This window comes from Ctenocephalides felis, unplaced genomic scaffold (genome assembly GCF_003426905.1).
Source record: "Ctenocephalides felis isolate EL2017-DRISC unplaced genomic scaffold, ASM342690v1 CF-g0.4_SCAFFOLD_01886, whole genome shotgun sequence".
NCBI lineage: Eukaryota > Metazoa > Arthropoda > Insecta > Siphonaptera > Pulicidae > Ctenocephalides > Ctenocephalides felis.
In genome coordinates this window covers 89,474,920-89,547,008 of record NW_020538040.1, presented here as the reverse complement: position 1 = coordinate 89,547,008, position 72,089 = coordinate 89,474,920, and the positions used below count along the sequence as shown (strand labels likewise).

The window sequence follows — 72,089 nt, the reverse complement described above, 5'->3', positions numbered from 1 at the left end:
GTCATTTACATATTTAAGAAAATATCGTATATTTCTCTCTTGCTAATACCTTGATGCTTGATAAAAAGAACCGGCCATACCTGAGGGTCAAAATGTCATTATGTTTTTGAAACAAACTAGGGTCAAATAATTTCAATTTTATTCTAAATATGCGTATAATAAATGTGTTATAATGAATAAAAGTAATAATAGGAATGTACAAACTCACATTTTGAGTAACATGTTCAACAAACACAAAAACAACTGTAATTCAGTGGCGGCGGCGTTCTTTTTTGCTTGGGCTTAGGAAAGAGGAAGATGATGTCGACACGTTGTCGACTCCCGCAGTTAACGTTTTAATTGATAAGTCAATAATTGTAATTGATACTTATAGAATGTGTTCCTTATAAATTAATCGAACCTATATAGTTTTATAATTTTCCTTTCCCTTTGCCCAGTCGAAAGTGAAAGTGTCTCCTTAAGTCTACGTTCTTCTATTACTATGTCAACATTATTTCCGCCGCCAATGCAATATGAGCAATACTTCATTGCTTATACGAGTATATCGTGTGCGAGCAAAATTCATTATTAAAACATCCGCGAGCGGGCATGTCAGCTCGTTCGCCGGTGTTCATATGTTAAAATAGTACAGTGAACTCGAAACCCAAACAACCCGCGAAACACTACAAGTCAGATACTGAGGAAGAACCTTTGCTCTGGCAAGTTGACGAATAGATCTCCCGAGGATTCCCGTTCCGCATTGCAGCCGTACGGGAAATGTATTTCATACAGAAGATCGTGCAGCAAATTTAAAAACCATTTTTGATCTGCTTGTTTTCTTCTATACGAAAACTAAAAACGAACTATCTATGCCGTGATACAAATTTATGGATTGTCTTTTTCATTTATCACATTGTCGCTATAGTAGGTAACATAGATTGACTGAAAATTGCTAATAAGTGAATCTGCATATGGGATGCACTGAACAAGAAATATTTTTACACACGGTCGTGTCTTTAACAAAAATTATTTACAAAAATCTAATGATATTTTACCACTTTCTACCGATAATGCATTTTTTGGAGTTGATATCACGGCACTTCGACAAATTCTCAATTTCAACCTATATTGAAACTTATCCAATTTCTGCTAATATTCTATACTATACATTCGTAGTCGAGCATAGGCCTGATTCAAATTTTGTATAATGCCGTTATGGGATACAAATTCTACCACGTTCCATTAAACATTGGCAAAATATTGATATTTTTCTCTACCTTTCTCTACATGCTCAATCTGTGACTTGAAACTTAATTTTCCAAGTGATGAATATTGTTCCGATAAAGTATTGTACTATTGCTGTTCGGTTTGAAAACTGTACTTAAATAATGAGCAAATAAATTAGCTTTTTCTGCATCACTCCTAGCCCAAGATAACACTTTCGGAGTCAACACTCCACAATTCAACAGTGCCACAGAATCGTAAGAGTCATCAGCAATACTTTCGAGGCCAAACAATTCTGTTCTGCAGTCTTTCTAGATGTGAGCCAGGCTTTCGATAAGGTGTGGCACAAGGGACTTTTATTGAAGATTAGATCGCTACTTCCATGTGGTTATTATAATATTCTAGAATCTTATCTCGCCAATAGGAAATTCAAAGTACGGGTCAACACTGAAACCTCAATATCTCATCAGATTGAGGCAGGAGTTCCACAAGGCAGTGTTTTAGCGCCATTTTTATATATCCTCTTCACTAGTGATTTTCCAACTTTACAATCAACCACAACAGCTACATTTGCTGACGACATAGCAATTCTTTCGACACATGCTGATGCATCTAAGGCTACGCTAATTTTACAAAGGCATCTAAATGTTATAGAGGATTGGACAAAAAAATGGAGAATAAAAATAAATGAGAGCAAGTCTAATCATATAACATTTACTCTGAATAAGACAACATGCCCAGGAGTACATTTTTATGGCCAAGCAATTCCAAGCACCGAATGCGTCAAATACTTAGGTATGCATTTAGATCGCAGGCTCACGTGGAAGGACCATATTCGCGCCAAATTAAAGACTATAAAAATTAGAACCGCTGAACTATACTGGCTACTGGGACGCAAGTCAATTTTGTCGATTGACAATAAACTTCTAATTTACAAGGCAATAATAAAACCCATATGGACTTATGGCATTGAATTGTGGAGCTGTGCAAGCAAATCCAATATAGCGTTAATGCAACGTGCCCAATCGAAAATATTGAGGCAGATTACTGATGCTCCGTGGTTTGTTAGTAACAAAACTTTACACGACGATCTTCATATTGATTTTATAAACAAAATAATACAAATCAACAGTATAAAACACTTTCAAAAACTACAACATCATTCAAACAATATAGTCACTCAGCTTCTTGAGACATCAACTTCAAGAAGACTGAAGAAGAAGCTGCCCGAAGATAATATGGAGGAACCATAGAACTACCACAACCTTATATAAACAGAATAATTGAATCATTTATTGAAGTGATTCTCTGAATATGATTGTAATATTGATCCGATAAATTTATATGTGTGTTTACAAGTGTGTGTGTATGTGTGTGAGTGAATGACATAAGCCAAATAGCTCATAGAATAGTTATGTATTCTGATTGCTATTGAAAATAAAAATTAAAAAAAAAAAAAAAAAATTGCTGTTCGGACGTTTTTTCGATTTATTATATTGGCCATGAAAGTGACAAAACTTCAGGGCATTAAGCTTTATACGGAATGGTTGCTACCCCTGGTAGAGGGGGTAGCGGAGTGTTTTAATGGAACTAGTTGTTCACTTCTAAAAGTAAAGTCCGCTTAACAACATGTAAATAACAAATAAAAATAAATATATCTTTCTTCATTTATAACTTAGTAATAAATCAGTGATTGTAATTAAAACTGCAACAAATACATAATATACAAACAAATCAGTGTTTAATACAGTCCACAGCTACAAGGTTAAATTATAACCCAACAACGTGAGTATCGAAGGAGAGTTTTAATACATGTTATAACTACGTAGCAAAAGTACAATTGCATTTCTAATGAAATGCACTTTCATATTTATGTCTTTATATTTTGTGTTTATCACGGCTTTTCAAAGTCGATCAATTTACAAAATTTTAAATTGATAGCTTAACAAACGGACTTCATTGTTGAAAACTTGTGGCAATTGTTTCGATAATTATGACTGTGGTTCTAGAAATATTATTTACGGTTACGAATTCAAGCTTAAATGAACAAACATATTAAAAATTAACCACAATAATCAAAAAATGGTAGCAGTTTGAACAAAGCCTTAGGGTTGTACTTGAAAGCTCACACCTTTCAAACGTTTTTATTTGTTGTTTTCCTGGTATGAACTGCTGAATGATAACACGATCAGTTTTGAAACGTTTTAATTTCATCACAAAAATATGTTTAAACGTTGAACAAAATATCTAGTGTATATACCTACTTATAATGGTTTTGTTGATGATTTTTTCTACATGTTGTTTATACATCTTTAATTCCATCCAAAGATTATGTAAACGTTACCAGAAAGCATGTACTAGTTAAATACGCATTATCTTGAGTTATTAGATACATTTTTTCCATTCTTAATTTGGCCGCTTTTCGCTAGCAAAACTTTGAAAATCACATTTATTTTCAGAGATGTACTGAAAAACAAGTTACTTACTTCATTTCTTCATTTCATCTTTTTTTTTCAATTCTTGTATGAAAATGATCATAAGATATGTGGCAGATCCAAAGCGTCAAAGTTGAGTTTTTTATTAATTTCAGGTTCAAGGTGAAAATAATTACTTATTTCATAGTATATTTGTGAATTCATAGAATATCATAGTATATTTGTGAATTTAATTTGAAGCTTGAAATATAAAGGTATCTGTTTTTATTAGAAAATTGTAGTCACTATTTTATTTTAACGTTTTAAACCATTATGAATCACTGGGCATAAATCTTGGGTAAAGTGTGTATGTGTGGAGATCCCAAATGTGGGTGTCATTTGTCCCAAATGTGGGTGTCTATTGTCAATTTTCTGCATACAGCAGTTGTGCTAATTTTTACTATGTAACAATGATAGTATGTAATGTTTAACAATTTTGGAATCTAGGGTTTTGCAATCAAATCAACTTTATATCAATTTATAATAGATCTGCGCCTAGATAATAGATGAATAACTATAATCTTGTTCATTTGCAAACCGGTGAAACCTATGCATTTAATAAAATATTATTTTATAAATAACTTCAATTCTTTGTATCAACTTTTAATTTTTAACGTTCCGTTCGGCAAGTTAAATATCGAAAATGAAAATTTTTATATATCTTTAAGTTTCAAAGGTTTCTGAACATTTTGGCATATCTTACAAAGAAAAATCTGATGTATGTTTGTGCGTATGTACGTGCGGATACAAATGTTCGTCGACGATTGCGTGAAGGGTTCGATTTGTATTGATAAGGATACGTGCTGATTAGTTTTTGGCAAAGGCAGGTCCAGTCGTTTTGAAGATACGAGACAAAAAGAGCCTATGATAATTCAGTATTTAAGATAACGACGCGTCCTATTTAAATGATTGAAAGAACATTTTATTTATTTGTATTAATTAAATGAAGAACTGATTAAATTTTTAGGAAAGCAGGTCTAGCAGTTTGGGAGACTTCATAAAAAACGTGAAAAAATTGCCCAAAATATCAGACAGAAATGCGTTGCTAACAATAGATAATAAGTCATTAAATATCGATATAATTCATTCACTGACAACACTGACTCGGATAATAAAGACATATTGCTGAACGAATGTTCTGAATTTAAATTGTGCAAGGTGTTTTCCGTTTCTAATTATTTTTGCGGCAACGGAATACACTTCTTGCTTCGCACAAGCGCCAGATAAGTTTTGTATAAAATTTCTCAGTTAAGTTTTATGATTTATGCTTCGAGTATGAGATACATACGAAACTATTCTCGAAAAACACGCTGTCGTAGATAATTCAAAGCTTGAAGTGTTGTTGCAAATATTTTCTTCCGGAAGAAAATTTGCAAAAGAGAAGATTGTCTTAATTCAGAAATATAGCAGCAGCGTCGTAGAAAGAAATAATAGTTTTATGGCTCTTTTTCAAGGATATGCTTGTCATATATCAACAGCCACTTTAAATGCTCTCATGCGATTTAAACATTGTTAAAGAGATGCTTTTACAAGCATGAAATCTGTTTAAATATTCGCGCATTTACCTTTTTACCCGCGGAAAATGAAACTAGTAATAACAAATGTCAAAATCCATAATAATATATTTATATCCGTTAAAATTGTGCTTAAAGTCAATCTTGATATCATTTTCATAGTTGATATCAGAGTTTCCTTCTCCAATATCTTCTTATTTGTACCTCACAATCCTTCACTCATATTTTGCAAAAAGATTTTCTCTCAGCATCGTCTTCTTCAGGTAAATCGATATTTTAAAGTACATCCCGAAGTAGATGAGTATAAACTAAAAGTTCTTTTAATAATGTATAGAAAATTTTGTACTCACGAAGCTTTAAAACGACAGAAAAATATCTTCTCGTACGAAATGTATTATTCATGAACTATAGATTGCTAAATACGAAGCTTATGTAATTTTTATGTAAACCGTATTCTCGTTACTCATAAAATTCTACAACTATTTTTGTTGAGATAGATTTAGCATATTGCAGTTACTCTTTTACTATCTGCTCGTATTTATAAAATAGTTATTTTTATAACGTGTAAAATTATTAACTGTCTTAAAACATAGACATAAAACTATCACGTTTCATTTTATGTGTTGATAGACCTACATTGAAATATATTTAAAAACGTATTAGATACAAATGGTATATATATATATATATATATATATATATATATATATATGCATTTATAAACTATACATCAAACCGTCTTGAAAATTTTGGAAACTGTATATTTTCGGACAAGTTTTCGCACATTTTGATTGAAACCAAGTCGTAGGGGTTGGACGCCCAGATGACTTTTTTGTTAATTATTTCAGTCAATTTTTATTTTTTCATCTTTTTATAATGCTTATATGGAAGCACCTTACATTCTTACCCTGTTACCTCAAGCCCGAATTTTTCAAAAATTATTATTGTAATTATATCATTTTTTATCTCGATTTCTATCTGTGAACGTTTTTGACTAGATTTTGATTCGAAAGTTTAATCTTATTCTATAAGGCAGAAGTTGCCTTTTATATATTGTAGAAACGTATAACTATTTTAATATTAATTCATTTTCTAAATCGACAGATCGGATATATAAATATATATATATATATATATATATAATATTTAATTTATGCATATTTTCATGCATATATTGAAAAACATGTCCAGAAATCCTAAATATTTGGAATTCTTTAATTTTTTAAAATCAGTTTTCATATTTTTACATTTCACAATACTATGCAATATGAATGTCCATATATAAAAGATTATACAATGCATAATATTAATGAAAAAGCCAATAAGTTTATATAAATGATAAATATTCAACATAAATAAATACGTTATGTAAATCTTAAGAATATAAGTTATTTATTACGTATGACTTTAAGCATTAGCGAATTAATTTGAATTGGCAATAACTCACCACGATTTTCGAATTAAGTCGCACTCGTAAAACGTTTCTGTTAAATGAATCATAAATTGATTAGATGTTAATTGTCATATTGTACATGTATTTCATTGACTATAAGCTAGTGCATGTTAGAAATGTCATGCCTTCTTTAATACATTCAAGCATGTCGGCATTCACTAACATTTATTTTTTAATATTTCCAGGTAAGTCTCTAACCAGTCCAATACGTCTAGAATTGCGTCGTAGCTATAAATAACACTGGGTAAGCATATTGCTTTAATGATAATTAATTATGTTCTGCTATTTATAATTTGATGAAGTATTGATTTTTTTGTTTGAACATATTTTAATAATCGTTCTAATAGTAATGTACTAAACAACGCTTTTTTAAAGAGATAGAAGATCGCAACTTTTTTCGCTCATCATCATCTACCAGCATGTTAAAATTTTCAGCTGCTGAAAATTATGAGTGAAATGATTATAGAAATTCATTTTTATATCATTTTGATTATATCATTGAATTTAATATTTGATCTTGAACATAAGTTTTTTAGGGTACACATTTACACACAAACTTGTCGTCGAAGGTGACGATTTATAACATATATATACTTATATTATAGTCACACGTGTGCGAATGAATAATATATAATGTTCTATCTATATATAGTATTCTTATAATAGCTTTTGTGCATAAAATTTTTATGTACAGAAGGATAAATATGCAAAACTATTTTCATTTCTAATTGTAAGCAAATGCGGCATGACTGCATTAAAAACTTCATTATTATAACGCTCGAGGTAATATCATATAGTTCAAAAAATTGTTTTGAAGAGTAGATTAGTAAATTTATTTAATAGCCCATTACCATTGAATGAATTTACTCGCTTTTTATCGTTAAAATATTAAGGATCCAATTCTCAGGATAAATTAGAAATGTTACGTTACGGAAATCTCATGTTGAATAATCGTATGAATTAGTACTCAAAAACTGTCTGAATTTTTCTTATTCGATCGAGCGTTTCACACAAGAAATCTAACTCCCAATTGGCACAAATGTGAAATAACAATCTTATCACAATTACAACTTTTTGTTGTTACATGCATTACATTGTTATATGTATTTTTTAAGACATGCATGAAGTCGAACTAAAATTAATATTCTGTCGTTTGTGCCTTTTAGAGGTTTTATGTTTGGAACGCTTGGCGTAAAAGCAAAGACATAGCTTTTAGACCGTTCTTGACTACCAACTCATCCTATTATTCAACATAAGAGACCCGTAGCATAACATATTTATTTTATTCCGGGAATTGGCCCCTAAATATTTTGTGTTTTCCAAAATGACAACCTCTAAATCAATAGATATCATCATTATCTTTATTATCTTTAATATAAAATATTGAAGAAATTAATATGTATTCTATATATAACTTGGTTTGAAGTGTTTGATAGAAATATATAAACTCTCCAAGAACTTTGTATAAAACTAATTGACACTTTGATTTATTAACTCACATAATAAGATATGATGCGTATTCAACCTAAAAAATTCCTGTTAAGAAAAATATTATATATAATATATAAAATAAATTTATTTATTTATTAGTCAATCAGAAAATATAATAAGTTTCTATAAGTCATTGTGATGTGTTATGTCATGTAAGACTTACCTATTGAGAAGATCCCTTAGTAGATAATTATCTAAGGCTATAATTTATTTTAAGTGGTTAGGTCTTCAGGCCATTCCTTCCTAAGGCGCCTTGTTTCGATATGGTTATTGCCTCTTGTATTGTTTCGTTCGAGTGGTCCTTTAGCCTTTCGTGATATTTAATACTCCTGTTATTAATAATTTCTGCAACTGTGCTCACATGTAGATCATTATAGATTATGTCATTCCTTCCATACCACGGAGCGTTAGTAATAGATTACAATGTTTTATTTTGTATTCTTCGCACATCCCCATAATTCAATGTCATATGTCCAAATTTGTATAACTGTTTTATAAATTAGCCTTTTATTTGACAGTGACATTTTGCATTTTCTTCCGAGCATATCCAGTATAATATTCTTGACTTGGTTGCATAGTAAAATATCAATAAATTGAGTGAATATCAAGTAAATTTTGACAACTTCTGTACATATAAACTATCCGCATGCATCGGCAGGCAATCCATTGCATATCATAACGCTCCGCTGGGGGTTGCGTGCAACGCACGTGAAGATAACACCGCCGAACTTCGGTTACATGCAGTGGGTTATCGCTAGTACTAGTTTAGGGTTTTAAGAAAATTATGCAGAATATGTGCTAAATTAGATTGATAAATTTTATTTGTATTTTGCTAAAATTTTTTAGATGAATATGCTATAATTATTAACAAGTTACTTTTTTATTGCAACAATTTATATTAAGAACCTATTTACTCCATTTTATTTCAGGCTTATTGATTGAGAATAAATTCAATTATATAGTACATAAAATAGCAATAGAATGTTATTCACTAATTATAAAAATATCAGTTTCTCTGTAGCAATTTTGAAATGCGATATTTCATATTATATAGGAGAAATGCTGATAAAATTGAGTATATGGACGAAATGACACAATCGCCTTATTTCAAAATTGGCTAGTTTTAGTAACGTTTCTTTGGCTGTATAACATGAGAAATGCTATAATCATAATCCTGCCAGATGTTTAGCGTCATTGTTACAATCTTGGGGCAGTAATTAGTTCAAACCTGTATCGCGCCTTCAAAATTTTATTTGTATTATCAATTAACTTATGCCAATACTAGTGATTGCGATTGTCTTTATTGCAATAATCAGGTATTTAACGGAATTTTATTTGTTTATTCATCTTTGTACACTTTGGGACAAAATGATATATTTATACAATGGGCGAAATGACATAGTATCATATTGCACGAACTATATGTTAGTTCATTTGAGACAAAAAAAAATAAAATTGAAACCTGTTAAAGAGTGATTGACTTTTAGCTTTTACTTCATCTACTTCTTAAATGGACCAAAAGATCCACAGCTAAAAAAAAACACTTGCTTGTATTGTCAAGTCGTCCTCGTCTGTTGTGAGCCTGGAGAAGGTTGGTCGATGCCTTTTGGGCTCAGAGAGGACCAAACGATTTATTTATGAACTGTCTTCTTCAAAATTAGAATCTTAATATGTCATTTTAACCATACTATATGAAAAAAATGGTTTTTGTGATTATTTGAATTTTTTCTTGATAAATATTTTATTGTAAGCCCCTACTTAAAACTATCAATAAACCACGATTGAGACTGATTATAAATGAAATTTGATATTGAACCAAGCTTATTTTATAAGCTCTTAGTGATGACTCTGCTAATAATAATCATCTCTAAAATAAGTGATAATTAGTTATAAAGCATATAAGGTAATTGGTAAATAATCATTTTCAATATAATTTGCAACGTCTTAAACCAACTTATATAAAAAGCATTTTAGTGCGGCAACAATCAACTGATCCTGAAATTACATCATAAGAACATTATTTGTATCAATACACATTGGAATCTAGTGTGCATTTCACTTATCTTTCTATTATAATTGTCATTAATTGATTTTTTTTATTTTCTAAAGATAGCTATCAAGATTTTAGTTATATAAACAGAGAAAAAAAGTTAGAATATAAAAATAATACTTTTGGATTTCACTCTATGGAGAGAAGTCTAATGTTTTATTTGATATGGTATCATCTTGCTTTGGATTCTTTGCATCATTAAAATGTTGGATTTGAGAGTCCGAACAAGGGTTTTATGGCGCGTTGTGCAGCGAAAGCTCTGATTTTCTGGCAATGAGCTAATACATTTCTTGAGCTTTGAGCTCGATTTGTTGGATTTTGGCGTTAATGTATGCAACCAGGTTAAATCCGCAGTCCAAAGGCATAATCAAGTATTCAACAACATTTGTTGTTGTCATTGGTAACAAGTCTAACAATAAATATTCGATACCTTCTGGTATTAGATTCATGAAATTGGCCTGCGAGTTGGTACTGGTGCACATTTTGCTAACATCAAAACAAATCGAAAATCATTAACCATTTGGCATAAAATTCTATTACTATACTTGCAAAAAATTAACATTTTCCACATTTATTCCGGTTTCCTACTATTGCGTGCACTTGAACTTCAACAAAAATGTGACATTCGAATTGATACACAAAATTGAATAATTCGAGTTCAATTTTCCGAAACTTCATCCCAGTTGTCGATAAATACGGCTACAGCTCTGGCAGCTAGTCACAGTACTCTGGTATGATGTTTATTGCGATATTATACTCCCGCAGCCGCGCAGACACATCCCGTTCCTTGTAATTGAACTCGGGCGCGCATTATATCGTTACCGAGGCAAGTGACAAGTCTTTGACTTATGGCACACGCTATTTGCATACGCGCTAGTTGCCGCCCAACCCCTCTCATTGCATCCGGATAAACACCAGTCGAAGGTAGAGAAGATCGAGATACATTCCCAATATACGAATTTGATAAAATTCTTACACGAGTATTGAGTCTACTGAAGATTGTGGTTTCGTCGTAAGAGACCAAATTCGTAGTAGATTATCGTAATTGTTACATACAACTGTGCAATTGTTATGTAGACCTAAGTCGTAGTAGATTATTGTAATAGTTTAAAATTCTTTACTTTACATATTTGCATTTAAGATAAGAGAAAATCTGGCCTGTATACATATTATTATTATTAATATATATATACGTATATATATTAGGGCGGGTTGTTTTAAAAGTTACTTAGGCACATATGATTTTCGGATTCCAGGGATCAAAATAAGAGACTTTTCTCAATAAACTATACGTTCAAAATGAATTCTGATATCCCATGCATTGACTCAAAGATAAGGGTTAAATTTAGAAAAAATTCACAGTGGAGGCACTTGGAGGTGAACCAATGGCATGGGTAAACCACTGGCATTTTCCAAGGTTAGTGAGTGTCGGTGAAACATTTGGATGCGATTGGGGCACTCTAAATGGGTCAAATGGAATTTTCTAAATTTTAACCCTTATTTTTGGGTCGACGCACGGGACATCAGAATTCATTTAAGATGTATGGTTTCTTAAGCAAATTAACTTATTTTGATCCCTAGTATCTGTAAATCATATATGTGCCTAATCGACTTTTTTGACTCATACAAAGCGACCCGCTCTAATATATATATATTATATATATATATATATATATATATATAATATATATATATAGCGTAGTGCGGGGCACAAAGGTCCAATATGACCTTGAGCAAATATATAATGAAAACCAAGTCAATTATATCCCAACAAATAATACATATCAAATAAACAACTATCTGACTACGTTCAGTAAATCGCAGCTATTTGATCATTGTAGAAATGTGTTTTTTTGCTGTTTTTCAAAAATTCGTCACTTTTCTTCTATCCCATAGGAGGGGTAAATTAGGAGGGCCGCGGACTCACAGGTGCAATGACCTATTTTAATTTTGAAAGGTTTTCATGAAATAATAGATACATCATTCAAACAGTGCAAAATATGGGTGGATTTTTTACAGTAATAACACTATAAATAACACTGATCTGGTATTAGGTCAGAAATATTAATCAGCAGTTAATTATTTAATTTATTTTTTGTAATTTTTTTTTCTTTCATTTACTTCTTTATTTGCTCTTTTTTTATTTTTACACCTTTGCCGGGGTAAAGTTTCAAATAGCCCTTTTTACTCCGCCCAGGTGTAAACTTTCATAGAGGTTATATACAAAAAACTGTTAAATCTGAAAGTTAATATTAACATTACATCTCATAAGACAATTTAATAAAGTATACTTAAAAAAATATTAAGGTCTCGTAAACTAAGCAAAAATGGTTACTACCGAAAATCAACATCGAAAACTTTTGTTGTGGATTTTCAAACATTGCCATTTCCCGATAGAGACGTCGTAAAAATCAAGGTGATGGCTGGTTATACATCTTTTTCCTTTTGTTCACTATAGAGACTCATAGCGGCTAATAGAATGAAATTAATATAAATATTGTCCAAGTTTTTTTTTAGTTTGACAGAATTTTTGTTGTCCAAGGCTTAGCGTGGGCAATTTACTTTTAATGAGAACAAATAAAAGCATCATATAATATTTTATTTACAATACATTATATTACAGAGTTAGACATGTGTGGAAGTAATTATATTTATATATGCCACATGTGGCAGAGTTAAATAAACAATTCTGCTGTAGTTAACATTTGATACAGAGGAATGTCAGTCGCGGTATAATGAATGTTTCAACTCTAACCTATTAGTGGCATTAAATAATTCATATGGTTTTGTCGTTATTACTTACGTTGTGAACTTTCTAAACCTCGACGGGCATAAATCGGCATGCATCCAAATCATATTCATAAGCATCCGCGTGCCCAAGTTTCTTCTAAATCTTCCGACAATAGGATTTCCATGCGGGTGCGCCAGAACAAACTTTCGACCTTCATGCAAATCAACGCCAATACATTCGCCGACGGAACGTATAGTAACATCGCATCAGATGACTTCGACTTCATTTTATTTCTCTAAGATATTCACTTGGAGAAGTTTGACAAGTAATTAATGAAAAGTTTCATTTCGAGGGTAAAGGGGCGCCCGGAGTGCGCGCCCTAGGATACAAGACTCCAGAAGCACTTCGGGGCTCTGGAATAATATAAGGGATTGCTAAATAATGCGACTCAGTCAAAAGGGCTAGAGCGCACTTATCACGCGACGTATGTTATTTATCTTGAGCGTCTTTTGTGTTTATCGTGTTTAATCTGTCATATTTCCTCTTTATATAACATCTTATTTATCTTGATTACTTCGTTCGGCGACAGTTCCTCAATTATATGATTAAAATTTGAAGGAAAAGGTTAGGTTCAGGTTCAAGTTGTGAGAAACCAGATTCATCAAAACAAGACTTTTGTATCCCAGTCATGGAAAGTTTAAGGGATACGTGAGCTCTATCGTATCGTAAACTAATTAAGAAACTGATTTATGATAAAACTCCTTTGAATACAGATTATAATAATTACAAACATCAATTCTAAGTTTTTTTTAATTCATTCTAAAATTTTATCTTAGGTATTATATATAGTAGGTGAATTCTGTAAAATCTAATATAAAAAATTAATATCAGTTATCAACCAAGTTAAGCGGTCCAACATTGTAATCAAAGACCGGGTTCAAATGAGCGTCTCAGACAATCTGATGTCAAACAGTAGTAATTCATTTTTAGTTGAAATTAAAGATAAAGATCTAGAAAAATAGCAATTTCTGGAATTGTTGCATTATATCATCAGTATTAGAAAATGGGACAGCCTCTGGGTTGCCCACTAATAAAATTACATATATAAAATAATAAATATATACGGGGTTGAAGATTAATCATCAACAGTCTATAGAACATTTTGATTGCTCTCCAAAAACGAACAAAAAATACCGTTACACTACTTCGAATAATTGTATATATTTATTATAAAAGTTTAATATTTATTTATTATTTATTATTTATTTAACGCTGCATTAAATATTAGTAACTACTAGTTATTAAAGTTATCTTTAAATTTAATAGTTTTTACAAACAAATATCAATTTTTGGTTTTGATTATCAAATATCAATTTTTGGTTTTGATTATCAAAACACCCCAAATAATCTAAAATTCAAAACAAAAGCTTTTGTAATTTTGCATGAATTGTCAAAGAATGAAATTATTCACAAATGGAACAATATATCATAGAGGCACCCGTCTGGTGCATTGCTGTACAAAATTCAAATACAAAAATGAGTTTTTTCCACAATTCGCCAATGAACTTAAACACTTCTATTATACTTTCATTTTTGAATATAAAATTATATATATATATATATATAATTTATTGCAAATGAAATGTAATTAAGAAATAAAAAAAGTTGGAATTCTATTGGTAAACAATTTAGTTGACAATCTTAACTGTTAGAGATTTATTTGCAAACTATAATTAATTAATTCTGAAACAGATGAATTTATAATTTTATCTTATAATCATTCATCATGTATACTTTTAAATGAAGCGAAGCTTTCAAACAAGTCGCACTCGTTAGAGAACTTTCAGAACAACGATTTAGCGCCGAGAATAAAAAATCTATTTACATTTCTGGATTATTAAAACCGTCGACTGTGAATGTAATTTGCAATATGTTTCGTGTCTGTGTGCGAATATCCTGCACACTTCAGTAAATTTACAAGTATCATATAATGTGGAATTTACATATTGTAATCCGGTACACTTTGACATTTGCGTAGGGCAGGTGAGGGTGGATGGGTTTTCTGGTCAAAAAATTATTTGAATAAAAGAAATGCACATTTTAATTATTTGATTTGTATTATATTTTTGTACAATTTTTTTCGTGTATAATTATATTAATTATATATCAATGCAATACAATTTTATTTTCCATTTCTTTTATTTTTTAGATTTAATTTCAATGTTTTTGAAATTGCATTTAGCTGCCACTCATTTGTGAAATACAACGATTTAGTTTTACTTTTATTATAAAATGGAATTATCAAAAAACTAATGTCGAGTAAAAGATATGCTATATAGAGATCGTTTAGCGGAATTTTTTCAATAACAAGATGTAAATTAAGAGTTCTTTACTACAATTTTATTTGCATAATACAGCTTTTAGCTTGTGTTCTTTATAAACTTTATACACTAAACTTACTCTAAAAAAATTCCCATCAACAATCTTTATCTAACATATCAATTGTGTCACATTAGTTTTTTGATAATATAATTATTTTGTATTATATTAATAATAAAACACTAGTTAAATGTAAGAGTTACTAGTTCAAAGAGTAGAAATAATATTTTCAAAATGAATGCAACTGGATCTAAAATGTTAAAATTTAATAAAATTTGGAACACTTATGATATTGTTACACCTGCCAGAAGAATATTAAAATCAAATTGAAAATAAGTTTAAATTTTTCATATAATTTTATAAACAAACTACATGTGATAAAGTCTTCTACATATAATTTACAGTTTGTTTTACAAAATTCAAAAACGTTATTACTATATTTTATTTGTTATTAACATAAGCTTATATGTATTACATATGTATTAAGCCAAAAACGGTTCAAATTCAATGAAATATTATACATGTAAATGTAAGAAAGTGAGAAAAGTTTTTAATAAAAAGCGAATACTATTTTCATAATAAACATACATTTTTACAATAAAAATGTTATTTAAATAGTTAATTCTCAATCATTCTTATTGATGAAGTAAATTATCTCCACATTTAGAATAATTCATGCAACTTGCCTTAAGGCAAAGTGTCACTAGATACTTCAGATCATATATATATATATATATATATATATATATATATATATATATATATATATATATATTAGGTTGTCAAATATCTCCCTTCCGCCTTTTTGTATTATAAACCAAGAGCAAAAAAGCGGAAGGGAGATATTTGACAACCTAATATATATATATATGTGTGTGTGTGTGTGTGTAAATGTAAGAATATATGTAAATGTAAGTATATGTCAATTTAAATAGCAAATGGTCACTGTTTTATACACAGACGAATGTACTCGTCAATACAGAATATTCTGCCACTTCATTAGTATATTCATTAATCTTACTTTACTTCGCACATCTTCAGTTAACTGAACTGACTATAATATATAATAAAGTATATTTATAGATAACGTTCTATTCGCGTCAAATCTTTGTCCTTTTTGAGTATACTTAATACCTTTTTTGGGTATGAAATTATCCACTTTCACCCTACGCACCCTATATTTCTGTACAATTACTGCCTTATAGTACTTCACGGTTCAAGTTAATGCGACAACAATTGGGTTTGTTAAATTTTCTTCAATAAATTTACGAAGTCCTCAAGCATTATTCCCATTTCCATCATTCGCATCAGTCGAAAAGCGAATAACGATGAAGCGAGAACGCCGAATCGTTAGCATAAGTGGATAAATACAATTATTAATTAACTTGTATTAACATTAGTGCCAGGGAAATGTTATGACTCTCACAGGCACAAGCTTTATGCTCAATCGTAGTTGTTTACGCCAGGGATAGACAAACTCTTAAGAAAAAGAGACAAATTTGTTCGTCTTGGAAATGCGAACGTTTGTTATACATATATCATGATGTTTTTTTTTTTAAATTTAATTTGGCCTCGCTTACTCTGAGCATTTAGCCACATACAACATTTTTATTTATTTACATTCTAATTTTTATATAATTTTCAATCTATATATGTATCCTATTCTATATTCTTCTTATTTTTTCTTCTTCTTATTTTCTTCAATTCTTGATCTTTTTCAAATTTCTAATTCTATTTAACTTCTAGCTTCATTCCATTTTTTTCTACATTCTTTTTTTAATTTCAGCTCAGTTCCAATATTTCTCTTCTTACTCCTAATATGTACTCGAAATCTATTACTCCTATTTTTCTTAATTTTTATTCAAATTCTACTTAACAACACAATTTTTATTTGATTTCAAATTAACTATACATATTTTTTTCCTTTATTCTAAGTCAATGACAGGATTTGATCCGAAGATTCATATCGTGTGAATCGAACACGCTACCAAGTGAGCTATGCTCGCCACTATAATGATCGTTAAAAAATTATTTAGAAAACTTTGAGTTGTATCATGCGGATTCAGAATGTAAAATTAAAAAAAAAAATATTGCAAAATAATTGATCAATCAATTTATCAATCAATATGCTTAATACTTTTATGTACATCAATAGTAATAGTTTTGAAGTCAATTTATAAAAAGGAGCTTTTCCTGCTATTTCATTAAAATACTTATATCTGCTTTGTGCTTGCGATTTTTTATACATATTTTTAAATCGAATAAGCTGTCCATCTGGAGCATTCCTTTATTTTCTCACCATGGTCTCTTTTATACAGTAATTTTGCAAAAACTTTCCTATTGACAACAATATTCATTTTAAATAGAACGAATTTTTGTTTTATATAATATTTTTCAAAAAGTAATTACACATATTCACAACTTCGTATTCCTATTCCAATATAATTATATAGATTTTGTTCCAATATGGCATAGTTCCATAGTACTATAGAAAGTAGTATCGTGTGAAAATCATTTCTTATAGCTTTACGTTTTAAAACTTTTTAACCGTTTTGCCATAGGCATACTTTAGAAAAAATTTTGCATACGCATATGTATATGTATTGAATGGTAGAGTCTTGGATTTGTGTATATTTTGTAGAGTTTCGAACAAGAATCCAAAAATAATACAAAATAAAAAAACAAGAAAAGTTTTTAATAAACAATTTCTTTATTTAATTATTTGTTTACTGTCAACGTTTCGGAACTAGGTACGTTCCATCTTCAGGACATCTGTCAAGAAACATGATCTTGATAAGATTTAAGCAAACAATATGTTTAAGAATAGAAAATAGATTTTTCTTAAATAATAAATTAATTGTATATTGTATATTTATTGTAAAATGTATATGTATGTATATATATAGTCAAAACTTCTGGATCAATTGAAACGCATTAAAAATTTAATTGATCCATTTTTACCATTTTTAAGTATGCAGTTTCCATTGATTTTCGAGTGAAGCTGCACGGACTTTCTAATTTTTCCGAAAGAGATCGAATTGCCATATTGTGATCAAAATTGTGTACATGCTTGCAAAAAAAATATTTTATATTGCGATTTTCAGTTTCCTACCAATAAAAGAAAAAAATTCAAAGTATTTGCATATATATTCTACTCTGACGGCTTTTAAGTTTCCATGTAACAAAAAGTTAAGCTTTCTTTTGTGCAATAATTTTCTATTTTCATATAATCTACATTAGATACAAGTAGATATTTATAGCCTATGAATTAGCATGTATTATAAATAATTTCGATTTTTTCCCCTACTAAAAATATAAAATATAATATAATATAATAAAAATAAAAAATACGTAGAAGAATATTACGACATTTCTAAAGTTTTGGATAATTAAAATTAAAAATTTCGATTTCAATCTGTCCACATTCTTCTATTTAATCAATATATTATAATTCGAGTCAAATTCTATACACTACTAGTCTTTTATTATTTTAGTTGTCCCAAGAGCCGTAGTTTGGCGATCAGTGTATCGTGGTATAGAGTTGCTCATTTCGTATTCTAACGTTCAGCATACAATTCTCATTTATAATAACTGATAGAATAGTGGAATGATACACAAAGAATAAGTGGAGCTTTGGCCCGTTATGTATTTCGGTTTCGATTAACTTTCAATGTTTTGTTTAATTTAATAGATGGGTTTAAGTTAAATGCTTTTCTAATTGGGCATATTTTCATTCAAAATACAATTACAAAAATGCCAAATAAGTTTTCATGCATTATTTGAAAAGGTGCTTAGAGACAAATTTAATAATTTAATATCGCTTTTTGCATGTTGCTTATTGGATTCCAAGAAATCATTTTACGCAATTTTGTTTACGTCAATATACATTAAATACCAATTGCTTACTTTCGTGGTATCCGGGTGATGAATTTTTAAAAACATTGCTAGGAATTTATGCTATATGTTTAATATGTACTAAACATTAAATGCATTTAATTTATATACACTTTTCATTGACATGAAATTAACACCCAAATATATATATATACCAGGTGTGTTCAAAAAGTACCCGGAATTACTAATAATTAAATTTCGCGGGTCTGGAGTGTCTGATTGTCAAAATTTTTTTTTTATTGTGTTGGTATACATGCCCCTAAAGTATGATGAAATTTTCAGCTATATTCACTGTTTACTTTGTCTGTGGTAGTCGCTAAGGTTCGACGTGTTTTTCTGAGCTCGGCGATTTTTACAATGGAAGAATTGAAAAGTCAAAGAATTTGTATTAAATTTTGCGTAAAAAATGAAATAAAGTGTTGCAAAGTGCAAAAATTCACCAGATATGGCTCCGTGTGACTTTTTCCTATTCCCAAAGTTGAAGAGACCCATGAAAGGACGGCGGTTTTCCTCGATTGAAGAAAATCGCTGAGAGTGCTCAAGGACATATCAAAAAGTGAATATCAAGGGTGCTTCGAAAATTGGAAAAAACGCTGGCATAAGTGTATTATATCTGGGGGGGACTACTTTGAAGGGGACCACATTAATGTAGACGAATAAATAAATATTTTTTTGAAAAAACGAAAATTCCGGGTACTTTTTGAACAGACCTCGTATATAGTACAAATATTTTATAAAAAACTGACAATGAAAACCAAAAGTTGAAGTTTTGTTACTTGGATATTCAAGAGTCAATTCAATAAAAAAAATTATTATATTCTATTCTGTGTATCGAACACGTTCACTCTAGAAGTTTTTATCGGTATTTTAGTGTATTTATTAGTTGTTTGTTATTAGTGCAAAATCAATCAGTTAAATTTAAAATTAATGATCATTAAATGGGTTTAGTTTTTGTAAGCAACGAGATACTGTACTTACAAGTTTTGAGTTTGAAAGGAAAAGGCCTAAAACTGTTTTTTGACAATCCTTATTCAATTTTTGATGATAACTTTTGAAGGAATAAACTTGAAAAAATTGCATGCTATTCAATTTTGATTATTTATTATTTCGCTTTGTCGTTGAGAAATTAACAAATGACAACAAATAAATAAAGAAAATGACAACAAGTAAATAAAGAACTCTTATCTTAAATTCTTCTAGTTAGTATTTTAAAATTATCTTTTTCATCAAACAACTATATGAATAATTTGCAACTGCTTAGTTATGTGTTTATATCAAAATTTATTAATTTTATCTTGAACTTTATATCTATACGCATATAAAATCTTCCATAAATTGGATGACGCTGAACTTTCTGCTAATACCAATCAAGTGTTAATAAAAAGCCTTCAAATCATCTAGCAAACTTTAAAGACTTTTGGGTTACTACATTATGGCAATATGCCAAGTTTACAAGCAGCTAAACGACTTTTAAATGATTAAAGGTAACTGATGTAAACTGTTTTATACAATATTGAAGACACCTTTCAAAAATATTAATATGTAGAATCGTAAGTTTTAAACAGCAAGCAGCCCCTTACGTCCTACAAGCTGTTAGGCTGAAACTTCTCCTTACGTCGTATTTAACTCTAACCCAACGGTTGATCCATCCATGTTTGATCACTTTATTGTTAGAATTTATCTAACAGGGCTGACTTATTATTATTTATTTTGGTGCAGCAATGCCCTGGAAAAGCTGTTTCCACTTCGAAACATATTTAAGATCTATCCAAAGTGAAAATTTATATAACTACTGCTCGATGTTGAGGTTGTTGGTGATAGGGATCCGCCTGATTGCAAACCACTACTACTCGCCACGAAGGTCTCAGAATCGTAGATAAAATCGTAATGGAGAAAATACTTAAGTTTTTTTTAAAACTTAGGCTAAGAATTATTTATTTATATGCGATAAATATTATCGTGTTGTTTTTGTGTATACGCAAATATGTGTATATGTAAAAAAAACAATATTGACTGCTTTATTGATTCATAAACAATATACAGACTGTGTAGCTGATAATTAAAACCTTTCATATCTGCTGGGGAATAATCATGAAATATTCCATGCAGTAATTTTAAAATAGATTATATGCATTTTCTTCCTACTCGATTATAAGCTATCCGGAAGAGTTGCAGCTGTTTTCTTCCTACCTATACTCGTACATACTCTTTCGGCTGCATAACACTGTTCGATAACTTTGTTTTCGTATCAACGTTCATTGATTGACTGCCAATCATTATCGTAAATAGATTATTATTATCTATTTATCAAACTTAATAATATACTAATGGCGCTTTCATTGAGCGACGATTATAGATAATCCCGTCAGACATTTCAAGGTGCGATAGGGTAGAGCGGATAAAAAAGTCCACCACCGACATCTCAAAAACAAGTGAATTTAGAAATATTTTTAACAACAATATTTGAAAGTAAAGGGAAAAGGATGTATAAACAGCCAATACATTGATTCTTACGACGTTGCTATCGGAAGATATGCTAAAGGGCCATATCCCAAAATCCATAACAAAAGTATTTCCTTTCGTTGTTTGTATTTTTGTTTGTGAGCACTGTTGCTTAGTTTACGTGGTCTTAATATAATTTTTAAGTATACGTAATTTATTTATTTTATAAGATGTATTGTTAAATTTAAGTTAGATTCCACAGTTTTTGTTATATAACCTCTATAAAAATTTACACGTGGTTGGGGTAAAAATAGCCAACTGAACATTTTACCCTGGCAAAGGTGTAGAAAATAAAAAATAGCAAAAAAGTGAATAGAGTTAAAAAAAGCTTTTTTACAAGAGATAAATAAATAGTTATTTCAAGTCTGCTGACGTTTTTTTTTGACTAAATAACAGATCAAGGTTATTTAACCCTTTCCACTCGGATGCCGTCGCTCCGGCGGCAAAATACATGTAAATCTCGGAGTTCGCGAGTGGAAAGGGTTAAAATATGACATTGGACCTGTTAGCCTTGTCCGACCCAATTCACGCCAAATTATGGGACAAAAAGAACCAGGTTACACATTTTTGAAAAACAGCAAAAAAACACATTTCTGCAATGAGGGGCCGTTCAAGTATTACGTAAGCACTATAGAGGGGCGGGGGGGGGTTTTGATTTGCTTATTTTGGGTGAAATTTTGGTGACAGCTTTGCTTACTTTTGCTGACAAGGGGGATGGGGGGGTAAATAATTGTACTAAATCTGCTTACGTAATACTTCAACGTTCCCTGATGGGAGTTTTACTGTACATAGTCAAATAGTTGTTTGTTTGATATGTGTTATTTCTGTGATATTATTGGTTTGATTTTCACAATATAATTACTTAAAGTCAATTTGTACCTTTGTGCCCCGCCGAACCCTATATCAGGATAAATTGACAAGAATTGTTATTTATCTGTTTAGTTCAATATGAATTGGAGCAAACATCCACCCAAAGTATAGGGAAGAGATTACTTAAAATAAATCGAACAGTCCGATACAAAATCATGAGAAAAGTTTCGAAGTATCCGGTTGAAAAGTTTCCTAGCTATTGGTAACGTCAAGCGTAAAGAGATAAACATCGGAATATATAGTATTTGAAGCGCATAAAGTTTTGTTAGAGAAAAAAATGTGTCGATTTTCATATGGACCATTATTATAAAAGTATGTATTGTGTGAAGCCGCTATATAACATATGGGTTAGTACGGTTTGGCCTCGCGATGTAGCTTCAAACACGGAACGCACACATGCGTATAATATCTCACACACATCCGCAACAATTAGACCAACACATTCTCAAACCGTGGCCTTGCGTATGAATGAATTCGTGACTTGTTATCGACCAATCGGACAGTCCGTTGACGTAATTTTCAACCAATCGAGATTCGCGTAGATGTCGTCATTTCTATTTATAGTAGCAATAACACGTAGATTATGTGGGTTTGGTTGTATACAACAGCGCTAGCGCGGCGCGGTAGAGGAATCTTGGTTTTGTTTGTCTCTCATATGAAATGTGCGATAGAAGTAACGCTGAAATTTGTGTCAGTAATGAAGTTATTATTGATATAATTAAACTAAGCCGCGACAAGTATTGCGAAAAGTGTGTGAAAAAGAGGAAAAAGCCGGTACCGGGTTGTCTGTGCAGCAACAAAGCCGCGTGTATCACAATTAAGTTCGTTTAGTGAGTGTTTAGTGTCCTGTGCTATGCCGATCACAGGTGGTTTATGGCAGTGAGGTGAGCTTTTTTGATACTTTAATTTTTTTGTGTTTTCATAGTATTATATTAAGTGTCAATGTGCAAAATATGATTTTATGGATAATCTACTATAATTCTATCGAAACTGCTTTAATGGACATGCTGTCATTGTGGTAATATAAAGTTTCAAATTTATTTGAAGAGCGCCACACGTGGGGTGTGGCGTCACATTAACGGAAAGGGCAAGTGTTATTTAACACACAGGATGCTTTTTGATTTGACATTTTTAACATATTTGTCATTTTTTGCACATTGACATAAAATAAAATGTTATATTTTGGTGTTAGCAAACACATTATGACATAATATATTAAAAATTTGGTTTATAAATATATAAATTTATATTTGCATGCGTTTGAAAACCAATTACAGTAGAGCCTCGATTAACCGGACTAATTATTGTCGATTGGCGTTCGGATAATAAAAAATCCGGATAATCGAATGTGTGAAAAATAATGTTATGTATTTATTAAAAATAACAAATACATACATAGTCATCAACGATAATAATCTTTATTAAGAAATTGATATTTTCTTATGTACATAAATAATTTCTTAGATTACATTACATACATATACTAAACTGTAGCATTAATCGTGCAAAAATTCGACTTGTAGGTATGTACTATGTACATACATATAAATTGGTCGCGGTTGAGAGTCCGGATAATCGCGAATCCGTATAACCGAGTGCCGAATAAACGAGGTTCTACTGTATATGTATATACGCATACCTACTACACATACAAATATATTAATGTTCTTAATGGTGCTCTACCCTAATTCAGGTTTATAGTGTGAGAACACCACGTTTTAGTAATTTTACACACACCCATTTTTACACACACACAACACACACACACATATATATATATATATATATATATATATATATATATATTATATTATACTGTAGGCTAGTGGTTTCCAACCTGCGGGACGCGACCCCTAGAGGGGGGCGCTAGTTTGTTGCAAGAAGAGGGTGCAACTGCATTCAAAATACAAATTTAAAAATAAATATAAATTTACCAAATATACCAAAAACGTTAAAATATTATAAAAAATTATTGAATAAATGATTATTTTTATGTATATTTTTACATAATATTTTATATAAATTTGTAACATGATAAAGAAATTATGTCAGTATTTATAAAATTATATTGTTAGAAAAATCAAAAGGGGCGCAGTAATATTTTTTCAAAAAAACTAGGGGGCACGGTTCGAAAAAGTTGGAAACCACTACAGTAGACTCTCACTAATTCTACACCTCGATTAATCCGACACCCTCGCGACCGATTTTATAATGAAATTTTTGAAAATTTTTGAAAGTTCAAACATTATTTCCAATATCATAGGTTAAATATTTTGACTTTTCAATATAATCCAGTAATCCGACAACCTCCGGTTCGATTAGCGAGAGTTTACAGTATATGTATATATATAATATGTACGTTTTCACTATGAGGGCGTTTGTATATGTTTGTTATGTCACATGATTGAAACGTGCAATTTGTCAGTAAAGCCGCAAATTGTTTATGCATTCTCAGAAAATATGACAATAACCGTGTGCACAAACTTCGAATTGTAAAATCTTAAAATATTTTAATGCGCCATAAAGAAACACACCCACTCATATATAAACATATTCATCCTACTTTATTCTTCCATATACGAGTTTACATATGGTTCGGTCACAAGTGGTTCACATTCAGATAAATTATGATGTTCTAAATATTCGTGTTTTCTGCTTTTACACCGCGACTTTATTGATTTATAAAATAGTGATTTGAATATAATAATTCTATTTTCTGTTTTAATGATATGTTTGTAATATAACTGTTGGTTCAACATCAAAAGCCAAAATTTGTCTTTGAATTTTGCGGTGACAATTGCATGTTTAAATTACAAATTGCATAATTACTGGTCTCGTAAGATTTGAACGTGCGCCAAATGAATAATTCTAGTAGCCAGCAAGAAATCTATCGAGCACATTATTATCTTATTGTGATGTATTCTTCCTAATGATATGCTTCTGTATGCATTTTGCAGATCCAATATCTATCGCAAATTACTTCGTAATGCAAGATTCGAGCATAGCGGGCACAGTTATAAAAATCGCAGAAAAAAGCTAACGAACACATCCTCGGACGCCAGTCTGATTCCGAGAAAGAAACAAAATCAACGGACAACCTTCTCGGACCTTCCTCACTGGAGGGAAAAAAACCTCCAAAATCACATCGGCGCGAGCCTCCACACCGCATCCAGACGAGGGAAAAAACGACAAAGTTGTCGCGCCTTTTTGCCACATATCGTCAAGTCACGCGTGTGTGTGTGATCAGTGATCAATCAAGTTGTGATAGTATTCTTACCTAGGATAGTGATAGATTTACGGCACTTAGATATAGAGATTTATATATTATTATTTAAAACGAATTAAGTTTGAAACAAGAATCGATATAATGTATACGCCGGTGTCGAATAACAACGGGAACATGCTGGCGGTTGATACGTGTCTGGGAGCCGGGGCGAGCGTAACGCCGCGAACCCCGGAAATTCTGAATTCTTTGATCGCTATGACCAACCCTTTGGACTGCAGTCTCCAGGAGAGGCAGCAGAGGGAAGCCACTACACCCACCAATAGTGTTCAACAGGTGATGACCTACATATTATATATGTATATCATGATTTCTTAATATATATATATATATATATATATATAATTTATTTCTATTTTATTTATTTTTATTGACCACGCTTACTTAGAGCATTTAGCCACCTACAATATTTCATTTTTTATATCCTATACTATATCCTAACTGTCTTTTTTTTCAAATTTATTGTCAAAATTCGATTTTTAACTTTTTTGTAGTATATACCATAGAGACAACATTTTAGATTAGTAATCTTCATTTTTACTTCAATACAGGGGGGTTGCAATCGTAGCATGGTCACGTGGCAATTTTTTAGACGCTCCACTTTAACAACAACTCTTAAAATTGACTTTTTTTCTGTACTTTTGAAACATTGATAAATGAATTATTAAACAAATAATAGTGAAAAAAATATTGTCTTTTTTACGATGATGACTTAAATTTATGTATCTACATTAGAATATCCCTTTAATTAAACGCGTAATGAAATAATTAAAAAGTTATTAATTATATTAATAAACGTTTATAATATTTAATATTGATAGTCAAAACAAATTTTACATGGGTATCACAATATATTCAAGTTCCGAATTTGTTTATACATATATTCACACATTAACACATAATTAGTTTTAAAATATTTTCCACATTCTACAACGTCCTCATTATTTTTTATTGTAATTAAATTCGTACCAATAATTAACCAAAGATTTTAATTACCCAATAATCAGTTATTATAAACACAAATATAATAAAACATTTAATCAAATTTCAACGCAAAATAAATAACCCCGACGATAATAATAAAAAAGATTATTTTATTATCTCTTGTTAAATGTTATGTAAACCGATGACACCTACAATTCATATCTAATCTCTTCTTTATTTACACACCGCATGTATATAAGTATAATGCGATAAATATTGTTGCTAAAAAGAATTAACAATGACTTTAATTATTAAAAAATATTTGTGTTAGATTATTTTTTAGTTTTATTTTAATTGCAAATTCATAGTTAAATTACTAAGAAAAAATTCTATCGGTAAATAGTTGACGATTTTGTGCATATACACGTACCTTTATTTTTGTAAGTTTTTATAAAATATTTAACCTACGGCAATAAAACTAAAATACAGAAGTCATTTCATGATACATGTGAATGACTTTTCTCAACTATGATTAGCTCAATTAACAGTTGTTATTCTTTTCTTTTAGTTCTAGAATTTTAACTTATTCGAAATGCAATACTAAACCAAATATCAAAATTCAAAAACGTTATGGTATATTAATGTATTTTAACACTTTGGTAAAATAAATAAAAAGTATATTCAATAATACAAAACGTGGCATTTAACATTGCGTTAGCACACTTATTACGTGTGGCATATGGTTCATGTTTTATTACTTCTTAAATACTTGAAAATAGCATTCATGCTGCAAAAAATGTAATGCAGTAGTTAGACCAACTTATGTAATTCGTAAAAGTAAATTTGAAAGAATATATAAGAAATTGCAATATTACAAATTTAAACTCTTACTGTGCTTGATTATTTTTCTTGAGCTAAGAGATTTCTTCATTATACTTTTTACCTACACTTTTGTGGGCGTTTTATATGACCTTCCATATATGCTTAAAAGAGGAGTTTTGTAATCATATTCATAATTCAAATTACAACTGAAATATAGAGTTTTATTTTTAGTTCAACTTTTAACAAATTTTACTTTGATACAAGTAATATGCAAACTATTCTTTACATAAACTCAAAAAGCCATAAGAAAAGTTATTGCTTCTTGTATGATATTCTGGCTACCGGTCATTCAGTTGATTTATTTTAGTTTTAAGATCGTTGCTGTTTTATAGATTCTATATTTGTATAGTATGCGCTTATGACATAAACTATAAATTTCTGTTAGTAGTAATTAGATGCTTTATAATACCTGTTGCATATTCATGATTGACCGCATGATTTTTTATCAATGCTATCAACGGATTATATTATGGACGTTATAGATTCTATTTTTTTTTTAAATTCCTGTTACCTTTTTTTCGTTTCGTTATGGCGAGTTGCTTGAAAAAACAGTCGATATCCAAGATGGAGCATGTTTCCACGAATTAAAATTTCTTAATTTAATATGTTTTGGTTTAAACTTGATACCTTCCTTCGGTCTCTAGCCCGAAAACGACTCGGACCGTTCGCGCATGTTAAACAAAGTCTGGTTGGAACGTGCATAACATACGTTAGTCAAATATCACATCGTTCATGTTTGTGAATAAAAAATAACATTTATTTGCTGAATATTATGGATACGCCAAGCAGATCTGTAGGTACAGAGTTTCACTATTGGCTTATATGATAAAACTATGGGTCAATATTTGAAATACATCAGTTTGTTTTTGCGACAGATAAATATCACATACTCTGCCATTATTGTTAGTGGACATGTACAGATTCATTCAGTGCACACATTCCGTTTAAAAAAAAAAGATTTGATTTAGTCTTTTTGGTAACGATGAAAATTTGTGCATTTTCAGTTTATTTAAAATATTTTGCTATATTTTTTCATTCTTTAAAAATCGCACATGTTGGCAGTTTAAAATTTAATTAGAAAAGTCTTTACACTTTGTGTTAACTCTTTCATGTATATATAACGTATAAAAAGTAATACAAAACTTAGAAAAAGACATCAGAATGTGGACCAAATGTATCAAACTTTTTATCATATAAACATTGCATTTGTAATTATTGAATATAATTTTTATATTTTACCGAAGATTTCAAAGATATAAATTTACAATGGCTTGCTTGTTTTAACTTCCCATAGAGTAAGTTATAGTAATCGCAAAAAAAATCGAAAACGAAAATATTTATATATCTTAACGTTTCAAAGCCTTCTGAAAATTTTGGCATACCTTAGAAAAAAATGAATGAATGTACCGATTTGAATGCAAACATTCAATTCCTATTGATTGGGAGACGTGCTGATTAGTTTCTATGAAAGGCAGGTTCGATGATACGGGATAAAAAGTGAGAAAAATGGTAATTCGGTTTTTGAGAGAACGGAGCGTCCGATGTGAATAATTTAAAAAACATCTTACTTGACGAAATGAACAACTGGTTGAAGTTGAAAATCCAGAATTTAAAAAAAAAATTAAAACAAAAAAAAACAATAAAAGTCAAATTTTTTCGAAGACTTCAAAAATGTATTATTTTGATATTTGCGGTTTCAGCAATTTGTATTAAGGCATGACCATCAAGATTATTTACTGGAACACGAGCTCCCTTTACAATTTAGGTCGTATTTTCATTTAGACTTTCACTTTCACGAGTTTATTTCCAAAAATAAATCGTGAATATCTGACTTTAGTACCTATTACTATAGAAAAAAGTAATAGATAGAGTAGTATAAATATCTCCTATTGCTGATAATTCTATTTTTTATCCATGTGATAATATTAACGTTAATTGCCGTTTCGAGATGTAATACGATGTTACAGTATCTCACGTCTCTTAGAATCCTTTCAATATCGAATGAATGGTTTTGAATGTTTCAAATTTCAATTTATTGCCTCTCGCTTTTTTGCTCATAAACTATATGTTAATGTCTGTTCGACATTGCCTTTGCTATTTTTATTTCCTTTATTCCCGCCATACGAAATCTTTCGCCTATAATTAGTTGTTTGATAAATTATCTCTCAAATCCGAAGAAACTAATCAGCGGTGATTATGAACGTTTTGTGAATTGAGCAAGTATGAAAACGAGATTTTTTCGGTATTCAAAATATATCATTCGAGTTAAGAGGTAGCATTAATAAAACCGAAATAACACATCATCAAAGAGTCAGCATCGCCAACGGAGCTTAGATTAATTACTATTCGCCATGTTTGTAATAATTTGAATGGTCGGATGCATTTTTTCTCTCAGATCGAGCTTCGGGTTACGACGTTCAAGAACGCGCCATAAGTAATATGTTAGTAGTTTGACGGGTCAAGGCTTCTTAAGTTCTACTACTATTTAATCGCAAACGTTCATATCCAGCTTTGTACTTGAGGATGGTTTCTACACGTGTTGGATGCCGATGTCGAAATTTCGACCACGTATTCTTTCTGGTTACACTTGGCCTAAATTTTGAATAATTGTTTTTTGTCAGAAAAATGACAATAACTTGCCGATGAAGTATACGTCTATAGTTCTATTTTATTTGGCGCGCTATAATAATAAATTGCTGTCAATTTATCTCAATTATCCCAATAACACGTTTTCACAATAAAAATTAATCGGATAAAGGCCATTGGTTCAACTCGCACATGCGATATGAAATAAAACACAATTATTTAGCACTAGTATAATGATTAAAATTAATTAAACAAAATTAATCATTAAATTTTATTGATAATAAATCTTGCAAGCAGTTATGTGAAATGATGAATTTACAGCATTAACATCTTTATTATTTCAATCTATCGGTGCAAATCAACTTATGAATAATTCATATGTTAATTATATATATATATATATATATATATATATATATATATATGTATATATATATATATATATATATATATAATTACATATTTGTAATTTCTTGAATAAATTAACTTATAATTAATTAATTTCGGTGCATAAATTGAATGTGAATTGATGATGTAATCCAATTATTCATTATCAGAAACATATTTCTTGGTCTAATAATGTTATAATTGGTATAATTTGTATACTACTACATATATATATATATATATATATATATATATATATAATAGCTTTTTTTAAATAATCAAATTAAATTAAATTTTAATTTTTGGTTTATTAATCATTCCTACGTTTTCGGGATATGGGATATCTTTAGAAGCTTCGAATTATTGAAACCATTTTTTTCTTTAATAATAAAAATAAGTAAGGATCAAAATCTAATTAGTAATACCTAGAGCTATAGATGTTTACTGATGTTATATTTCCTCTAAATTTTATTGTTTTGTTTGTGTACAATGCAAATGTACTTCTTTTTATTCAGTTTCAACATTTAAGTATCTAATTAATGAAAAAAAATCCACAAAAACAAGAATTTTAATTGTTAACTGATTAACTGCTCTAATATTATTATGCTTCACACGTTTCTACATTAAGTTCTAACAAATATTGATTTAAAATTATTAGTTACATTTTTTACACCTTTTGCGAAAAAAGTATAACTGTGATCATTCTTAATTATTTATAATTCAACTTAAGTTATATTATAAACTATGAAACTATGAGCATTCAAAATATTATTGTTGGGAAACTAACTTCACATATAGTAAACAACATACCGTATTCTGTGACCTATATATTGTTCGAACACGTATTGTTTCAATTAAATTCTTATTGTCAGACGGTATGCTTGTATTTTATGCTAATTATCAGTTTAAAATACATGAAACCTATTTTATTTTTTGGCAAAATTGACAATTTTTCATATGTATTTTATTGACCTCTCTATTTAACCACTTACATTATTTTTTATCCCTTTTTAAATATTTTTTTTATTTATTTTACGTACTTAATTTTTCTTTTACTATTTCGTTCAATGTCCTACAAAAACATCACAACAGTTTCAACACATTTAGTATTATATTTTAAGGAATCTAGTAAATTTTCTAATAATTATTTGATTGAGAATCGCAAGCTCATTATCTACAAGTCACATTTCTGAATTCATTATTAGAAAAAAAAGTTGCGTCGGGCTCAGTTGGATACAAAAAGTTATTTTTGTTGGTTTGATGTTTTAGAAAACAGTTAATTTTTGTTCGTTTCTTTATTCACTTTTTAATTCAGAAATGCAAAAACAAATAACGCCAAAAATACTAACAAAGGTGACTGCTATTTTCAATAGTTAATTTGCATTTTTATCAAATAATGAGGTATTTTTATTGTAGAAAATCTATCTTCATGTTCTATTTTTTGTAAAATTGTTGACTATGTTGAAATACATTTGAATTTACACACATTTACAGACACACACACATATATTAAAGTTGGGTAACTCCGGAGTGAGTTATATCCGAAGATATAACCCCTGCCTCGGAGTGAATCCGAGCGGAGTTGTATCGGAGATTTTGACATATTCGACTTCCCTAAACTGGCACTAAATCTGTTAACACGTACAGACATTTGATTGAGATTTTGTATTAATTTGAAGATATTCTTGGAAAAAAGCGGTCGCTTTCTCGTCTCACAGACAATTTTATGGCTTTCTAGGTACAAAATGTACCTAGACGTTTTTCAATGGTATACAACCAGCAAAAAATATTTAGTATTATATCATTACTGTTACACAATTATGATTTTACAATTGTGTAAAAGTAATAGTATGCTAATCGAAGTACTTGATATATAATTAATTCTCGAACAGGAAATAATAGGAGAAATTAATAAAGAATTGTTCTTATTTTGTACATAAAGTTTACAGCATAATTATCATATAAATATAAAAATTTTCAAAGAATTCTATTCTTTCTCTTCAAAAATAATTATAAAATTGATTTTGATTCTAAAGTTTTTCGTTTTTGTTTGGTCAACACTGCAAAAAATATAAGCCATTGATTCGATGGCCTGCCAAAACTTTTTACATTTCAACATTTATTGGTAATCTTTTTGTTAATCATTGTTTTATTGACATTTATCTATTCATAAATTATCCAGTCGCCTGGTAGCCTAGTGACCCTTTATAGCAAGAGAATTGCCATGATATTTCAATATTTTTATTGTCTCAAATTCGGCTTACTATTTGAGATTTGTATGCATATTGAAATGCATTTGTATGCATTTTTATAATAATATATCTGAAGAAAAATGTTTGAAGTGTCCGTAAACGATTTTCAAATGCCTAATAATTCTTGAGATATATGAACAAAACACTATAAAACACTTTTGAGTCGAGTATTAGGTTTAGAAGTTGTCGGAGTCGTCAGAGTTAAGGGCATATAACTCCTTACTGAAGCGGAATCAAATATTAACCGATCTTCGGATTTGATAAGCCCAACTCTAATATATATATATATATATATATATATATATATGTATATATATATATTAGAGGTGGGCTTATCATATCCGAAGCCGGATCGGTTAGGATTTGACTCCGCTTCAGAGAGGAGTTATATCCACTTAACAACTCCACAACTCCGACAACTTCGAAACATAATACTTGACACAATGTTCTATAGTGTGTTAACATATCTAAGGATTTATTAAGACTTTGGAAATCGTTTACAAATAGTCCAAACATTTTTGTTCATTTTATTATAATAATTACTATATTAATATGCATACAAATCTCAAATAGACAAAAAACTTTAAAATCAAAATCAATTTTGTAATTATTTTTGAAGAGAAAATATAGAATTCTTTGGACATGTTTATATTTATATGAAAATAATGCAGTGAACATTATATATGTAATAAGAACAAATCTTTTTGTATAAATATTTCACAAAATAATAATTTCTCACATTCTTTAATTATTTTCTTTTCAAAAATTTATTATACATTAGGTAGGTTGATTAGCATACTATTGCTTTTACACAATTATAAAATCATAATTGTGTAAAAGTTATAATAAAATACTAAAGATTTTTTAGCTAGTTGTATACCATTGAAAAAGCTCATTTACGGACAAAGGTTATCGTATACAGGATATAGAATTCAAAATAGCATTATTTTAAGACATTATATACCTAGAAAGTCCTAAAACTGGTTGTGAACGAGAAAAAGACCACTTTTTTCGACCCGAATCTTTGTATTAGTAAAAAAATCTCAGGCAAATATCTGCACATGTTAATAGATATAGTACCAGTTTAGGAAAGTAGGATATGACGAATCCAGTGAAAGAACTCCTCTCGGATTCACTCCGAGGGAGGAGTTGTACCGGATGAGTGAGTTGCCCATCTCTAATATATATATATATATATATATATATATATATAAATATATATATATATATATATATATATATATAAATTTCAAGTAGTATTTTAGTTTAAATATATATTTAATTCAGATATGGTCTCCATAACAGGATATTTAAATGTTTTTTTTTCAATGTTACAATTACAATAGACATGTTCGCAACTCATCAAAGCTGGTTTAAAATTGTCGATACAAAGCAAGAGAAAGCATTCCACTAGTGAGTCTGGTTCGGGTAGTAAATGCGAATACAACGGTACGACGGGGAGTGAAGATGACGACGAAGAACGAATGTCGCCAGTCCAAGGGGTAAGATATTCACCATTGATCTAGATCATTTATTTCTATTAAGTCTAATTTATTTAATTAGTTAAGCAATGGACGATTTAACGGAAACTCATTAAGGACAATTAACTCATTTGTTAAACAAAAGTTAGAAGGCATTGAAGATTAGACTAACATTTTTGAGACATTTTTTGAAGTTACTATATATTTATCCATATTAGCCCAAAGTTTTATTATCTATATATCTTATTTTGAAAAAAAATATTACGCGTGATTTAATTTTGAGATAAATTTTATTAAATTTCATTCTAAATGGAATAATAAATTTACTTCTTACTCTTACCTTAGTACTAATGAATAAATGAAGAAACATTAAGAGTTTTTGTAACAAGTGGTTCCAATGTGCAGAATTTATAAAAAGTTCATTTTATTAATCGAAAATGTATGCGAAAATTTGAGGTTTTCGAAATTTATAGTTACATTTTATTTAAATATTTGCTAGTTTACACTACCCCTTTATTATATTTTTCACTAAGTTGAAAAAAGCCAGTAAAATTTGAGTAAGTTATGAGTATGAAATGTTCTGTCTGTGTTTGATATTTAAATATGTCAAAGTTTGATCATTCTTATAAATGAAAATTTCAACTTACCATGCTAAATGTTATCCGGATAATATGCAATATGAATGTTACAAAAAGAGAGTAGTTTAGTGTAGAAATTAAAAAAAAAATAGTTTCTTTTTTTTCATATTTTCAAAATTTAACTATTTAAGAATGTGTATGCAAGAGGATTTCTTAAAATTTAAATTATTTTCGGAGTTACGTCAGTTTGACCACGATAATCCTCTTATGTTTCCTTTTTTTTGCGAAACTTAAATGCGTTTTTCTCAAAACTGTCTTTTCAATACGATGCCCACGATTACTCGAGTTCTACTGGAACGATTTACTTGAAATTTTCGGAGAATCTTCTTTATAGATTTCTCTCAGACATACATTAGCCCCATCTTTAAATTTTAACATTTTTTATTTTTGAAAAATTCGAGAAACTCAAAAAAGTTGTAAGAAATTAATCCTTTGAATTGAAGTCACCATTTTTTCAAAAATTCACTTCAAATTTCAAAGTCAATTATTTGTTGACTTAATTAATTCATTAATATTTTTTTTTATTTCGGTCACGTGTCAACTTTTTGAGACCCCCACTTCAACCACTGCTAATTATTAAAATTTATAATATTTTTTGGTTTTTATTCTTTTATGTACTTTAAAAACAATTGATTGCCTCTTTTTTAACGATGATTTAAAATTCATGCTTCTACACTAGCATACTACCTTAATAGTTTCCTATGGATTTTTAAATTTTTTTACTATAAATTATTTATTAGGCCGATATGTATTCAATATAAATCTATTATGTTAATTTCATAATATTAAGATATCGATTATAATCGATACAATGTCTCTAAATTATAATTATCTTGTAAATTGTTGATTGAAATTGTCCTTAATGTTTTTCTGACACTTGTGTTTGAATATAAACTGACATATATTGACAAAATATTCAATCAATATCAATGTTTTAAATGTGTTGGATCGATTTTTTTTTAGAAAAAATGAAGTACATGGTTTATGTGTCAAGACGATTTACGGTTGTTTATAACTAATATAACGTAAGGAATTGAATCAATACTTCGAAATATAGGTCGTTAAATTTTATATTTTTTTTTGTGAAATATTTAAATTTGAATTTAATGAAATGTTTTAATCCATTACAAATTATTTTTTTTAAATTCGTAATATGTTCGATTCGTAATGCAATTTTTATTGCAATATGAGCCAATGTTTCTCTGGTGTCGTGTAATTATGCAGTTTGTGCTTATCCATTTATTATGAAGTAGTTAACGCGACGTCAACTCTAATAAGATTTTAATAAGGTGCGAATGAAAATGCTTTAAAATTAATTTAAAGTCACAGGTAATTTAAACATAAACACATATTGGATATTTGAAATATGCTATTGTACTACACAATAACGCTTTTAAATATAAAACATAATGATAGGGTAGTATTTACCGGATTAGATTGAACAATAATATAGAGAATTGGGTTTGCGGATATCAGGAATTGGAATTCACGATTTTTGGATGAGTTTAGTTTGTTGTGATACTTCAACGTTCATTCAGTTTTTTTTTGCATTTCAAAAATATATATTTAACTTCCCGTAGGGCAAGTTATAGTAATCGCAAAAAAATCGAAAATGAAAATGTTTATATATCTTTACGTTTCAGAGGTTTCTGAACATTTTGGCATACCTTAGAAAAAATGGATGTATGTGTGTGTGTGTGTGTGTGTGTGTGTGTGTATGTATGTATGTATGTATGTATGTATGTATGTATGTATGTATGTGCGTGTGTGTATGTATGTGCGGATACAAATTTTCGTCGACGATTTCGGGAACACGGATCAACCGATTTGAATAATTCAAAAAACATTCGATTCGTATTAATAAGGAGACGTGCTGATTAGTTTTTGGCGAAAGCAGGTCTAGCCGTTCCAAAGATACGGGGCAAAAAGTGCCGAAAACGGTAACTCAGTTTTTAAGAGAACGGAGCGTCCGATTTGAATATTTTAAAAAACATTTTACTTGTATTGACAAGATAAAGAATTGATCAAATTTTCATGAAGGCAGGTCTAACGGTTTCGGAGATCTGATGAAAAAAGTAAAAAAAAATGCCATTTGGCGGTCAAAAATGATCATTAGACATATGCACATCAAATTATCAAATATTTTATAGAGATTTTAACAATAAGTATAAATTTTTTTTACATTTCTATGGGTTCCGTACCAATGTTTACGCGTTAGACGGCGACGCGGCGCTTACGGGCTTTGATATTTCGTCTTTATGCAGTTAAAGCAGTACGATTGCTCTGAAAAAAAGTTTAGATCTTCCAAAATATGTCAAAATAAAATAAAACATTTTTTTTTAAAAAAAAAAAATAAAAAAAATTTTTTTTTTTTCAAAAAAAAGTAATTTTTTGTCCAATATATAGTTTCTCAAAAATCTTATTTTTTCAAAGTAAATTTTTTTCAAAAATCTTAATCGTTTTTAAAAAAAAAATTTTGGTACGGGAAGTTCCAGCAATTTGCCTTAAGGCACGATGCCTTAATTGCCTTAAGACAGAATTCCACTTACAGCTAGTTTAATATATAAAATGTATAGGCACTACATAATATGGGGGATTGGTACATAAGTCTGCCTTTGGGTATTATACTTCTTCGTTAGATTTTTTGCATCAGTACATTTATATGTAATATCAAAATAGAAAACAGTGCATTTTATTTATGCGACAAAAAATAGTTTTGACCATTCTTGAAAAAAAATATATCAGTATGTTGCAAAATAAAAGTGTTCTAACTACATCTCTGGATGGATCAGTAAATAGTTTGGCATGACGTGTTTGCTATACCAAACTATTTACTAAATTTTAAAAAAATGCGGTTCATTTATTTTTGATAAATTAAATAAAAGTCTAAAAAATATTAAAAAAAAACATTGATTTCATTGTCAGTTTAAATTTGTCTTATATTAACGGCATATAGCAATAATTAAAGGAAGCTTATAATTTTACGATTAGTATGATTTGATAAAAATAAAGAAAATAATCGTTGTTGAATAAACGATTAAACGATTTTTTAGTCTGTGCGACTTATAACAGCAATAATTTTGTTAACATCAGGTATAACTTTACATATTATTTGTTGCACTAGTCTACTTCACGAAGATTTACTTTGTATTGGTTTGTTAAAGCTCTTTGAAATTTAGATACAAGAAAGTTACTGATAGATATTGACATCATTGAAGAATATATATTCAATTGATAATACAATGCAACAGATAATAGAGTTGCAGATGTTTTTAATTCTTTGATTTTTTAAGATGATTAATCAATAAACCGAACAAAAAAAGGGAGAATCTATAGGATATTTTCGTGGAAGCAATTACAGAATTATTTGCCATCGCAATCAGAACGTAATATACGAGTATAATAGCTAATAGAATCTTGTTCGTCGTAATACTCTCGCCTGCGGTTCATGTGCTCATTCCGCCGCGAATTTTAAATTGCCATAGAATTTTTTGCCGCACGAATAAAATAACAGAGTGGCTCCGTGCTTGATTTAAATTATAGATCAAATCTAGGCGAGGCAAAGCGCAACACAATTGTACATACAGTCTTCTATTGTGTCAAGGTTAACTGAATTATGCCGTTTGAATAATCACTTGAGTCAATTAATATCAGAAAAATTTTCACATCTTGTCAATCGTAAGGTAATTACATTTATTCATTACTCTTCGCTAATGGCATATTATTTATGTTATGCTAAATGTGAATAAGTTCTTTAATTACATGCCGGCTGCATTTAATCATGTTGTTGTAAGGATGAAGTAAAACGTTCTGGACTATTAATCGTTTTCTTATGAAATTCATATAATGGAGATTTAGATATATATGAAACACTATTGATTTTGTTTATTTTTATATACACTTGAAAACGATGAAATATATCGTTTACATACATTATGTCTACATGTGTATTGAGCAGGGGTGATTAGGTACGGTTGTGCCACTTTTTTTGTCAGCAACAATTTTGTCAATTTACTTGTTAGCTAGGAGAAAAGTCAATTGAATGAAAATTTGAACATTTACAATACAAGGAAATGCTGAAATACTGTCTTTAAATATAATGTCTTAATATTATACAATAAAAGGGCGAGTGTCACAGTTGTCCACACCCGAAGAACAGATATGACAGGCATATAATTAGGTTAAAAAACAATATCTATAAGTACCAAAATAGTTTATAACGACGATTTATTGTCAGATATGTGTAACACAACACAACATGAACAAAGGTTAAGAAAATAATAAAACAATATATAAAAAAACATAATTTTTAAAACAAGAAATTTTTGTAAAATCTTTTGTTTTCTTGTATTGAATTTTCTTCTCGCTTTCTCTTTTATATTTTGTCTTATTTATGTTAGATTTTTCCTTGTCTGTTTAAATTTTACCCAAAAAGGACAAGAAGTGCATGTCACAATATATACATGTCACAATATATACATAAAACTAATTGCTGGTAATTAACTACTAATGTTCAAAATAATGTAGCAAAATAACAAACAAAGTGGTCTATCTGTATACAATTAACTGCCTGTCTACAGATGAATATTGTAAACTTGTTCGAACAAACATACTTTATCTTGCTCCCTTTGGACCTTATCTCAAAATCAGTATAGTTCAGCTGTTTTGACGACTGTCACTACCGTACCCTAGCACAACCGTACCCAGTCTCCTCTATATTTGGTGTGAATATTTTTTGTTGTTTAACGCAATTTTTAATTTCAAACATAACAAATAATACACAAAGATTTAGTTTCATTAAAGTCATTCGTTTAAATTCATTAAATCTTATCTGAGTATCGCTTTTTTAATCAGTTCACATTGTAAGATTACATAAGGTAAAAATTATTCAATTTTATTGTTAGTGTGTTAATGTGTTAGTGCTGTAATGTTAGCAATGTATAATATACGTTGTATCTACTTGAATAATGAGTGCAATGAAATATAATTCATAGTAATGACATACATTGAATAATAATTATGTGAAAGTACAATAGTCTTCAATAATAGAAGTAAGAAGTAAAACCATATTTAAAATAAATATTTTAACAATTTGCATTTTGAATTATATTTGCGCATAATAGATATTTCACTAAATGTTCATTAAATTAGCTTGATTCGTACTTCATTATATTCTCATTTACAAATTTGATATGTTTATCATGATCCACATAGTTATAAGCGTTGTTGTACAATTATATTTTTAATTATCAACAATATCATCATTGTCCTCTGGCTCTTATTGACATAAATCAATTATGTACATTATTAAATAACAATATAATTGCATGTGTCAATTTTTATAATTCGATACCCAAAGCGATTCGAATTTCAATTAAAAGCACACAAGCTAACTGATGTTTGCAAAACAATCTCTATTTGTCCAAAACGTACACAATTTATTACTCGGATTAATGATTTGATTGAATTTTTATCAATAGTGTAGTAGTGATAGGATATTAAACATGGCACTACACATTATGATATTTGTGTATATTTCAAATATTGCAGTTTGACAGAAATTAATGAATATTCAACGGAATAAAGCATTGTGGACATGTGAATTGCTGAAGGCGTGTTATCAAAGCACTTGTTTGCATGGAAATTTATGTTTAAACCACAATAAATCTATTTGTGTTATTTAAATTCTCTATCAAATTCGATTAATATAATTAAATTTGTTCGTATGTGTTTTTAATTGTTTAATTTCATGCTAATATCGGTAACCGATGTTTTACCAACTATTTGCCAACTCTTTTGTGTCGTACATTTATAATTTTTTTTGATACTGTACTATTACACAATTTGCCTAATATAAGTACTAAAGTATTGACAAACTAATCGTACTGAACAAGGTAATGATATAATGGCACAAAATTTTAAATTAAAAAAAAAACACTCACAGTGCATTTAATTTGACAATTAAATATTGAAGTATCGATATAGTATATTCATATTGAATAATCAAATAAAATTAAATGATCCATTTAGTAAATTATAACAAATACTATTCAACACTATCTAAATTAAATATTATTAAATATAAATAAATCATTGTAACTACTATGAATTAAATATATAACAAAATAATTGAACGAGTTGTTATCGTTTAACACATTCATAAATATGTGAAATCATTTAAGTTTATATTTGAATTGTTTAGTGTTTACTATTTTGTCGAACAGGACTGTTGATTAATAAGCCCGTGGGAATAAAAACAATAAATATACAATCAGCTAAGATATAAACAAATAGCATTCGTTGTTTAGTTGATAAATTCCGACACGGACAATACTTGAATTATAATATACTCTTATTAGTAGTTAGTTTTAGATATTCTTAATTATTAAATGGTTTGTTTACATGCGCAGATGGCAAGAAATTTGATATATATATTTTTTATAATGAAATTGGATAGAGCACGTAATGAGAAATATAATACTGTGGTAATAATCCTTTTTATTACTATACAGCGTTACTTTCGAAAAACATATTTAAGATCACGTGTTATATACTGTGCATATACTTTACAGATCATTTTATAGTTCAAGTGGAAAAAAAATTAACTAGGGTAATTGGTGATTCAATTAAAAATGTTAAAAAGTGTTTAACCCTTTGAAGCATTATTTATCAAGCGCAAACTTAACCACTAAATCAATTTGTAATGAAAAAATATATAAAAGTTAATAAAAATCGTAGTAACTAATTTAATGTAGTAATTGATATCACTTTATACACGGGTTGGTTGCAATATCTGGCTCTATGATAAATAGTTAAAAAATTGTTACATAAGAGTTTGAATGCTTTGTGATATACATCTTTGTGATATACATCTCACTTTAAGCTGTCAAAATAAAAGCTTTTTAACAAAATTTCATTAATTTAGGATTTGCACGAAATTATAAATACTAAACTATATTTTTCTTATATTTTTATCCATTGCTTTACTGTCAAAATATTTTACTGTCAAAAGACAACACAACAAAATGTATGTTACAATTACGAATTCTTAGTAGTCTATGTCTATGATTGAAATATGTAGATAAGATGCAAACTCCTCGTTTTATGATCAAAACTAATTTTTATATGTGTATAAACTAGTTTGTTGGAAATACCAAAACAAAGAGCATTATCCTTTTAAAACTTTGTTTTTAATTAGTGTTCATATATAATTGATAGCGTAAAATACCTTTTTTAATTTATTTTATCATTTAAATAATATTGAAATGATTAAATGTGTTTGATATTAAATATATGTATTAATATTTATTTTTCGTTTTATATGTTTGTTATTCATCACATTAAAAACTGACAAAAACGGCTCTTTATGGTGGTTTTCGTTCAGCAAGGTTTTTCCATGCAAAAGTGAAGTTGTAAAACGGGGGATAAGTGTACTTCGAGAACATTACCTAAATTAATGTATAATAATTTCGATTTTACTAATAAAATTGGTGAAAAAATAGAAATCTACATATATAACATAAACGACTATATATAAGAATTCAATGTATGCCATTATAAACCTTTATTTCTATTTTTTATACGTATGTCATTAAGATAGCACTGAAGGTCATCAAAATGCACAAAACAATAGTGTTTCACGCATTTAAATAATAAATGTTAGTACAATAAATCTGAATTTTGTAACAATAGCATATTATGTTAATTAGCTGAGACGAAGGTCGGTCTGTGCGAATCGCGAATCGCCTAATACATAACCGTTTGCATCTATGCATTATTATTATTTGAGACGCCTAACAATCGTCCTTGATCTTGGCACTGTACTTCTCGGTCTGACACTTGAATCCGCGTTAGGCTAGAATTATAGTCACCTACGTTTATGATCTTGCTTCACCTGGTGCGTTGCGTGCATTTCTTGCTTGCAGCTGACGCCCGAGGACGAGGAGCGGCGTAGGCGGCGACGGGAGCGGAACAAAATCGCCGCGACCAAGTGTAGGCAGAAAAAACGCGAACGGACGGTGAATCTCGTTTCCGAGTCCGCGGTACTCGAGACCCAGAATGTAGATCTGAAGGCGCAGATCAAAGAGCTCGACGCGCAGGTCAGGCAACTTGTCGACATGTTGACCAGGCATTCGCCGTCGTGTCTGAGGAAGCAGAATGATGTCACACTGACAAACTACAGTCAGTCGTACGCCTCTTTCTGTTCTTCCAATCCTATGTACCTGCAGAGCGCCACGCCGGTCGATCCTTACATTGGAGCGGACTCCATCAACGGATTCACCGACGATGTTTTGAGGTGCATATTAAAATATTTGCTTAATGTTATATTATTTATAAAATCTCGCCTGCATGATTTTATCAGAAACAGATATTAAATCTCGATCAAAATTTGTATTCTACTTTAATAGCTTGCGCAATAATCAGATATCAATCTCAAATACTTCAAATTCGTATGTTGAACTCGGGTCTTATATTTCAAGTTTTAGTCTTCGCATAACTAGAAAGACATTATTATTATTATTTTCTTTTTTTTTTTAACAACAATCAGAACCTTACGTCCTATGAGCTGTTGGGCTGAAACTTCTCCTTACTTCGTATTTTTAGATGGTAACCCAATGGTTAATCCATCCATATTTGATGATTTTTGTTATTAGAATTAATCTAATAGGGCTGACTTTTTATTGGTGCAGCAATGCCGGGCAAGGGCTATTTTCACTTGGAAACATATTGGTATCTATATTTCCAAGTGAAAATCGTTGTCACTGCTGCCTGACAACAGGCTGCTCGAAGTGGGTATCGAACCCGGGACCTCTGAAACAAGTTCCGTCGCTCTTAACCGCTTACCTACGGGCGAGCCCAGAAAGACATTATAATTTATATTTTTTTTTATTACCAATAATTTTCAATAAAAGATTTTAATTTGAGACAAAAATATTAACTTTTGTGTAAAATGTTGCTTGACAGCATCAAAACAAGAAAACCCACTTTACTTCAACTGTAATTACACAGGTCCACAAAAAACAGTTGTCTGTGTTGGGTATGTTCTATCGTTGAACTTAAAATTATGGGTTATATGGCAAAAAATCGATTTGTTCTAAATAAACGGAAAAATCTTTGATCTAGTAATTCCTCTGCGTGATAATTAAAATCTTATAATTTCTGTCATTTTCTGGTCTTTTTCACCTGATGATCTATAGCTCATGCTTACTGCTGTAGATCACAGCATTAATTTTTAGGCATATTTTCAAATATTCAATTACAAGTGTGTTTACAGATTCTTCAGGGACAATGACAATGAGTGAATGTCTGCAATTTACTACTGAATTATACGAAAAAACCTCAATAGTTATTTGAGGTCAAAAAAGCCAGGAAATGACATAAATTATATGATTTAATTATGATAGAGAAGAATTACTAGATGGAAAATGTTGTCGATTTTTAAATTTTTTTTTTATTTTTTCCATTTGACCTCTAATTTTGACTTTATAATCCTGATCAGGGCTAAAAACTACATTAGAAAACATACGCCGCACACCCAACACAGACAACTTTTTCTTGTTAAACATATGTAAATACATAGTTTCGCCTACTATTAAAAGTTATTGAAGTATTTTTGGAACCAAATCAACGTATTTGAAATATACTATAATCTTATATTATAGTATAATAATCATAAACTAATTGTTGTCATATATAACTCAATGCATTAGAATATTCATCTGTTTTTCACACGTATCCTTGAATTCTTTAGGATCACATGTTTATTTTCAAACATATAACCAAATAAATAAAACAACTGATACAATATAAATATTGCTCTAAATTGGATATGTTAAAAAATAAAGAAGTGAGGTTACAGGATGAGCAAATACACAAACTTTTTCTAATAAATAACATTAAAACCGAGGACTCAATTGATCTGCTTAATATAATATACTTTTGGATTTAATTGTTGCAAGCTGCTATACGAGTATTATATAAAAATAGTATATTTAGATTTTTTTCGTATAATTAGTATCATATTTTAAATTCTTTGATATTATTTGTTTTTTTTTTTCATATTATCTTCAATTGTTTCTCTCAATAAATTATATTTTCCGAACAATATTTATAAACTATCGTTTTTACTTTCGTTGAGTATTAACTATAAGATAATGTGCAATATGCACGCTTTCTCATCATCTTTAAAGCACTTCTTTATTAATTCATGTCCAATACATCTAAAACCGTAAATTCCAAAAGCTCTTATATACACGTAACGTACTACTATAAAGCATCGAAGGTCGCATCTCATTTGCTTATATAACGTAACATTTCCGACCTCTCAACATTGAACACATATTGAATTTATTGTTGATATTAAATTACTTGATTCATCTACATAGTTAAGTTCTTTGTATGCACGTATATTCGATAGATTATGTACGGCAGTTACTAATTATTTGCTATCATCTTGATAATTGCTTGCCTCCCACATCATATCAGCGTAAAACATTAAATGTGGACGCTTATTTCGATCGCGAAGGCAGATAAACGCACTTTGCAATAAGTTCTTGTTAAACAACAACGCGCGTTGGTGTGTTCAATTATTATTTCAATCAATGTGTAATTTTTCTACCGATTACAGAGCTGAACACGTGCTTGAATTGTGTCCTTGAAGATTTATTGCTCGGGGTACTTTTCGAGAATGCAAATACATGGAGTTTTATGGAATTGCATGAATACTATTCGTTTTTAATTTATGATCAGTGATTAATTGCTGCGATTTACGTTTTGATTTACCTCGACACACATAACTAGATATTTCAGAGGTCTTCGATGAAAACTAATTACTTAACTATTGTAGCAAAATATTATTAATAATTCTTGGATTAGTATTTATAATACATTCTTCAACTAATACTTTACAAAATTTATTAATGCTTGGAAATACTTCACGGTGCGCCATTTATATGTGGACAATGAAAATGTTGAATAACCTGAACAATTTTCAATGAATAAATGATAAACTTTTTTTTTATTATCAAATTTAAATCCTTACAATTTTTTTAGTTTCGAAAAAACCTTCACTACCCGCAATTGGTTGAAATTTGTCAATTTTTTTGTCTCAAATTAATAACGGGTTTGCATCTGTATTCACTAAAAAATTAATTCTTACAAATAATTTCATCAAATGAGGATAAATATTAAAGTTATAGCAAAGAATATTTAATTGGGCAACATCAATTTAGCTATGTCACTTTTGGATTTGATTGCTATTTGTTTCACTTATAATAACATTAATTTTATTTAATTGAAATAATATTAACTGCTGTTATATTTTAAGTAAAAATACTTTCAAATAATTGACGATTTTAATGACGAATTATTTTTTATAGTTTTTAATACTTCTTTCTAATTTTTTTAGGCACAGTAATAGGTTTTATGTAAATATTGGTACAACATTTTACCCTGTTTTAATTTGGAACATTAAATTGCTAGTGTAGATATAATAGTTAATTACACAATACGTCACATTTTTTCATTTTTTTTAATCAGAGGTTTTGCTATTGGATTTTACTATTATTATATTTTTATTATTTGTAACATATTATATTATTACTCGTTTTAATTTTATTACCATATAAATTATGGATGCGTAACCGGTTACCGCGCGGCCTAGTGTGGCAACCTATTTTGAGTATAAAATATGTTTCCAGTTGAAAATAAGACTATTTTGGGCATGGCAGTGTGAAATGGCAATGTCAAATCTTTCACATTATTCTTCTCTGAATCGAGTTGGAGTTTCACACCTCACTCAGCTAACGGTCCTGCCCTAGTTATTATTTATTATTATTAGTATTATAAAACATAAATGAATTAGATATTATTGAAATTATGTGAATAATTTATCTCACTAGCTTTTTTCTTCGTATTGCTCTTCTTCAATTATTCAACATTGGGTTTCTCGCTTTCCATTTTGTAGGTAATATTTTTCATTTGATAGTTTTGCAGTGCTTTTTTAATATCTATAATAATTAAGAGCATATTAGCACATTACTAACTTCGTATTTAAGAACGCAAGGATATAAGCAAATATATATTATAACAACCACATCAGAAAGACCTTAAGGACGGTTTTAGCATGAATATATACATATTTCAACCCTACACTTGAGTATTGAGATTGATTTCTGATTACTACTACTAGACCAATGTAACTTGGTTGACAGGCGGTGACAGCCACTACCTATTTCGTTGATGTATGTCGCAGATATTTTTATGATATCCCATTCTAAATAATATATTTATATATATATATATATATATATATATATATTTATTTATTTATTTATTTATTTATTTATTTATTTAAAATGACTACGAAAATAAAACATCCATCCATTTTCACATACAAATAATAATCATAGTGATACATTTTGCTTATCTTTGAGAAAGTGTCTTGTCGTCATTGATTTTTTAGGTTAATGTTATGTCTGTCATGATTTTCTTTGCGGCAATATTAATTTACTTAAAGTGTTGTATCTGTGATTTTTATTGACAACTGTTAATTCGGTTTTCTTAATTTTGTTAAAATAATTTATGGTTTGATATCTACAACAATTATTTATGACACTAATTATTCAATATTGCAATTTTCTTACATTATAACATAACGTTTGAACATATTTTTTTCATTTTTATTTTTATATATATATATCAAATTGATTTCTAATATATAATATAATAATAAAAAAATATACTGTCATAGAAAAAGGAAAAACATGTTTTTATTAGTCGACTGTCTAAAGAATTATAAGAGGTTAAATTCTCCGGTCCATAATTTTCTTTGTCCCAAGTCATTATAAATATTTGAATTTTGTGAATTTTATATTTTACCTGAATACTTTAACTAATTAAGAAAGAGTGTTTTCAATGCTTTTAAAATAAATTAATTTCTATTATTATTTTTTATAGAAATACTGTGTTAAAGCACGATGCTGATGTTTACATGACAAGTGCAAAAGACGACACAATGCACATTTTACCTGATATCAATACTTTCGGTCATCCGACCGATATATCGGTTCCAAAAATCGAAGACAATAGCTTCGATTTGAGCGGCGAAGAAGAGACCAAATACACCGATTTGGACAATCAGGAATGTTTCGGATACCCACCTCAGCAGCAGTGCCATCAGCTTAGGGGCGTTATGCCCACATAGCGATGGTTACGATTGCGCACACATAAAGAAATATTCCAAATTTTCGTAATATTAATTCGTCGAATTCACTCAGAAGAATCGTTTTCGCCACTTTCCTGAACTTTTTTTGTACCTTCATGTGATCTGAGTTAGGAGCGCGCATATTGGAGAGTCAGTATAGAGGTTTTATACAACTTTTCCGATTTAGAATTTATATTTTTCGTTATATTCATTCTCTGATAACTAAGAGTTATCGGAAAGATTGGATACTGATATATATTTTAATGTTTTATATATTATATTTCACATTCTAAACATCACTTACTAACGCTTATACATGTACAGATTTATATTTTTATGAACGTAGATGTAATGAGCACATTGGATTAGTGAACGCTGTAATCCAATGAAAAAAACTTTCCAGGAGAAGATGAGTACCAAATGTTTATGTACAATAAAATTTTATTGAAAAAACCTGTCACGTGTATTTATTTATATTCATATATATGGGTGACATCTTAAAATAAAATTATATTATATATAATAGATTTTATATATATACAGGGTCTCCGAGATCTTGACGTCAAACCAAAACGGGGTGGCAGTATTGACTTCAACTGTCCTGTAAAAAATTAGAAAAAAATTATCTCACGTTGCTTGGAAATTATGAGCTTTGAAGTGCAACCTAGAGCTTTAGTGAAATTATTTGTGGTTAATTTTTACTAATTTTGTCATTTAAACTTTGTAACCGTAACAGTTCTAGGACCACAGTCAAGAACAAAAACACAATTGTCTTAAGTTTTCATGAATTAAGACTATTGTTGAAACATCAATTTAACATTTAAAGAAATCAGTCGACTTGAGGGGCTCTTTTTTCTTAAAAAAATCTACTAAGGTGCGCTGCCAAATTTTATCGTATATCAAGTAAAATACTAATAGTAATAAAGTAATAAAGTTAAAATATATGATAGTTTTATTATTGAAAAATTTCGAGTGAAAAATAAACATTTCGCTTACATTCAGTTCAAATGTTTCTCTCTCGCACATTGAAGCGTGCTAGTACAACGAACATAACACTGATTTCGTAACATTTTATTAAACTTATAGAAAGAAACAAAATTTGATATATTTATCTTGAGACTAATTTATCTAATTGAATTAGATATATCAATTATAAATGTATTTTTAGCTTTATTCAAAATGTTTCGAGTTTCTATGGGTTCCTACTAAGAATTGGCAGTAAAATTTACGCGTATATAACAAAAATCCTAAAACAAAATTAATTCGTTCGTAAACGAACAATAGTATTAAAAAATACACAGAAGAAATGTCATAAAAACGTCACAATAAAAAACGGTCCCTGCTTTGTAGTCGAGCAGAACGGACTTATAACGAAATTCATACTGTGTGTTCATTTCGCTTGTCCCGCATTTTATATATCTTGTTTTTTCATTTCGGAACCAGGCCCGTCTTTATACTTTATACAACAACGCGATATTTACATTCCTCGGCATTTGTCTTTCATTTGGCAATGAAATTTCATTGTTCTCGCATTCTGCGCGATCGTAAATCATATAAGAATAGAACTAAAGTTGGTTATTTCCTACGGCAGAGGTCGATTGTCAAAATTATAAAAGCTTCGCGGAACCTAGGCGCTGGTCAGGCAATTGCGTTGTTAGAAGAATTAGCAAATGGAAACGACGAGAACAAAGATCGCCTCGTACATTGACTTGCACTTACAGGGAGTACGGGTTGATAGCGTTATAAAGCTATACTAATTTAAATTGTTTTTTTTTTGTTTGACTTTGTCTTACTTTAGCTCGAGTTTAAGTTGGCGCTTATTTTGACAGTATATTTTTATACAATCCGTTTAACAAAGACAACGGCGTACAATTCAAATATAGTCCAGTCATTTAAGCTCAAATTAGGTAAGAATCTCGGAATTCGAGATACCCAGCTTTAAATCTGTAAACACCCTAAAAGTTGTTTCAAAACCGTACGTACGTACACCCTACCATATGTAGGTTTTAAGACAACTTTTACGATGCTATTTTAGAGTATTTACAGCTAGGACTGGACTAATAGAAGAGACATCGACACACTAGCAGAACACCTGGAAAGAAACACGCCATCATAATCAATGATATTATTATTAGCAATGTTATTTGCATACATAACTTTTCTATACATAATAAAAAAACGTCGAGAACTCAAATATTACCGTTTTTATTACGACAGTCGACATCCACTTGAATACATGCGTGTAAGGGTGTCGTCTATAGACGACATCTGCATGACGACCTGTGTACGGGTGTCGCCTATAAACGGCATGCAGTGTGTCGACCTTTCCTTCAAGATCCCTATGAGTTAAGTATTGAGAATTCTGAACTGTTATTGTTTATTCGGTTTTTCAAAAATGACATTTTTTTGTTGTTCTGTTGATATGATTCAACATGATTGAAAAATCTTTCAAATTATATTGATTTAAATTTAGTTTTGCAACTAGAATAGAACATTCTTTGAATAAGTAAAACTTTCTTTTCGAAATATTGTAACTGCAACAGGTTCAAAAGCAGTTAAATTTTGAAATAAATATAGAACAATAGTATCAGTAATCCACTAACACTTTGGCTTTCTTCCGCTTTATATTACATAAAATTTAGTGCAAACATTTCTTCTCCAAGCCTCTGTAGTTCATTTTTTCTTGTTTATCAGGTAAAATTGAAAAAAGTTGGCCAGCAAAACAAAAATGGATGTAGACAATTCTCAATTATTGTTTGATGATTTAGGCAATGAGTATTCACACATATTCATGATTTGTTTTTATATAAAAATTCAACTAAATGATGCAAAATATTTTCTTTCAGAAAATTCTTTGGCAATTAACGATAAATTCAGTAAAAACGTCTTGATTTTGCATACAATTTCTTAGAAGTCCTTTAGTCCGGCAACAGTTCGGGATGGCATTTTTTCGAAAAATTTTCTTTTTTCATAGATGTGCTCGTATTACAAATTGAAAACGCTCGAGAGCTATATGAACGTTTTCAGGGTGGTTCGGAATCATTCGGAAGGGCATTGTTGCGACCCTAACTCTTGAATCATAAACTAGAATCATCAAACGGTTAAAAATTATCATTTTTTTTTGTAAAAATTAACAATGATTTAAATATATATTTTAATGAATGTAACATAAGCTTTATTGTTAATATTTTTTACTGATTTTGTACTTTGATTATTAATCTATTTGTTTTTATAATTATCGACGGATAGTCCGGAATTTTCGATAATCCGACGCAGAGGTCGGTCCCGAGTAAGCCGAACTAAAGGTCTTCTATTGTATTTTTAAAATTGTGTGATTATTATTTTAATTTTAACATATTTTTACAGTTATTTTTTCTATTAGTTAAACAAAAATTCAGAATAAATGATTAATTCCAAATAATTTATTGAGATACTACATAATTTTAAATAATTTAGTCCCGGTCTCCTCTATGGCGATATTCAAATGAAATGGTTAATTTCGTGTGTTTGCACGTGTGCTTTGCAAGAGGGGATTGTGACAAAGCTTTGCGATATATTTGATAACAGCAAACGGATCTACGTTTGATTCTTACAGCTTTCACTTTGTAATTCAAAACCCGTAGGGAAAGAAATCGCTTTGCATATATATAATAAATAAAGAAATGAGCATATTGTTGCCAAATTTTATAATAAATGCGTATCAGTTATATGTCTATAGGCCAGAAATGGCAAGGGTACAGATCTCAGTATATAGAGCTTAAAGCTACATATATGGATACATGGTAAATGTGTCCAATTTGTCAATCCAAATTTTTTATTAGCCCATTTTTTATTTTTATAACAAAAACTATATTTTTTATATTGTTATACTTAGACATGTGTGCATATATTTTGAAATTGAATCTTTTATATAAATTATAATTCAAATATAAATATTCTATTCAATAATAATAATTAAATACTGAAAATAGCCATTTATTCAAAAGTGTAAAATATCTATTGATTTTATAAACGTTTGCCACCATAACGGATGAAAAATTGTTTTTAATTGAAAATATATGCTCTTGATTGCAGTTCTTGACGTACTAGTTTAGATCACAACAATTATGTATATTAAGTTGTAAAAACGCTTTCACAAATTTTGGTTCGAAATTGTGGTATTCATTCGACCATTACATATGTCAATTATTGAATTTATTTAAATTTAAATTTTTGTGGTGTATATTGATTGATTTATATTTTCTCATTTAAAACCATTCATGATAAATATAAAATAGTCGAGTTAATTAAACATTTCATGCATATTCATCACAGTCGTTTTTCACAATTTCTGATAATCGATTATGGCTTTTACTTGCATCGCGTTTGAAATAAATGCATTTTACACGTGCAACGCACAAAATGTTGATTGATGCAAAATATACTGAAATATCAATATCCGGCCGGATATTTTGTTTAGTGTCAACCGCCTTCTGACAAATTTCCGATATTTTACGACTTGAGAATTGTGGATGTGTGCGTCGGCGTAGATAATTTCAGTAGATATTAGTAAATTGTTAGGCGGTATAAATTATTACGATATCATTTTATATTACAGTCAAAAAATATTTTGCACTCTGTATTTGTTATTTTTACGATAAAATTTAACGATAAATAAACAGTATTTAGTATTAGTGTTTTGTTGGTTGTGTATACCATTGTACCTAATTTCTTGTTTACTTCATTCATCCAATAATCTTCACTCATCTATTGAAAGTCATGTATATATTTATGGAAGCTAAAACTATTAATAATTAAATTAAAATTAATATAATTTATAACTATTATTGAATTTTCGTTTGCCATTCTAATGAAAAAATAATTTTATTTATTCTTTTATTTTACGAATTGAGCTGTAATGCTAATTAGACATTACATATACATCTTTTTTTTTTTGAAACAATTATATCAAGTTTAGATATTATTTACACTAAAACACCAGACTAAAACTTAAAAGATAATGTTGGTTAAAATATATTGCATTCTTCTCTGACTTTCCGCAACTTTGTGGACGTTAGTCGAAAGATCTTTATTACAGCTTGATCGTTTTCTTTGCCCTTTTTCTCAATATTATGAGTTTTGAGAACATTTAAAAAACTAGTCTAGACTAAGGACTAAGGTTGTCAAATATCTCCCTTCCGCCTTTTTGTATTATAAACCAAGAGCAAAAAAGCGGAAGGGAGATATTTGACAACCTATATATTAATATATATTATTAATTTTGCTGATATATACATTGAAGTAAAGTATAATAAATTTGTTAGCATATATAAATGTAAATAAGACGGAGTCAAAAAGAAAACAAAACTCATATTGGCTAAAATATTAAGAGGTTTTAGGGGTAGGCGTATAGGGTAGGTACTTTCTGAGTTTTATCAGAACTATGCAATCTGTATTCTATGAGTGCTGTGAGATGTATTTTATACAAAATCACATTATTTGAAAGCAATCTAGTGGTTATTCTTTTTCGCACTTCATGGCTAATTCTAAAGAAATCGAGTTTCATTAAATAGTTTTAAAACATTTAAAATCGCTCCAGTCGCTTTTGAGGAAATGTCGACGAAAAATCAAATTTTGGCTCAACTACACACATGCACAAAAATACATACATTAATAACTTTTCTGAACTTGTTTTTCAGTGCGACCTGAAATGTAGGGAAAACATAGAATTAACAAATCGAATTTTCTGTCGAAAACAAGTTTCTCTTTCGGGATGTTAAAAAATAACTAATGAAAAATCTGATATTTTATTGCTTACAATAATTTTCTTTACTATAAGTATTCTTTTACAAGAATACTATCTTATTTATTTTTTTTAAATCGCAAACTTCTAAACACGACACTTGGAAACACTTGAAAAGTACTTATTGATATGGAGGCATATTCTCCATTCCTCCATTACCATTAGGTACTTCGGTAGATTAGATTATAATCAAATAGAGTTGAGCAAATACCATTACCGAAAATCTATAAATAGGCATGTCTTGTGAGAAATAACATATTACTTAGTTTACACACAAATACGGAAATGATTAACTGAAACTCCGTACAAATCATGATTTGAAGATGGGAATCATCTCGTTTTGTGCATCCGGAGCACATTCCCATGCTCGCAGCACCGCAAAACCTTCTAAGACGTAATTCGCATTGTTTATTCATGGCCGCTAATGCCGACGTTACTCACATACGTAGTTACTATAATTTCACATCGATAGGGTGAGATCTTCATCTATTATATATTATATATATATATATATTATATATATATATATATATATATATATATATATAGTTTTGGGCTCAGCTCTTCCTTTCCTAAGGATGCAAAGTCTTCAAAACCCTATGCCCTAAGGAATCATATTTTATGAATCAGATTTCTTTGAACTGTTATTCATATTATTTGAATTAAATATAATTATTATTATAGATAATAATTAAAATTCCTAAAGTAATTTATTGTTGTTTATAATTTGTCATAAAAAATTAAATAAGTAAGTGTGAAATTGGTTTTTAACCCTTTCCACTCGCGAATTGCAAAATTAATACGTATTTTGTCGCCAGAGCGGCAGTATGTGTATTTTGAGCTGTGTTTGCTAGCTTACATTTTTAATCTATTATTTTTTCTAAAGGATAACCCTTTGGTTAACCACTATTGTATGCTATTACTATGCACTATAAATTTGTCATGTATGAATCGCTCGTGAAAGGCGACTTTCACTTGATATTATATTTATATAATAGACCTATAATCTCAAGTAGAAATTTGATATTATTACTGCTTGATATCTAGCTTGGCATATTTAAATGAAAATATGTTTGCATCTCTGTAATGCCATCTTGGTTACTGAAAATTGCAAAAACCTGTCTTCACTTTATGATTTCTTTTTGCTCATATCAGATTTGAATTAATAGAATATATATATATATATATATATATATATATATATATATAGAGAGAGAGAGAGAGAGAGAGCTTTGGACAAATAATCCAAAAAGTAATAAAAAACAAAGTTTTTTAAAAAACATTTTTTTTATTTATGTACTGTCGACGTTTCGGAACTAGAAAAATACACTTTCTAATTTTCTAATATTTTTAATATCTTGTTATATAATCCACTTATTTATTTTCATTATTTTTATTTTTATTATATTGTCATATTTTATATAATGTTACCTCTTCCACAATCTGATTCATTTTATAAAATTTCACCATTTACTACTTTTCTAAATAGAAAACATTAACAGTAAATAAATTAAAAAAATGTTATTTAAAAAACGTTTTTTTTATTACGTTTTGGATTTTTTGTGTGAAGCTCTACAAAATATTTACATCCAAGACTCCATCTTTCAATAAGATAGATATGAAGATAAACAAAATTCATTTAAAACGTCCATTTCTAAAACGTTTTTATATGAAGATACAATCAGTTGTTTATTGCCTCACATGAAATGTTATTGCATGTATCTATCTACTTATAAAACAATATATATATATATATATATATATATATATATATATATATATATATATGAGTGAGTTCTTGAGGGCGATACATCAAACAAAGAAAAGCCAAAGATTTATAAAATAATCTTTATTTAGAAACGTTTCGACATTCAATTTAATGTCATCATCAGTGGATATTACGTTGGTTAGTTACATATAGAGAAGTGTACAACAGCACTAGAGATTGGCACTAACATTTATACAACTAACTTGTCAGCACTATGCATTTTTTATATAATTTTTTTGTATGATGTAAACAGAAAAATGATAGTTTTATTGAACAAAAATGTAAGTAGAATTATGTAATTTCTGCCACGACTTCTGTACTTTGCTAGTACCGAGGCATGTATCCGGTACTACATGCCTCGGTACTAGCAAAGTACAGAAGTCGTGGCAGAAATTACATAATTCTACTTACATTTTTGTTCAATAAAACTATCATTTTTCTGTTTACATCATACAAAAAAATTATATAAAAAATGCATAGTGCTGACAAGTTAGTTGTATAAATGTTAGTGCGAATCTCTAGTGCTGTTGTACACTTCTCTATATGTAACTAACCAACGTAATATCCACTGATGATGACATTAAATTGAATGTCGAAACGTTTGGAAATAAAGATTATTTTATAAATCTTTGGCTTTTCTTTGTTTGATGTATCGCCCTCAAGAACTCACTCACATATTTCAACATCAAAATTAACTACTAAATCATATATATATATATATATATATATATATATATATATATATATATATATAAAGTAGTATTGAAAGGAAAACGAATATTTATTTTTTGTAAAATAAATGCATTTACAAATGCAAAGAACATATCTATAAATACGCTTGGTTTGAATTGTTACGTATTTGCAAGTATATTGTTTATATGCATTTTCTTTTTTATCTAGGGAATAAGATATAAATAAAGTAATAAATTAGCGACATTTTAGATTTTAGCAATTTCTTATTGTGGTTAATAATGTACCACACCTCATCTGACTTCTTTTAAATTATGATGACTTTAGGATAACCTCCAGATTGAATCTGAACCTTGATATTTACATCTAATTGTCTAATAACATGTTTTTCTTATCTCATTGAAAGACGGCAGCAAAGCTCGTTCGCTTCAAAAGCGCCTCGCGAAATGAAAACTTTTTGACGGCGGCGCCCGCAAAATCTTTCCGCCTGCACGCAAATAATCCCTCTCATAAAATAATTCCATTATACAAATAACAACATTTAAATCGCCCCCTCTAATATTTTCTTTTGTCGCGTATTTTCTTCATTTCTGCGGAAATTAAAAGCGACCGTTTGCTTAGTGCCAGAAGAGGGAGGGAGGTTTTCAAAAGTAGGCTGGAAAAAATTATTGAATATTCTGATATTTTCTTGTGAATTGCAAAATACAAGCAGTTTTGGTTTCATTTCACATATCTGATATCAGATTATAATTTTTTCTTGTGAATTTCAGAATGCAGAATTCAAGCACTTCCAAACTTTGGGGTTGAACGGTCTAACGCCCATGATTCAAACATACATGTCTACGTATGGAGTACACACATGCCCATTTTTAAGTTATTCCATAAATTAAGAGATTCTTTGTTATGTTTTTTAATATATATACATGATCATCTACTTACGTAAGATTTAAATAAATTGTTTATGAAGAATAATAAATTTTCGTTGCTTAGTGCAATTTTGCTTAGTGCAATGCACATTGTATACCATGCAATGGTTAACAGGAACTAGAGAATAATTATCGTGGAAAAATTTTAAATCAATTAACGAAATGATTTATAATCTTAAGGCATTAATGAAAATAATATATTTTATTTATTATAATATTATAATATAGTTAGAATAATCATAAAAAATAGGAGCACTTTCATCCCTTACTTCGGCCCGTCTCGAGATATGCGGACGTGCATCAACTGTCACTTCTGAAAATTTTATTTTTACTCACGACATGAAATAAATATTATCTTAATTTTTCGCCACAGACGCCGCCACACTGTCTGTGCTAGGAAGGAATAATAATACGTTATTGTAGTCGACATTGAGATATATTATAAGTGGATCGACCGCGGAATATAAATGCGAAATGAACACTGGAGGATGCAAATATGCTCCACCGATAGAGATTGTCACATTTATACTTCGACATTTGCAGAAAAGCTGAAAAATACTTGTGGACACGTAAATACTTACTGTTCAATTAATATTGCATATTTTTCTCATTACTTTTGTCTAATTTTAGTTTTAATTTTAGTATAACTACAGATTTATATATTAGTGCAACCAAATACCACCGCCAATACCAATACATACCGCCAATATATGTAATGTAACCATTTTGATTGATGTAGAATCTACACTGTAGATAGTTTGTAAAATTTACTAAATGGATTTCCATAAAGTTCGCTAAATAGAGAATAGTCAATTCATAGATTTTCATACTTACTTTTATTGATCCATCGGAGTCCTTTTGCATTAAAATGTTCAAAATTAGCGCTGTGTATGCATAAAATCATATTTTTTATCAAATTATTCCTTAATAATTTGTACACACCTTATATTCCTTAAAATAATATTTATTGAAATAATCATTATCAAACAGATGCTATTGTAATTATTTTGTTACAATTATTCCGTTATAAGTTGAATACTATATCTACGTACCTATACCTAATATATAAAGGTATATATTATATAATATAAGTAAATATATTTTTTCTTTAGTATTAAAAACATGTTTTTTACAATAATAAAATAATCACAGATATGTTGATTTATTTCAATATACTTAATATTGCAAAACTTTGGCAACACAACAATTGATTAAAATTTCAATTTGTGAGCGTTATTTGCAAACCTTTGCATCTTCTAGTAATATTGTATTTTTTTAAACTTAATAAGTTATTTTAAAGAATTTATTTAGCGTGCTGATCGATGGCACACATATTTTTGAAGATATAACTACAAAATTCAAAATACAACACTGGCTTGAATGGATTATATTATTGCTATAAATATTTATATATTGGATATAAAATATATTAAGTCAAACTCTTTTGTCAAGGCAATCGAGTTAAATTTCTATACATCTCTATAAAATAGAGATCTCTATAAATTATTATTTATTGCCATATATATTTAACGTGTAGGCTCAAGATTTCTTATTTGTAAACCTAATCAATTGAGGTTTGATTGATATACACTATATTTCTGTGGGCAATATCAAAAATTTCTAAAACTTTTCGAGTCTTCTCTTTTTCGGAACAATTATGAATTGAAAATTTGTCGTTTTTTTAATGAATTGTTTGTTCTTCGTAGCATCATATTAATAATTTTTATTCCATTATGATGTGTGTATGCTAATTTTTTTTTCAAATATAAAATTATATAATAAAATGTTATTAGGCATCCATCCAAATAGTAAAAGAAAACAATTTGGGGTTTAACAAATTTTTGTAAATTTGCTTTGTATGTTCAGTAGTAGTACTCAATATTATTGTTGTCTAATATTATTTTATTTTTTCAAAATGATGTTTGTTACATACAGCAATTATAAAATTGTTATCATATTTTTTTACGGGCTCGTCCGTAGGTAAGCGCTTAAGAGCGACGGGTCTTGTTTCAGAGGTCCCGGGTTCGATACCCACTTTGAGCAGCCTGTTGTCAGGCAACAATGACAATGATTTTTACTTGGAAATATAAATACTAATATGTTTGCAAGTGAAAATAGCCTTCACCCGGAATTGTTGCACCATACTTGCCCTATTACAAAGATTGTAATAAAAATTTATCATACAGAGATGTGACTACTGTTTGGGTTGCCATCTGTAATAAAACAAATGTAGTTTGTAAGATATTAATCACAGCAGCTCATAGAACCCATAAGTTCTGATCGCTGTTCAAATAAAATTATATAAAATAATATTTTTTATCAATATGGTTATTTGTAAATTTCACGCTAATGATAAGCCAAACAAAGACGCTAAAATTAAAAGTGAGTAAATATAATATAATTTAGTTTTTTTGTAACAATTCGAAGGATGTCTTCTAAATATTGAAATCATCGTGTATTAGCCCAAAAAACGTGACAAAGATCAAAGCTCATTTCACATTTTTCATTCGAGTGCGTTCTATCGACAAAGAGGCATAGACCTACCAGAACAGTGAGCTCTTTTCCTTAAATGACAATCCTTCAAATAAAATCAGCACAACATTTTACATGTTCTTAGCGTCAATAAAGAAATATTTAAAAATCTTTTCGCTTAAAGCGAGCAATCCCGAATAGATTTTTTGCATGTAATTGAAGGTAGTACAGAAAAATGCTCAAGAAACCTTATCTTTCATATTAAGAGAATGTCTGGTAGTTGGACGGCGTCGCAGTTATATCAATAAGGCTGCGCGTGGCAAAATAAGTAACTGAGTAATTACTATAAATTCCCTGTTAAGTAATTTAACTCGTGCCACAGCCATATCGTTCTCATTCTTGGCTCTTTACCTCATTCAATTGTGAAGTAAAGTGTGGGTGCGGCGACACTTGAATATTCGCCTTAGGGCCCCGATGCACATGTGCGTCAGTGTCAGCCGACGCGGGAGTGGGACCGCTGAATTATGAACTGTGTCATTTTTATTGCGGCTCGTCAACATAAAAGATAGCCGAAGACAACTGAAGCGGTTATTATTGAAAGCGAGTCGTTCCTACATTCGAATCGTGTCATGGGGTCAAGGAGACCCTGTTTCGCTTGACACTCCAGAGTGCAGGGATTGAAACTTTACGCTTCTGCGCGTTGCTTCGACATGTGCTTTCCTTAAGAGTAAATATCGTATATACACATCTGTTAAAAATTTAATTATTTTTTATTCGATAATTTAAATTACAGAATCGAGATAATAGTGAATGGTATTACGCCTAAAAAATCTGCTTGATTTAACAAAAAACTAGTGGTAAATTGCATCGGATCAAGGAACATTGCCGGAACTTTTTGTACCATTTTTTTTTAATTTTTAAAAGCTATGAATTTAAAAAATAGATGTTTTTGAAGTACTGTACTCTATATATTCTCTTATGAATTTTGGTACAGGGCTCATAAAAATATAAACTAAGTTTGTACTTATATTAAAATCTCTAAAATATCTGATAATTTGATGTGCATATGTCTAATGATCATTTTTAAAAATAAATTTTCGTTGTCTGAAATCGCTGCCTTCCCAGAATTTTAACCAGTTCTTCATTTTGTTAATTAAAGTGAAATTTTCTTTGAGTCATTCAAATCGGACGCTCTGTTTTCTCAAAATATGATCTACCATTTTTGGCACTTTCTTCTGCGTATCTTTGGAATAGCTGGGCTTGCCTTGTCCAAAAACTAATCAGCACGTTTCTTTATCAATAGGTATCAAATTTTTTTTGAATCATTTAAATCGGTTAATCCGTGGTCTTGAGAATGTGAAGAAAATTCGTATCCGAACATACATACATACATATACACATACATACACACACTCATACACCCATTTTTCTAAGGTATGCCAAAATTTTCAGAAACATTCGATTTTTATACGATTACTGTAACTAACCCAGAGGAAAGTTAAAAATCATAGGTACGTGAAATTCTTCAATAGTTAATTTTAAAAACTGGCATGAAAGTAACACGAGAATTACGAGATCAGATTATAGATAAGAAGAAAATAATATTAACTTGCATTAGAAATTTTATAAAAAAGAATTTATTTTTTTTTACCAATAATACAATCTAGCACGGATTGCTATTTATGCTTATACATAGATCCGGTATAAATAACGAAAGTAAGCAAATTGTTCAAATCTCTGTCATAAATACAAGTAGTTTCCTTCATCATACAGCATCAAACGAATGTTTTATAATACTAGTGCTTGTTGAATTTATACAGATCGAATTCGTATGTAAATATGTACATACTCAAATATCTTATTATTAAGAAATACAAAACTAAATGCTATTTTTTTTTGAATTAGATTTATTGCAAGAGAAATTAAATTATATGTATATATGTATATATATATATATATATATATATATATATATATATGACCTAGGTGACTTTGGATCTGAATAGGTTTCTTTCCTCTTTGGTCGTGATTGATATGCATATATATGCCATTTAAAATATCATAAGCGGCATCTGCATTTAGATTGTTTCATTTTATTATACCGCACTGTAATATTTTAAATTCTTTATAACTGCATTCCTTTTATTGATGACTTTTTATATTTATTTTCACATTCTAGATTATTTATTTGTAACTGAATTGCTAAACTTCTAAAAAAGCATTAATTTATGATGGTCCATAATTCTTTTGCGTGAATTTATTAAGTCTAGAAAACTTTTTAGAAACACATTTAATCTGAAATCCCTAATGCCATAAATATTTAATAAAGAACAATTTAATAATACGAAAATCTACTAATAAAACAAACATCTAACTTTTAAATTGTGTTCCAAACTCGCTTTCTACGCACCTAATAAGATCTCAAACAGAATTTCCCATCTGTCTTTGTATTAGTAAGTAAATGCAAAATAATCACCCATGAATATCTAAAACCGCAATTTTTTCTTGGAAGAAATCCCGTTTCTTCTTTTATCTGTGTGTTTTTATTTGTAACAGCTTTTCCTTACTGTCTGTTCCCATTCGAATTAAAACTTGGCGCATTACCTTAACGTCCTATTCTTATTATAGTATTTTCTCAGGTCTGAAGAAATATAAGTCGGCTTTGTATTCATATTGATAGACAGAAAAAGTACTAGTCGAGTATTTGCAGACCGTTCGTTAATGGGAAATATGCTAATATTCGAATTGAATGTCTACGTAATAAATATATAATAATATATTATTTATTCGTTTTATACATGTGCAAGGTCCAACTTGTTCACTAAACAATGTAGTATTTTAGTGGATAAGAAGGACGCGGGTAAAAAGGTCCACCTCTAATATCTGAAAAACTAGTAAAGCTAGGATTTTTTTAACAACACTATTTGAAAGTAGAAAGAAAAAGATGTATAGCCATCACCTAAATTTTTATGACGTTGCTATCGGGAGTTAAACAGCAAAATTTGAAAATTCATAACAAAATAAGTATTTTCTTTCATTGTTAGTTTTTTAGTCGTGAGCACTGTTGTTTAGTGTATGAGACCTCAATATAACATTATATAATTATCATTTGGTTTTATAGCAGTTCCAGATGAAATACCAGTGGAAATGTATCCATGGAATTAATATTTTGCATTGGTTGAATAATGTAGCTTATATTTTGCCAAATACCTATATTTTGCCTAATTGAGAATAAAACTTTGGATCTGTTAGCCCCTGGTCGTCCTATTTTACCCCGCCTTTGGGGTAAAAAGAACCAGGTGACAAATCTGTGAATAACAGAAAAAACACACATTTTTAGAATGCTGAATTAGCCAGGATTTTTCTTAAACTTAGTCAGATAGTTGTTTGTTTGATATAATAAGTGGTTTGGTTTCTACAATATAATTGCTCAAAGTCAAATTGGATCTTAAAGCCCCGCACTACCCTACTATAATCATTTTTCTCAATTAATAGAAAATAGAGCTTTAAACTTATTACAATATTGCCTTACATTTTTTTCTAATCTGGATGCATAATCTTGAATTTGATATTGATATAATATATTAATTAAGCTTAAAGTTCGGGTGTTACCCCAAATAAAAACTTGTATTAATGTTTTAGAAATTTATTTGATATGGATACAGATTTGATAGTGTATAGTGCAAAGTAACTATTTAGTGCAAGATAACAATTTAAAAATGATAAAACTAATCTATAACCACTTACAATTCGGTATACTTATTATATTAATTAAAAGTAATAAATACACTGTTACTGTATGGTATAAAAATGTACAAAATGGTAAAAAATTTTTTTTGACTTCACAAACAACAAACTACATGAATAACATTTAATAATTCTTCGAACTTATATATCGATTGTTGTCACATTTTTTAAAAACATAATATCAATTTGTCATTAAAGTTTAACATGTTCAGAATTTTTATGAATGGTTCATTATACTTACGAGTATAATAACGAAATGAAGGATTGACTAATATTTTGGCAAGGCAGGTCCAGCGGTTTTGGAGATCGGAGGAAGATCTAAAAAAATGTCATTTGGTGGTCAAATATTGCATACTAGTGTTGTATCTCGAGAAGTATATCTAACTTAATTGAATTAAATTCACTACTCTTTCCAATAAAACTATATACAAATTTTCAAGACGGTATATTACAATGTTGTAACAAAAGCCTTTGCTCGTTGCTGATGTAGATCAATCCGTTTCCTAGTTTTAGCCACATATTTTAAGAAAGTGTCCAGAGGTTTCAAATTAGTGTTAGCACTGTGAAATGTTTGCGACTCTTCCCGAGTCCAATTTGCTTACATTGTATGCATTTGCTTGCCTTCGCAGTTGTGAGCCCGAAAAGCTTCTCTCTCGATGCGAGCTTGATGGATTCGCTGTATATATCATCAGGGAAACGAATTCCTGAAGTATTTATAGCATTCCGAATGCCGTGGGATTTATAGACGACATAACTGGATAAAGTTTACAAATACTTGCAATGCGCTTTTGCGTTCTTCAATTTAGTTTGCACTTTGTGCATCACATACGTTGCCTTCCAAGCTTCATAAATTCTTAATGTTCGAGTATGAATTGTATTGTTTCCATGATAATACGCTTCGACGTTAAACTATATGAAATGAAAGTTTTGTTTCTTGAGTGGTATGTATTTTCTGATTCAACTTGAAAAGTATACTGAACTGTTTGTATTGCCTTACTATTATTTCGAAAGATTTCGAACCCCTTTCAGAAACTTTCGCGACCGAATGTGATGCAATATACAAAACAATCATTTCATATGTGTAGAAGTTTTTTTGCAGAACTGTGAAATATTTTTGTATTCAATTTTAAAAAGTTGGCATTATGAGATAAAGTGCAATGACATGTATTTCGCGTGCTCGAAGGACAAGTTTTGTTCAATGTTTGTTCAATGAGTAGTAGTCCATCTTTATATTGTGACAACTTTCTATAATACTTCAACATAAAATTGAAAAACTTTTTCAAATCAGTATCAATGCGCAAGAAATCATATGTATAATATATCCGTGTGCGTGCTTTTGTAGACGACTATATGTAGGGTTTGTTGGGCATGAAGATCCAATTTGACATGAGCAATTATATTGTGAAAACCAAACCAATTATATCACAACAAATAACTATCTGACTATTTAAATAAAAGCTAATTTATCATTGTATAAATGTGTGTTTTTTGCTGTTAAAAAAAAATACCTGGTCCTTTTCACCCCATAGGCGGAGTAAAATTAAACGTCCAGAGAGCGAACATATTCTAAGTATTATTTTTAATTTAGAACCAATTTGACGAAATAATGCTACCTTATGCAACTATGCAAAATATTAATTTCATGGGAATATTTTTTACAGATATAGCCTTGTATATAACCTTGATCTGGTATTTTGTCGGAAATAATCATCAGCATAGTTAGAAAACATATTTATTTAATTTATCCTCTTGTAACATTGCTTTTTTTAACTTACTTTATTACTTTATTTACTATTTTTTATCGTCTACCTACACCTTTGCCAGGATAAAGGTTCAGTTTGTCATTACACCGCCCACATGTAAGCTTTTACAGAACTGTAGAATATAACTTAGAAATAACAATCTTATAAAACAATTCAATATAGTATGCTTAAAAATTATATTGAGGTTTCGTAAACTAAAAAACAATCCTCACACCCAAAAAAAATTACAACGAAAGATAGTACTATAATTTTCAAACATTGCCATTTATCTCCCGATAACGACATTTGTTTTCCATCTTTTTTCTTCTACTTTCAAATGTTGTTAAGAAATCTTTACTTGTTTTTGAAATAATGGTGGTGGACCTTTTTACCTGCGTACCTCCAAGCCTCGTTTTACCCTATAATGAATATATGTTTAAATTATAAAGTTTTATACGTCAATATAAAATATTTTCGAATATCATTCCTTCGTGTATTTCAACATATAATTTGTTGACTAAATAATGCTTTAATTTTCAGCGCTCTCTTTACTCTCAAAAATTATTTATTATTTAGAAAATTGAACGACCCATACATATTACAAGTTAAAATATATATTTCGTATTTATCGCATTATGTTAAGATGTTGTTGATTTATCACCAAATAATTTTCAATTAAATTGAGTTTATTTTTGTCATTAATTTCAATTCATGGGCATCTTAAATTAGATACTAAAGTTTACAATTATAAAATACATGTAAATTTTTGTAAAATTTTGGAAAACAAACATAAAAAAGACTTTTATTTTACGCTTGTTTGAACCGACGATAGGGTTAAAAATATTTCACATTGAAATATGTACACTTTGACGAAAAACCACGATTATTATGATCGAATACCTTCAAAATTAATTCCTTCCGTCATATCGTAAGTTTTTAATGCGATCACTTTGTTACCTATTTCTTTGCCTTTTCGCTGTATTGGTATATTGTGAAAGAAGGAGAAAGTTCTGTTTGTTGTGTTTGTACTCATTTAAGAAATCCAGACAATACCGGTAAGAAGTAGAAAACTGACAAACTTTTTAAATTATACAAAACCACCACAAAGTCCTAGCTGACTATTTTAAATTAAAACTGTAGGGAACTTATGCAACGTAGTTGATTCCGAAGAAAAAATCTCTTGCTCATTTAGTGTTGTTCATTATAATTAAAAATGTAAGCATTTTAATTGAAAATTCATTTTTCTGCAGCATTTAATAGTTTTAAGTTTAGGTACTCGTTTTATTGATTCTGAAGAAAATTATATTTTGAGTGTACTTGCGTTATAAAATTTTATTCAGTGAAAATTTAATTAAAATTTAATAGTGCAATGATAAATCGTTAAAATCTAATGGAAGCGAAAAAAGAAGAAGCGTTTTGTAATTAAAAGAAAAATGTTGCCCGTTTTAATATTAAATCATATATATGAAGTCAAGCCCCGTAGTTTTGAATAATACTAAATTGTATATTGTATACTGTCAAAAATCAGAAGGTATACATGAAGTAAAAACGAATGTTCTTTTTTTTACATTTATATATTTTATAACTTAATAACATCTTCAAAATAATTTTAAATATATAGACTGCTCATAATGAGCGTGATTTAGTTAGTCTAAAAATATAATTTGAATTAGAGATTGTGATTTGCCAAATAGACAAACCTAGAAAGTATTTTACTAAAATTAAAATGATAGTTTCTTATTTTGTTAGTAGTTAATATTACATGCCGACCAAACAGTATATATTAAGACATAAGAAATCTTTTAATTTTTTATTCTACTATTTCATACTACAAGTATAGTAGACATCTATTTTTCATTGTTTGCTGTTAAATTATTATTTCATTTGAAAAGCAAAAGTTTCTAATTATTTTTGAAAATTAAATTAAGATTTTTCTGTAAAGCATTGCTTGTTTGGAAAGTCGTCAACTCAGAACCTTTCAAAAATTAACTCAATATTGTTGCCACGGTAAAATCCTCCTTTTAGTTAAAACGATGTTAAAATATAGAAATAATTGAGATAACATTCAACAATCTTGTTATAATATTTTTTATTTTATTATATTATTTGAACGGCGATCAGAGCTTAAGGATCCTATGAGCTTTTGTGATGAATTTCTTACAAACTACGTTTGTTCTTTATAGATGGCAACCCAAACGGTCGGTCTATCTCTATATTATAAATTTTATTACAAGCATTTTATTACTGCAATAGTAATGACTTTCATATTTTATTAAATGATCATGCAGTTTAGTAAAAGTTAGTTTTCATAAAAAAATCGATTTACTAATTTTATGTTTTCTCGAGGTTTCAAGCTATTCTGAATCAAATGAGATCAAATTTAAAAAAAGTATATGTGTATGTGTGAACAGATTTTTCATTTTTAAGTTCCTGCTAATAGACCTAGAGAAAGTTGGCTAAATCATATTCACGTGTAATAGATGTGTTTATTCAAAATAGATACTATTACCTTTGATTCTACTTTTGCCTATCGATTTTCATTGAACCAAGCAGTGTAAGGTGAATGAAGTTGATGTTGCCTGTTATCACTATTGGGATTTCTGACCGATGGGTTCAAACAGAAGTTCTATGTTTCCCATAGACTATCTCTCGGTAACTTTGCAAGGCAAAAGCGAGCTATTTGTTTGCAGTTCAGCTGTTTATGAAAACACTGAACATGATCAACGACTGACCGTTATTGTTATTTAATATATTTATAATTACAGAGATCATAATTACAAATGCTGTATCCTACAAGAAAAAGTACATAGATTATTTAAGTGGAGTGATATGATGTGATGCAATAGTCATTTAAGGTAGGAACGACTGAAATGATAAGATTTTAAGTATCATGCAGAAGAGTTACTAGATCGAAAATTTTGTCATCATTTTTTATTTTTTTTTAAATTTTTCTATTGGACCCTCAATTTTAACTTTAGATTCGTTTTCACGTTTAAAAGTAGATTGGAAAACATATGTCGCACACCCAATACAGACAACTTGTTTTATTTTGTGGGCTAGTGTTATCAATCAATTATTTATTGATTTAATAAGACGAATATAAACATTATTGCGCTGTAATATGCAACTTTAGTATCAATTACGCTAGAACATGATGGAGGAGTCTTTTTGGATGCAAATTAGTAAGAGCTTGGAATGCTTTGTAGAAAAATTTAAAACCAAAATTTTTATATTTTTAATTTTGATCATTGCATTTCGGATGGAAAAATAATTTATGTTCAGAATCTAATATTTACGTATACATGTACACATACTGCTCAAATAATTCAAATCGCCCTAGATCAGAGCGTTTGAATAGAAAACAAGAAAATTGCCAGATAGCAAATCAATTTCTAATTCTATTAAATTATTTTAACATTAAATATGCCTTACGACAATACGATTTTAATATTATGTTTGATTATGATATCCTCATTCCTCATATAACTGTTTAGGTTATTAATTAATACAATTGAATTTCCTATTTGATTTGATATTACTTTCTGTATGTTGCACACCGCTGTCTACTAAATTGAATTTTGTTGGATTTCATACCCAAAGGATCTAATGTGAAAACGGACAGAAAACTTAGGAGAAAAAAGAAGAGTATGTAGTATGACATAAATGTGATGAGAGGATTACAAAGGAATTCGGTGCCTTTGGGAGGAGTTGCACGATAAGAACAATAATCCGGATGAAAAACTTCAATAAAACACTGAACTAATAAATTTGTAATGCCAGTGTAGAAATAATGATTGCATGTGCATGAAATAAAATACAATTTTAGGCCATACTACTATTATTATATTATTTTTATGGATACTATTTCTTATTATATTTTTCTATAATATTTATTTTCAACGTCATTATATACGTACGCTATATGTACCTACGTCTAAAAATATGCACCATTATTAACAAGATATAATTAATAACATTGCAGGCATTAGCAAATTATATAAAAATATCACCCGAAAATTAATAAAAGCACCAATAAAATATCTCATCTTCCTGTAGCAGTAGAACTAACAATAAGTGATCAAGCAACTATTTGAAACTTTCAATCTTTTTCTACCCAGTTGTGTGATATTTTATATTTTGCTGTTATCTATTAATTCGTAATAATTTAGAGACAATGTTCAAACCTAGATGTTATGGCAACCATTCATATATTAGCACTACCATTGTTACCGCTATATTTGATAAATTTAGTAAACCAAATTCATATTTGCTTAATTACATGGAATTCTTTTATTAATTCGGATTGGTTTTATTTCTATTAGTTTTTAAATTAATTAATTTTTGGCCTAACCTATTTTTTGTAGTCATATCATTGTGAACGTGAACTTTTTGTTATGCAATGCATATCACATTAAAATATTATTTGCAGCGCATAAAATGAATTATAAAATCGTGCTCGAAACCTTTTCTGTGGTGACGGTCACTGGTCACCAACAGTGGAATGATAGATAATTATTTTACGATTGTTCTTTTTTTCAAATAATCATGATTTTCGTTGTTTTATGATTAATCTCATTATTTCGTGCTCTGGTATTGACTGTTTCGTGATTACATAAATTGCGTTCAAAGCAGAAATTATAAATTAAAAAAGTGCTTTTGCAAAGTAATACAGGTAGAAAAATTTGAGAAAAAAAAAAGACTTAGAAACGTGAAGATTACAAATTTTTAATTTCCTGAAGATGATGTTTGTTTTCGCCAGAAAGCACTAGGTACTAGGTGCCAATTGTATGAAAAATTGGAAAAACTATTTGTGGGTGTACATTTATATGTATGTGACCCAAAAATATAATCTAGTCAAAATTTTCTAAAAAACTAATATTTAGCGAAAGCAAAAGTTTTATTTTTTGCATAAGCAAGTTAAAATTTTATCAAATAGCTAGATTGCAATTCCTAATGATTAGGAAAATTATTTAAATATATCAGGAATTTTATGCAACCTGCCATGATGAGGTGACCTGGCAGTCTTGGTTTCGCTGGGACAGTCCCGGATTTCAACATAATGTCCCGGATTTTTCTAAGAGCAATAATTATCTAAGAATTAAAACTTTTGTCCCGAATTGTCCCGGATTATCGAAAAGTATAGATTTAACTTGAATCTTTATAATGACTTGATGATGAAATTACCTAATTCCATGAAATACCTGAAAATGATATATACAACAGTATGCCTACATCAGTAGTTAGTAATTTAGATTTAAAAAAATTAAAACAAAACTGATTTTTGTTGCATTCTTAAATAGAATTTTATTTGTTACTATAAAGCATATTTAAATCATTTAGCGTAAAGATTATTTAATTGTTAACTCACACACATATTAACAAACAAAATTTCTGCAATACTGGAAATTAATCTAACCAAACAAGTAACTCCTCCCTAAACGAATAAAAGTAAAACCAAATCGAATTCATGTTACATTCATTCGAAATAATTCAGGCGATGTAATAACGTATCAATGTCGCGTTTGAATAATCTGACGTGATGTCATAATAACGTCGAATGCTATGTAATTGTTTCATTAATAATATGAATCACATTAATATAGATGTATTATAATAGCGTACTTGCATAATGGATGATAATGTTTGTTTATTGTTCGAGGGATTAAAATGCGACGCATTGATGTTTGCCATTGAATCACTTTGCAATCGGGGTTTGTAATCTATTATCAATCGTCACTGATGTGGTAATTAATCAAAACTCGTGAAAATTTTGATACGAACGAATATGTATGTAAAATCACAGTGCAAATGAAATCACGGTGTTTTGATTTTAACAAAAAGAAACAACAAATGTAAATACTACAATATTGCAAGCGAATTTACTGCACACTAACGACTTCATTTTCAGCGATCTATGCTTTGAAATTATTATATTCAAAAATAATGTTTAAAAGTTTTTAAATGTTACTTACACCTACTTTTTTAAACATTATTAAGGGTCATATGAGGTATTGTAATAAATAATGTTTTTTTACAAAGGCATTTTAATGTTTGGGGTATCTCTATTTGATATTTTATTATTAGATTTTTTTTAATACTGATAATTTTTTATTGAATACTGCAATGCTAGACAAGGGCTATTTTTGCTTGAAAACATAACTCCATTAATTTTTTAATAAAACTGATGTTACTACTGCTCGATACCGAGGTGGGTATCGACACTGATAATTGGAAGGACAAAGCTTCTCACCTTGGATACTTCATATTTTCTCGTTTTAATCTAAAATTAGATTAGAATTAGAATTAGGTTCAGAATTAGAATAGTACCTGGAGTAAGAAGTTTTGACCTTCTATTTGTCTCGTATTCCCCTGTGCAGCTTTGCGTGTGTACACTATTGCATATGTGTCTGAATTGGCAAAATTTGCTCCAAATACTAATAAATAATTTCCTGCATTTCTACAATTTCTTTGATTTTTTTTTTAAATGGGGTTTCTATTCGTTTTACGTGTATACGTTAATAAAGTTCTGTGTTAGCTTTATAAAGTTCTGTGATGTCTCACTTCAGTCAATCAAGGAATCAAGTTTTAGACCGAATTTCTAATCTTTGACAGACATTTCTAACAATAGATGAGACTAAAACTTCTATTAGTATTATCCCTTTATCTCAATAAATTGCAAGTCAAAGTAAATTAGTATTCGCTTATGAATTCCATTGACAGCAAAATTCCATTACTGATCATTCGCATTTCACATATGCAAATTG

At 29.2% G+C, this 72,089-nt stretch overlaps 1 protein-coding gene across 2 annotated transcripts; it reads left to right on the top strand.

Annotated features, from left to right (window-relative positions):
- The first annotated feature begins 23,241 nt into the window (after positions 1–23,241).
- Positions 23,242–48,599, top strand: LOC113376813 (proto-oncogene c-Fos). 2 transcript variants are annotated; one of them, XM_026616879.1, is made up of 5 exons: positions 23,242–23,445; positions 25,519–26,120; positions 34,222–34,377; positions 42,920–43,290; positions 47,952–48,599. In XM_026616879.1, exons 2-5 carry the CDS (start codon positions 25,929–25,931, stop codon positions 48,196–48,198), a joined length of 966 nt encoding a protein of 321 aa, XP_026472664.1. In that variant the 5' UTR covers positions 23,242–23,445; positions 25,519–25,928; the 3' UTR covers positions 48,199–48,599. The 2 variants fall into 2 exon arrangements, with proteins under 2 accessions (XP_026472664.1, XP_026472665.1); XM_026616880.1 differs by lacking the exon at positions 23,242–23,445 and having other exon boundaries at positions 25,419–26,120.
- The last annotated feature ends 23,490 nt before the right edge of the window (positions 48,600–72,089 follow it).

Excerpts from the sequence above, each read along its gene's own strand:
- LOC113376813 (XM_026616879.1), top strand. The coding sequence starts at position 25,929 with ATGTATACGCCGGTGTCGAATAACAACGGGAACATGCTGGCGGTTGAT. Across the intron at positions 34,378-42,919 it reads GAATGTCGCCAGTCCAAGGG|CTGACGCCCGAGGACGAGGA; the intron begins GTAAGATATTCA and ends TCTTGCTTGCAG. Across the intron at positions 43,291-47,951 it reads TTCACCGACGATGTTTTGAG|AAATACTGTGTTAAAGCACG; the intron begins GTGCATATTAAA and ends TATTTTTTATAG.